This window comes from Homarus americanus, unplaced genomic scaffold (assembly GCF_018991925.1).
Source record: "Homarus americanus isolate GMGI-L3 unplaced genomic scaffold, GMGI_Hamer_2.0 scaffold2539, whole genome shotgun sequence".
Classification (NCBI taxonomy): domain Eukaryota; kingdom Metazoa; phylum Arthropoda; class Malacostraca; order Decapoda; family Nephropidae; genus Homarus; species Homarus americanus.
The window spans coordinates 3796754-3863137 of NW_024725489.1; the positions used below are offsets into that span (position 1 = coordinate 3796754).

Sequence of the window (66384 nt, forward strand, 5' to 3'; positions counted from 1 at the left end):
TCATCATCATCATCATCAACCAACACTACATCATATCATCATCAACCAACACTATCAATATCATTATCATCATCATCATCATCATCGTCGCATTATCATCAACCAACACTATCATCATCATCATCATCCAACACATCATCATCATCATCATCAGCCAACACCATCATATATCATCAACAGCCAACACTATCAATATCATTATCATCATCATCATCATCATCAACAGCCAACGCTATCATCATCATCATCAACCAAGACTATCATCATCATCATCATCATCATCAACCAACACTATCATCATCATCACCATCATCATCATCAACCCACACTATCATCATCATTATCATCATCATCATCATCATCAACATCATCATCATCATTATCAACCAACATTATCACCATCATCATCATCATCACCATCATCATCATCAGCCAACACACATCATCATCATCATCAACAGCCAACACAACATCAATATCATCATCATCAACAGCCAACGCTATCATCATCATCATCAACCAAGACCATCATCATCATCATCATCATCATCATCATCAACCAACACCATCATCATCATCATCATCATCATCCACTACTCACTGTCCTCGTCTGTCCTTCCGTCGGTACAATTGTCTTGGACTGTAATCTGTTTTAGTCCTGGCGGCCACACCACGTGGTAGGTGGTCCAGCCCAGCTGGTGGGATGGTGTAGCTCAGCGAGGTGGTGCAAGATGTACCACTACCATCACCCTCACTGACGGGGCGCCAGGTGATCCTGTAGGTGACGACACAGTTACCGACGCCTTGTGCCGCGGTCCAGTTCACGAACAGCTGAGAGGAGTTATCCATCACCTTGGCCGCCATAACGTCCTGGAGGTAGGGATCAGGGTCCAGGATGATGGACAACAGTGAGTTATATATGGCTGACATTAATCTGGTTTATTATTTTTATTTTTCATTGTTATTATTGAAGTCTTCACAATATTTATAGCTAAGAGTAACATTTAATGATACTTTTTTATATTATATATTAGTGAAGTGGTCCAGCAAACGTGTTCACTATATTGTGCTCCTGTTACTGACTATGGAACTGTCTCTGTTAACTATATGTGTCTGTGTCAACTATAATATGTGTCTGTGTCAACTGTAATATGTGTCTGTGTCAACTATAATATGTGTCTGTGTTGACTATAATATAAGTGTTTGTGTCAACTATAAATATGTGTCTGTGTCAACTATAATATATGTGTCTGTGTTAACTATAATATGTGTCTGTGTTGACTATAATATATGTGTCTGTGTCAACTATAATATATGTGTCTGTGTCAACTATAATATATGTGTCTGTGTTAACTATAATATGTGTCTAAAGACTATAATATATGTTTCTGTGTCAACTATAATATATGTGTCTGTGTCAACTATAATATGTGTCTGTGTTAACAATAATATGTGTCTGTGTTGACTATAATATATGTGTCTGTGTCAACTATAATATATGTGTCTGTGTTGACTATAATATATGTGTTCGTGTCAACTATAATATATGTGTCTGGGTTAACTATAATATGTCTGTGTCAACTATAATATGTCTGGGTTAACTATAATATGTGTTCTGTGTCAACTATAATATATGTGTCTGTGTTAACTATAATATGTGTCTGGGTTAACTATAATATATGGTTGTTAACTATAATATAGTGTCAAGTCAACTATAATATATGTCGCGAATTATTAATATATGCTGTTAACTATAATATATGGGTTGTGACTATAATATATGTGTCTGGGTCAACTATAATATATGTGTCTGTGTCAACTATAATATATGTGTCTGTGTTAACTATAATAATATGTTCCGGTTAACTATAATATATGTGTCCGGGTTAACTATAATATATGTGTCTGCGTCAACTATAATATGTCTGTGTCAACTATAATATATGTATCTGGGTTAACTATAATATATGTGTCTGTGTCAACTATATTTTATGTGTCTGGGTTAACTATAATATATGTCTGCGTCAACTATAATATGTGTTCTGTGTCAACTATAATAGTGTCTGTGTCAACTATAATATGTGTCTGCTGACTATAATATATGAGTCTGTGTAAACTACCCTGTATATTGTGTCTGTGTAAAACTATGTGTCTGTGTCACCATATGTGTCTGTGTCAACGATGTGTCTGTGTCAACTATGTGTCTGGTCAACTGTGCTGTGTCAACGATGTGTCTGTGTCAACTATGTGTCTGTGTCAACCTGTGTCAACTATGTCTGTGTCAACTATATGTGTCTGTGTCAACGATGTGTTTGTGTCAACTACTGAGTCTGTGTCAACTATGTGTCTGTGTCAACTATGTGTTCAGTGTCAACTGGCGTTCCTGTGTCAACTATGTGTCTGCATCAACTATGTGCTGTGTCAACTATGTGTCTGTGTCAACTATGTGTCTGTGTCAACTATGTGTCTGTGTCAAATGTGTCTGTGTCAACGATGTGTCTGTGTCAACTTGTGTCTGTGTCAACTATGTGTCTGTGTCAACTATGTGTCTGTGTCAACTATGTGTTTATCAACTATGTGTCTGTGTCAACTATGTGTCTGCGTCAACTATGTGTCTGTGTCAACCATGTGTTCGCGTCAATTGCGCGTGTCTGTGCTCAACTATGTGTCTGTGTCAATTATGTGTCTGGTCGGCCACATACTACCTACGGTCTCCATATTTTTTAATAAATCACTGTTGTTATTCTATAAACTCACAAGTCTTCCAACAAAAACAATAATATAATACACAAGAGAATGTTAACAGCCAGTTCCTTAGTGAAGAATTAAAGAAATGGTAAGACATCATTAACGGTAAAGAACTCAGAGTTTTACCAGGGTGGGTCGTTGTTGTGGTCGCTGTAAGGGCGGGTTCATTACCCGCTGTCACTCATCGGCTGGACAGTGACAGTGTAGTCAGTACGCTGAAGACCTGTGATGGTATACTTAGTGTTGTCACCACCGTCCACAGTGTGAGTCCTGCCGTTATCACGGGAGTCCAGCTGATGATGTAGGAGGTCGCATAGGGTACCGCAACCACGAGGCATTTATAAAGTTCGTTCTCGCTAACAGCATCAGGTCTGAATATATCTGTTGAAGAAAGACCATAACACCAGAGGTTATTAATGAAGCAACAACACACACACACAACCGCAGTAAACACATAGTAAACAGGACACTACCGATGGTTACCTGAAGGCTCTTCTCGTCTCTTGTTCTGGAAAGAGAAACAAATATTATCATTAATGTAAGAAAAAGTTAATTTAGTTTTTAATAATGTTTTATGTCAGTCCTTCCTGAGGTTGATAGTTTACCATATATTGTATTGGTGGAGCATCATTATTACCATCACCAGTCTACTGTGTGTGTGTGGTGGAGCATCATTATTACCATCACCAGTCTACTGTGTGTGGTGGAGCATCATTATTACCATCACCAGTCTACTGTGTGGAGGGTGGAGCATCATTATTACCATCACCAGTCTACTGTGTGTGTGTGGGGAGCATCACTACCATCACCAGTCTACTGTGTGTGTGTGGAGCATCATACATCACCAGTCTACTGTGTGTGTGGTGGTGCATCATTACACAGTCTACTGTGTGTGTGTGGTGGAGCATCATTATTACCATCACCAGCTCCTGTGTGTGTGTGGTGGTGCATCATTATTACCATCACCAGTCTACTGTGTGTGTGTGGTGGACATCATTATTACCATCACCAGTCCACTGTGTGTGTGGTGGAGATCAACCATCACGGCCTACTGTGTGTGTGGTGGAGTCATTCATTACCATCACCAGTCTACTGTGTGTGTGTGGTGGAGCATCATTATTACCATCACCAGTCTACTGTGTGTGTGTGTAGGAGCATCATTACCATCACCAGTCTACTGTGTGTGTGGTGGTGCATACCATCACACGTGCATCATTATTACCATCACCAGTCTACTGTGTGGGGTGGAGCATCATTATTACCATCACCAGTCTACTGTGTGTGTGTGGTGGAGCATCATTAACCATCACCAGTCTAGGTGTGTGGTGGAGCATCATTATTACCATCACCAGTCTACTGTGTGTGTGTGTTGGAGTCATTAATACCATCACCAGTCTACTGTGTGTGTGTGGTGGAGCATCATTATTACCATCACCAGTCTACTGTGTGTGTGTGGTGGAGCATCACTATCACCACCACCGTCTACTGTGTGTGTGTGGTGGTGCATCATTATTACCATCACCAGTCTACTGTGTGTGTGTGGTGGAGCATCATTATTACCATCACCAGTCTACTGTGTGTGTGTGGTGGAGCATCATTATTACAATCACCATGTGTGTGTGTGGTGGAGCATCACATACCATCACCAGTCTACTGTGTGTGGTGGAGCAACATTATTACCATCACCAGTCTACTGTGTGTGTGTGTGGTGGAGCATCATTATTAATCACCAGTCTTCTGTGTGTGTGTGGTGGAGCATCATTATTACCATCACCAGCCTATGTGTGTGTGGTAGACATCATTACCATCACCAGTCAACTGTGTGTGTGGTGGAGCATCATATTACCATCACCAGTCTACTGTGTGTGTGTAGTGAAGCATCATTACCATCACCAGTCTACTGTGTGTGGGACACATACCATCACCATTGTGTGTGTGGTGGAGCATCATTTCATCACCAGTCTACTGTGTGTGTGGTGGTGAATCATACCATCACCAGTCTACTGTGTTTGTGGTGGAGCATCATTATTACATCACCAGTCTACTGTGTGTGTGTGTGGGGGAGCATCATTATACCATCACCAGTCTACTGTGTGTGTGTGTGGCATTATTACCATCACCAGCTTGGTGTGTGAGCATCATTATTACCATCACCAGTCTACTGTGTGTGTGTGGTGGAACACATACCACACCAGTCTACTGTGTGTGTGTGGTGGAGCATCATTATTGCACTCACCAGCTCTGTGTGTGTGTGGTGGAGCATCATATTACCATCACCAGCTCACTGTGTGTGGGTGCATCATTATTACCATCACCAGCTACTGTGTGTGTGTGGTGGAGCATCATTATTACCATCACCAGTCTACTGTGTGTGTGTGGTGGAGCATCATTATTACCATCACCAACACTGTGTGTGTGGTGGAGCATCATTATTCCATCACCAGCTCACTGTGTGTGTGTGTGGAGCATCATTATTACCATCACCAGTCTACTGTGTGTGTGTGTGTGTGGTGGAGCATCATTATTCCATCACCAGTCTACTGTGTGTGTGTTGTGGAGCATCAAATACCACCAGTCTACTGTGTGTGTGTGTGGTGGAGCATCATTACCATCACTAGTCTACTGTGGTGTGTGATGGAGCATTATTATTACCATCACTAGCTCAGTGTGTGTGTGGTGGACATCATTATTACCATCACCAGTCTACTGTGTGTGGTGAGCATCATTATTACTCACGCATGTGTGGTGGAGCATCATATACCACCAGTCTGTGTGTGTGGTGGTGCATCACATACCATCACCAGTCTTCTGTGTGTGTGGTGGAGCATCATTATTACCATCACCAGTCTACTGTGTGTGTGTGAAGCATCATTATTACCATCACCAGTCTACTGTGTGTGTGGTGGTGCATCATTATTACCATCACCAGTCTACTGTGTGTGTGTGGTGAGCATCATTATTACCATCACCATCGTGTGTGTGTGGTGGTGCATCATTACCATCACCAGTCTACTGTGTGTGTGTTGGAGCATCATTATACACATCACCAGTCTACTGTGTGTGTGGTGGAGCATCATTATTACCATCACCAGTCTACTGTGTGTGTGTGTGGTGAAGCATCATTATTACCATCACCAGTCTACTGTGTGTGTGTGGTGGAGCATCATTATTACCATCACCAGTCTATTGTGTGTGTGTGGTGGAGCATCACATACCATCACCAGTTTACTGTGTGTGTAAACATTATTACCATCACCAGTCTAGTGTGTGGTGGAGCATCATTATTACCATCACCAGTCTACTGTGTGTGTGTGGTGGTGTATCATTATATCACTGTCTGTGTGGTGGAGCATCATTACCATCACAAGCTCTGTTGTGTGTGGTGAGCATCATCATACCATCACCAGTCCACTTGTGTGTGTGGTGCATCATTATTACCACATCACCAGTCTACGTGTGTGGTGGTGCATCATTATTACCATCACCAGTCTACTGTGTTTGTGTGGTGGAGCATCATCAACCATCACCAGCCCATATTACCATCCCCAGTCTACTGTGTGTGCATTATTATTACCATCACCAGTCTACTGTGTGTGTGTGTGGTGGAGCATCATTATTACCATCACCAGTCTACTGTGTGTGTGGTGGAGCATCATTACCATCACCAGTCTACTGTGTGTGTGTGGTGGAGCATCATTATTACCATCACCAGTCTACTGTGTGTGTGTGGTGGGCATTACATTACCATCACCAGTCTACTGTGTGTGTGTGGTGGTGCATCATTATTACCATCACCAGTCTACTGTGTGTGGTAATAACGATCACCATCACCAGTCTACTGTGTGTGTGTGGTGGAGCATCATTATTACCATCACCAGTCTACTGTGTGTGTGTGGTGGCATCATTATTACCATCACCAGTCTACTGTGTGTGTGGTGAGAGCATCATTATTACCATCACCAGTCTACTGTGGGTGTGTGGTGGAGCATCATTATTACCATCACCAGTCTACTGTGTGTGTGTGTGGTGGAGCATCATTATTACCATCACCAGTCTACTGTGTGTGGTGGTGCATCATTATTACCATCACCAGTCCACTGTGTGTGTGGTGGTCATCACATTACCATCACCAGTCTCGTGGGACATCATACCAGCCACTGTGTGTGTGGTGGAGCATCATTACAACATACCAGTCATCGTGTGTGTGGTGGAGCATCATTATTACCATCAGTCTACTGTGTGTGTGTGGTGGATCATCATTATTACCATCACCAGTCTACTGTGTGTGTGTGGAGCATCATTATTACCATCACCAGTTCATCTGTGTGTGTGGTGGAGCATCATTATTACCTCACCAGTCTACTGTTGTGTGTGGTGCATCATTATTACCACGCAGGTTTACTGTGTGTTTGTGGTGGTGCATCCATTAATACCATCACCAGCCTGTGTGTGTGTGGTGGAGCATCATTATTACCATCACCAGTCTACTGTGTGTGTGGTGGAGCATCATTATTACCATCAGTCTACTGTTGTGTGTGTGGAGCATCATATTACCATCACAAGTTTACTGTGTGTGTGTGTGTGGAGCATCATTATTACCATCACCAGTCTACTGTGTGTGTGTGGTGGAGCATCATTATTACCATCACCAGTCTACTGTGTGTGTGTGTGGTGGTGGAGCACACTATACTATCCCAGTCTACGTGTGTGTGGAGCATCATTATTACCATCACGAGTTTACTGTGTGTGTGTGTATAACCATAATCACCAGTCTACTGTGTGTGTGTGTGGAGCATCATTATTACCATCACCAGTCTAGTGTGGTGTGGTGGCACAATCAACCAGCACTGTGTGTGGTGGCATCACATTACCATCACCAGTCTACTGTGTGTGTGTGTGGTGGTGATCATTATTACCATCACCAGTCTACTGTGTGTGGTGGAGATCATTATTACCATCACCAGTCTACTGTGTGTGTGTGGTGGGCATTGTACTGTATGTGGTGGAGCATCACCATCACCAGTCTACTGTGTGTGTGGTGGAGCATCATTATTACCATCACCAGTCTACTGTGTGTGTGTGGTGGAGCATCATTACCATCACCAGTCTACTGTGTGTGTGGGGGGGACATCACATCACCAGTCTACTGTGTGTGTGGTGGTGCATCATATACCATCACCAGTCACTGTGTGTGTTGTGGTGGAGCATCATTATTACCATCACCAGTCTACTGTGTGTGTGTGGTGGAGCATCATTATTACCACACATGGTGGTGGAGATCATTATACCATCACCAGTCTACTGTGTGTGTGGTGGAGCATCATATACCATCACCAGCCTGTGTGTGGTGGTGCATCATTATTACCTCACAGTCTACTGTGTGTGTGTGTGGAGCATCATTATTATCACTACTTCACCAGTCTACTGTGTGTGTGGTGGAGCATCATTATTACCATCATATGTGTGTGTGTGTGTGTGGAGCATCATTATTACCATCACCAGTCTACTGTGTGTGTGTGGTGGCAACCATCACCAGTCTACTGTGTGTGCATCACATTACCACACCACACCACACAAACACACACACCACACTGTGTGTGTGGTGGAGCATCATTATTACCCATCACCAGTCTACTGTGTGTTGTGTGGTGGAGCATCATTATCAAGTTCACTGTGTGTGTGGTGGTGCATCATTATTACCATCACCAGTCTACTGTGTGTGTGTGTGTGTGACAAACCAGGAGCATCATTATTACTCACCAGTCTACTGTGTGTGTGTGTGTGGTGGAGACATACCATCACCAGTCTACTGTGTGTGTGTGTGGTGACATCATTATCATCAACACAGTCTATCTGTGTGCATCATGTGACTACCATCACCAGTCTACTGTGTGGTGTGTGTGTGGTGACATGTCACATTATTACCATCACCAGTCTACTGTGTGTGTGTGGGTGAGCATCATTACCATCACCATGTGTGTGTGTGTGTGGTGGAGCATCATTATTACCATCACCAGTCTACTGTGTGTGTGGGTGGAGCATCATTATTACCATCACCAGTCTACTTGTGTGGTGGAGTCACATTACCATCACCAGTCTACTGTGTGTGTGGTGGAGCATCATTATTACCATCACCAGTCTACTGGTGTGGTGGAGCATCATTATTACCATCACCAGTCTACTGTGTGTGTGGTGGTGCATCATTATTACCATCACCAGTCTACTGTGTGTGTGTGTGGTGGAGCATCATTATTACCATCACCAGTCTACTGTGTGGGCATATTACCATCACCAGTCTACTGTGTGTGTGTGGTGGAGCATCATTATTACCATCACCAGTCTACTGTGTGTGTGTGGTGGAGCATCATTATTACCATCACCGTCTACGTGGTGGTGATCATATACCATCACCAGCACTGTGGTGGTGGATCATTATTACCATCACCAGTCTACTGTGTGTGTGGGTGGAGCATCATTATTACCATCACCAGTCTACTGTGTGTGTGTGGTGGTGCATCATTACCATCACCAGTCTACTGTGTGTGTGTGTGTGGTGGAGCATCATTATTACCATCACCAGTCTACTGTGTGTGTGTGTGGGGATCATATTACCATCACCAGTCTACTGTGTGTGTGGTGGTGCATCATTATTACCATCACCAGTCTACTGTGTGTGTGTGTGGTGGTGCATCATTAATCACCAGTCTACTGTGTGTGTGTGGTGGAGAATCACACCATAACCAGCTACGTGTGTGTGTGGGTGGAGCATCATTATTACCATCACCAGTCTACTGTGTGTGTGTGGTGGAGCATCATTACCATCACCGTTTGTGTGGTGAGCATCACTCACCAGTACTGGTGGGTGGGCATCATTACCATCACCAGTCTACTGTGTGTGTGTGGTGGAGCATCATTATTACCATCCTACTGTGTGTGTGGTGGAGCATCATTATTACCATCACCAGTCTACTGTTGTGTGTGGTGGAGATCATTATTACCATCACAAGTTTACTGTGTGTGTGGTGGAGCATCATTATTACCATCACCAGTCTACTGTGTGTGTGGTGGAGCATCATTATTACCATCACCAGTCTACTGTGTGTGTGTGTGGTGGTGGAGCATCATTATTACCATCACCAGTCTACTGTGTTACTGTGTGTGTGGTGGAGCATCATTATTACCATCACCAGTCTACTGTGTGTGTGTGGTGGAGCATCATTATTACCATCACCAGTCTATCTGTGTGTGGTGGAGCATCATTATTACCATCACCAGTCTACTGTGTGTGTGTGTGGTGGTGCATTATACCATCACCAGCTACTGTGTGTGTGTGGTGGAGACATTACCATCACCAGTCACTGTGTGTGGTGGGAGTCATTATTACCATCACCAGTCTACTGTGTGTGTGGTGGTGCATCATTACCATCACCAGTCTACTGTGTGTGTGGTGGAGCATCATTATTACCATCACCAGTCTACTGTGTGTGTGGTGGTGCACTTATTACCATCACCAGTCTACTGTGTGTGTGTGTGGTGGAGCATCATTATTACCATCACCAGGTCTGTGTGTGTGGTGGAGCATCATTATTACCATCACCAGTCTACTGTGTGTGTGGAGCATCATTATTACCATCACCAGTCTACTGTGTGTGGTGGAGCATCATTTACCATCACCAGTCTACTGTGTGTGTGTGGTGGAGCATCATTATTACCATCACCAGTCTACTGTGTGTGTGTGTGGTGGGCATCATTATCCATCACCAGTCTACTGTGTGTGTGTGGTGGAGCATCATTATTACCATCACCAGTCTACTGTGTGTGTGTGGTGGAGCATCATTATTACCATCACCAGTCTACTGTGTGTGTGTGTGTGGTGGTGCATCATTATTACCATCACCAGTCTACTGTGTGTGTGGTGGAGCATCATTATTACCATCACCAGTCTACTGTGTGTGTGGTGGAGCATCATTATTACCATCACCAGTCTACTGTGTGTGGTGGAGCATCATTTACCATCACCAGTCTACTGTGTGTGTGTGTGTGGTGGAGCATCATTATTACCATCACCAGTCTACTGTGTGTGGTGGAGCATCATTACCATCACCAGTCTGTGTGTGTGGTGGAGCATCATTATTACCATCACCAGTCTACTGTGTGTGTGTTGGTGGAGCATCATTATTACCATCACCAGTCTACTGTGTTGTGTGGTGGAGCATCATGTACCATCACCAGTCTACTGTGTGTGTGTGGTGGAGCATCATTATTACCATCACCAGTCTACTGTGTGTGTGTGTGTGGTGGAGCATCATTATTACCATCACCAGTCTACTGTGTGTGTGTGAGCATCATTATTACCATCACCAGTCTACTGTGTGTGTGGTGGTGCATCATTATTACCATCACCAGTCTACTGTGTGTGTGGTGGTGCATCATTTCCATCACCAGTCTACTGTGTGTGGTGGTGCATCATTTACCATCACCAGTCTACTGTGTGTGTGTGTGGTGAGCATCATTATTACCATCACCAGTCTACTGTGTGTGTGGTGGAGCATCATTATTACCATCACCAGTCTACTGTGTGTGTGGTGGTGCATCATTATTACCATCACCAGTCTACTGTGTGTGTGTGGTGGAGCATCATTATTATCACCAGTCTACTGTGTGTGTGTGGTGGGCATCATTATTCCATCACCAGTCTGTGTGTGTGGTGGTGCATCATTATTACCATCACCAGTCTACTGTGTGTGTGGTGGTGCATCATTATTACCATCACCAGTCTACTGTGTGTGTGTGGTGAGCATCATTATTACCATCACCAGTCTACTTTGTGTGTGTGTGGTGGAGCATCATTTACCATCACCAGTCTACTGTGTGTGTGTGGTGGTGCATCATTATTACCATCACCAGTCTGTGTGTGGTGGTGCATCATTTACCATCACCAGTCTACTGTGTGTGTGTGTGTGGTGGAGCATCATTATTACCATCACCAGTCTACTGTGTGTGTGGTGGAGCATCATTATTACCATCACCAGTCTGTGTGTGTGTGTGTGGTGGTGCATCATTATTACCATCACCAGTCTACTGTGTGTGTGTGGTGGAGCATCATTATTACCATCACCAGTCTACTGTACGTGTGTGTGTGTGTTGTTGTGTGTGTGTGTGTTTATCACCATTAATCATCACTCCGCCTCATTACAGTTATCAGTCAATAATCAATAAGTTAACTCTAAACACAAACATCATTATACAAATAAGTATTATAATGCGTCAACATTTAAACAACATCTAAACATGATGTTATTCTCACCGGGCAGGGCCGAGATACTGAGGATATTTATATCACTTTGTCTACATAATCTGTACCCAGGTGAAGGTGATAGTTGTGTACAGTACAGTTTAAAGGTACAAGTTGTGACCAGTGTTGTACAGGTGAAGGTGATAGTTGTGTACAGTACAGTTTAAAGGTACAAGTTGTGACCAGTGTTGTACAGGTGAAGGTGATAGTTGTGTACAGTACAGTTTAAAGGTACAAGTTGTGACCAGTGTTGTACAGGTGAAGGTGATAGTTGTGTACAGTACAGTTTAAGGTACAAGTTGTGACCAGTGTTGTACAGGTGATAGTTGTGTACAGTACAGTTTAAAGGTACAAGTTGTGACCAGTGTTGTACAGGTGATAGTTGTGTACAGTACAGTTTAAAGGTACAAGTTGTGACCAGTGTTGTACAGGTGAAGGTGATAGTTGTGTACAGTACAGTTTAAAGGTACAAGTTGTGACCAGTGTTGTACAGGTGAAGGTGATAGTTGTGTACAGTACAGTTTAAAGGTACAAGTTGTGACCAGTGTTGTACAGGTGAAGGTGATAGTTGTGTACAGTACAGTTTTAAAGGTACAAGTTGTGACCAGTGTTGTACAGGTGAAGGTGATAGTTGTGTACAGTACAGTTTAAAGGTACAAGTTGTGACCAGTGTTGTACAGGTGATAGTTGTGTACAGTACAGTTTAAAGGTACAAGTTGTGACCAGTGTTGTACAGGTGAAGGTGATAGTTGTGTACAGTACAGTTTAAAGGTACAAGTTGTGACCAGTGTTGTACAGGTGATAGTTGTGTACAGTACAGTTTAAAGGTACAAGTTGTGACCAGTGTTGTACAGGTGATAGTTGTGTACAGTACAGTTTAAAGGAACAAGTTGTGACCAGTGTTGACAGGTGAAGGTGATAGTTGTGTACAGTACAGTTTAAAGGTACAAGTTGTGACCAGTGTACAGGTGATAGTTGTGTACAGTACAGTTTAAAGGTACAGTTGTGACCAGTGATGTACAGGTGAAGGTGATAGTTGTGTACAGTACAGTTTAAAGGTGCAAGTTGTGACCAGTGTTGTACAGGTGAAGGTGATAGTTGTGTACAGTACAGTTTAAAGGTACAAGTTGTGACCAGTGTTGTACAGGTGATAGTTGTGTACAGTACAGTTTAAGGTACAAGTTGTGACCAGTGTTGTACAGGTGAAGGTGATAGTTGTGTACAGTACAGTTTAAAAGGTACAAGTTGTGACCAGTGTTGTACAGGTGAAGGTGATAGTTGTGTACAGTACAGTTTAAAGGCACAAGTTGTGACCAGTGTTGTACAGGTGATAGTTGTGTACAGTACAGTTTAAAAGGTACAAGTTGTGACCAGTGTTTTACAGGTGAAGGTGATAGTTGTGTACAGTACAGTTTAAGGTACAAGTTGTGACCAGTGTTGTACAGGTGAAGGTGATAGTTGTGTACAGTACAGTTTAAAGGCACAAGTTGTGACCAGTGTTGTACAGGTGAAGGTGATGTTGTGTACAGTACAGTTTAAAGGTACAAGTTGTAAGTGTTGTACAGGTGATAGTTGTGTACAGTACAGTTTAAGGTACAAGTTGTGACCAGTGTTGTACAGGTGAAGGTGATAGTTGTGTACAGTACAGTTTAAAGGTACAAGTTGTGACCAGTGTTGTACAGGTGATAGTTGTGTACAGTACAGTTTAAAGGTACAAGTTGTGACCAGTGTTGTACAGGTGATAGTTGTGTACAGTACAGTTTAAAGGAACAAGTTGTGACCAGTGTTGTACAGGTGAAGGTGACGTAGGTAAAGGCTGTGTGCTCTTACACAAACTGATCAATTAATGGTGATGTGTTCTTGGTTCTTGGGGCAGGGATGATGGTGAAGTGTAAAGTGTTTTGTAGGATGGTGATTACCTCTTGTGCCTGGGTGAACGGTGACCTCACCAGCAGCACCAGCACCAGTGACCACCACACTCCTCATGTTCCTGCCTGGAGACAACACTGTGCTGTATCTTTGTGACCACACTGTGTTGTATCTTGGAGACAACACTGTGCTGTATCTTTGTGACCACACTGGGCTGTATCTTGGTGACAATACTGTGCTGTATCTTGGTGACCACACTGTGCACTTTCCCGGTCACCACACAATGTATACTGTTCACAAGTTAGCACGCATCACCATACGCTGAGAGAGGAGTGTGTGTCTCCTGGTGACCGTTACCTGACTGGTGAGAACTTGAGCTGTTGTGAAGGTCTTATCTGAAGGAGTGTTTCAACAAGGTCCGTTTATTTTTTATTTACTTTATCATCTCATCACTTATCAACTTCATGATCGTTCGAGCCGGTCTGTTGTTGGTTACTATGTTACGACCATTACTGTTCAACGTTAATACAGGAGGAAACAGGAGTACCCGGAGGAAACCCGCCATCTGACCCGGGCGAGGGATCGATTCCAGGACACATTCGCGAAAAACACTTTACCACCAGCACCCCTTAACTGGAAGCTTAACACGTAGTCACTCAAAACCCTATCCCAACTTGGCGATGATGAATTTCAGAATGAACACTACGACTCCTGTTGTTTCGGTAGGGTTGCCACAATCCTTCGTCCGTTGTGTCATATTTTTTAACACAATTTGATAAAGATAGTTTTTTGAGTGACTGAACAACTAAAAAAATAATTAACAGATAATTCTAAGTTGATATTTGAGTATTACTGTACTCGATCAAGAAGCCAAACAAACACAAAATAAGTAGAAGTGTCTTAAACAGTCGACTTACTTAACGGATTCACTATAATGAGTTTTCGTTCCCTAAAATATTCTTGTTTACAAATGATCATTGGCCATAAAACATCTAAACTGACAATTAAATAAATCCAAGGTTTATGTTATGAACTGAACCTCACTTTAAACATTTATTATGAAAAATCAACAAAACTACGTCGAAAATTAAGAAACTCTATTATAGATAGATAGATAGATAGATACTCGGCAAAATCGTCATAGAAGTATATAAATAATGTAGATATAGAATTCAGCATGTATATTGAAATTACAGGTATACAATGTACAGTACGGTATATAGACAGTGCAGGTATGAAGTATACATTGAGAGTGTAAGTAAACATTGTACACAGACAGTGCGGGTATCCAGTGTACCTAGACAGTGTAGGTATACAAACAATGGCAAACAGTAAGTCAGTTTGACTCAGGATATTTAACAAAGCCACCAAATGGTGTTTCAGTTGGGTCCTCTGCTTAGGCCGGGGGATTAATGAGCAATACAAGGTTCTCTGTTTAGTGATACAAAAAATCCCTCTGTTCTCTTCTCTGTAGATTCTTCGGCTATGTATTTATTTATTCTTGTTTATTGCTGAATTGTTTGATACTATAACTTGTTTTGTTATGGTCCATCGTAGCTGTAAAGAAGAAATATGTTTTTTCTTAACCTGGATCACCAGTTCTGTTCACTTCCCCCAAGAGTCCTGACGGTTCATGCCTTTAATACCTACACAGGTAACATGAGGCCCGTGTAGTGCTTGTGTCTAATCTTGGTGACGTTAACTTTTGTGAGATAAGATGAGTTATCTCTCTCAGGGACAGACACACACACACTGCAAGCGATGTATATATGTATGTATGTATTAAACTTGCAATCCTTCTGGTCGATCTTCCAGTTCTTATACAACAGTTCTACAACACTTGTTATGGTTATCGTCACTCCACGAAGGATTATAGACCAGTGAGCCTAACCAGAATAGTATGTAGAGTACTAGAGAGCATTATAAGAGATGCCATGATGGAACATTTATTACGAAACAACCTTGCAAAGGATTACTAACACCGTTTTATGCCGGGACGATCCTTCTTGACATAAATTCTGGAACAAGGTGGTAATATCGAAATTATATATCTAGATTTTGCCAAAGCTTTCGATAGAGAACCGCATGAAAGGCTGAGAATTAAACTGGAAGGGTACAGGATTCGGGGAAGTGTCCTAGCGTAGATTGGTGACTTTCTGCATGACCACAAACAGTGTGTTGATTAATAGAGCGAAATCGTCATGTGTACCTGTGGCAATTGGGATACCACAGGGCAGTCAGTGTATTGGGACCGTCGTTGTTTGTCTGTTTGTTTCATAATGGACATGCCAAAGGCTATACACTCTTCCATACAAATGTTTGCGGACGATGCCAATTTATTCAAGGAAATTAAGATTTAAATAGACAGAAGACCTAGAGAAAGATCTGTTGGCTTCAATAGGGGTCGAAGAAATGGTTGTTAAGACGTTCGCTCGTTCGTTCGTTCGTTTAGCTGGACGTCAACTGCAAGGTTATCACAGTCGTAGTCTTGTTGTTTTTATGTTCTCTTCCTGTTTATCCTTTTCTTCTTTTGGACAGACCACACTTGGTGTACTTCCTCACAAATATATTATTCTTTGTTTTTTGTTCATATTTTTCTTTGCTTTCTTCGTCCTCTTGTCTCTTCTTTTCTTCGTTCATTTTTTTCTCCTGTTTCTTCTTTTCATCGTTTTTTCTTGTTTCTTAACTCTAAAGATAGCCTCCTTGTAGCTAAGTTTTTCTTGTATCTCAACTTGGCTACCCTACACTCCTCCCCTCACTTGGGACACTCCCGGTCGGAGGAGGAATGAGGGTTGCCACGAGCTGCACACTTATTCCTTACTTTCTTTGGTGCCCGGTCGTCCCGCACGTAGCGCAGACCTCCCTAGCTCGGCATTACTTGGCTGCGTGGCCGTTGCACTGACAATGGTAGCACCTCGTTGATCTTAGTATGTATGGTTTTACTGGAACGGCGGAGGTGGACTGTGCATTCCAACATGAGTACTTCTAGTTCGTCGAGCTCCAGATGTTCGATTTCGGTGTGGGAAATGACCTTCACACTGCCTTGTCAGGTTGAATGGCACGCCATTGATGTATGTAAAGGCCACAAGGCCACTACTCGGCCGGCGGACGACCTTATTAACCCTCTCTTTACCTGAAGAAGTAAAAAAAAATCTTCAGGACGAGGAGGTTCAGCTTCTCGGGAGGGGTTGGAGGTGGGGGATTTAACCTCGCGGTCTTCATCTTCTCCCACGCGACTTTCGTGGCTGAGGTCTTGTCTCGTTCTGTATGCTAAGACTCTGTCACAAAGTATAAGAGGATGCACCTGGGTCGTACCAACAGTAAAGAGGCGTATCACATGTCCCAATGGGGCGAAGAAATTACATTACTAGAGATAGAATGTGAAAAGGCTGGATGTGTATGTTAACAACGAATTGAAGCTCTTAGGCCATTGTGAGAAGAAGGTGAATCAAGCAACGAAACTAGTAGGTCTTAAAAGAAGGTCGTTCACATATCCCTTGTAACGCTCTTGAAGATTAAGGTGCTTCCCCGTCTGGTACCCGAGATATGCAAGGATCTGTCAGTTGACTAAATGTCCAATGGAAGGTCACCAGACTGGTGTCTGCACTTCGGCACCTCAGCTGTCCAGATAGATTAGAGCGCCTGCAACTGCCTGACTTATATTACAGACATGCAAGGTGGGACCTAATTGAGGTGAATAAGCATCCCAAAGGGTACTATTCAGTCGAGTGTCCATACCTGAAGTTGGCGGACGCTCGCCCCACAAGGGATCACAACTCAAGGTTGAAGAATCTACAAATCCAGAGAACTGTGAGGGCAAACGTTTTCTGAGTGAGAATTGTAAACTCTTGGAACAATCTCCCATAGTGTGTTGTGATGACACTGAGTGCGAGCTCTTTCAAGACCAGACTTGACCAACATTGGCGCAGGTACAGATACATTCGGTAGCCAGTACTTGTATAAGGGCCTGCGCCTCTTATAACAACTTACTTTAATACTTCAACCTTTGGTAGCATGGACGAGGGTCTAGGCACATGGGTATTGTAATTCTGGTATCAAGTCCTTGGACGGAAATAAAGGTAACTACTGAGAGAAATGAATACTCCTAAAATACTCAAGAACAAGTTTATTAATATGGAATCAAAGTGGGGAAAAATATATCATTAACATATAACTACCAGGCTCCCTCCTGGGCTTATTGCAGACTCAGTATTTCTTCTTTACTGATTTTCTTATGTACTTATTTTCTTAATTTTACTCCTCTGCAATTAACTCAGATATTACACTCTTACTGCACATAACCTTACTGGTGTTACATTACATCACATAGCAGGACCAGTTCCTTGGCCCTACTCACAATACATAGTTACATGGCAACTCCTTGTAATTTACTTTACTGCCACTCCAAGTGGGTACTTCTACTTCACCCACATCTTCTAGTGGTACATTTCATTACAGTTACAAGACTTTACTCCTAGTCCCAAGGGGACAACTTTACTTCTCACACATTACTAGGTACTTTCCACTACATCCAGTTATAAGACAAACTGGCATATGATACTTCACAGACTGTTGGTAGTGCATATGAGATGCACTCACAACATACACGTTAATACTGAAACCAGCAAATTACAACATGGGATAATTATTTCCAATTAATTATACCAAAGCCTATACCAGACTCTGTGGACATATAACTCCAAGGCATGTCCCAGGGTATCCCACTGGCGCCTGTACCAACTGGCGACGGCTGTGGTGATTGGTTGCACTCCGACACGAGGCAGGTCTGGGGCCCTGGGCCCACGAGGTGGACCTGCCGTTTCAATCATGTTGAATCACCGACATCAAGGCATATATTGGTCTCTGCTGGTTACCCACCGGCTCAGCTGCCGATGGGGTGTTCAAATAAGCCCACCCTGGAATCTGGGAACAAATGGGAGAGGACGTCATGGGACAGTTTGGGAAGCATGAACAACACAAACAAATCTTTCGTCTCACAACGTCAGACGACATTTACTATATATTACTTCTTACACTGGGTGAATGACAATTACACTGTTACAACATGAACACTGATAAACACTGAAATTCACTACAATTGACTGACGATTTACATAACTAATCCATGATTGAGCTTGTCAGGAGAGAATGGAATAACAACGTTGTGACAACTGTCTTCGAAGGTGGGACTTACTGGGGGGGATCATGACTGTAAACATCGAATGGGAAAAACACGCTTCTTCTAGGGGATAGCTAACCAGCTACCCTCTCATGTGCTTAGCAAATGCGGCAGCTTCTGAGAATAGAGGGGGGCCGGAGTTACTACTAAGAGCAGAGACGCTACCAAGAACAAATTCTGGCTTGAATGTCATGTACACTAATACTGACACGTTCCTTGATAAGAGAGAGGGGTTTGAAACATTACTGAAGGTACACCAACCAGACATTGTAGGAGTTGTAGAACTATTTTACAAGAACAGGAGAATCGACCCAGAAGAATGTGAGTTCAGTATTGCTGGATATGACTCATTTATGAACCTTTCTCAAGAAACTTACAAGAGGGGTGTGGTTAACTATGCTAGGCAAGACCTTAGAGCCAGCCAGGCGAGGGTACAGGGAGAGGATGTTTTTGAAGAGTCCAAGTGGTGTAAAATTAAATTAAAGTGAGGGGACTTACTTATTGTCAGGTGTATCTACAGATCCCCAAACTGTGGCCCACTAAATCAAAGGAACTTAAGAGCCTTCATAAACAACGCGGCAATGCTCAACCCTAGCCACCTCCTTATCATGGAGGACTTTAACTATGGCGACATCGACTAGAGAAACGAGTCCACCCCAAATGACTTAAAAAACCCTGCTACTCTTTTTGTAGAAACTCTGAGAGATAATTTCTTTTCCAACATGTTAGAGACCCGACACATTACAGAGGGGAGCAAACACCCAAGCCACTTGACCTCATCATAACAAACGAGGAGGGTATGGTGGGCGAAATGGAACACCTTGCCCCAATTGGCACCAGTCACCATACAGTGTTGTTATTCAGATTTAACTGTTATCTAGTTCAAGATAAGGCCAGGCTAAGGTGCAAATATTACAAGGGAAATTACAACGGGATGAGGGAAGAGATGAGGGGTATCCACTGGCCTGACTCACTAAGGCACAAGAGCGCAGACACTACGCTGAATATCATAACTAGTAAAGAGACCCATTTGATCGATAAATATATACCCAAGACCAAACCCAGTGCCCCTAGGAATACGAGGGGATCCCTACACATGAGCCATGCAGCGGTCGATAAAGTTAAGAAGAAAGCCCAGAAATTAAAGATGTGGGTTGGGTCAAACGATGAGCCAGAAACCAAGCAAAGGGAGAGTGTAGAAGGGCTGAAAAGGAGTTCCAAAGGCTGGTTGCAAGAGAGGTTAATTCAAACCCAAAGGCGTTTTACCGCTTTGCAAAATCGAAATTAAAAAAGCGAGGAGTATCAGACCTGAGGCTTGAAGATGTTAGTTACGCAGATTCTGACCAGGATAAAGCTGAGGCATTGAACAGCTTCTTTTCCTCGGTGTTCACAAGAGAGGATGCGATTAACCTTCCTGCGTTTGAGGACAGACGGTTTGACACAGCACTGACCCACATTGTGTTCACAGAAGAGGGTATTAGAAATAAACTGTCAATGCTATAGGTCCATAAGAATCCCGGCCCTGACGTGGTGCATCCCAGAGTGCTAAAGGAGTTGTGCAACGAGCTTGCCGAGCCCCTGAAGATCCTGTTTTGTAAATGCCTGGATGAACAAAAGGTCCCAATGATTGGAAAGTGGCTTATGTGAGTCCTATCTTCAAGAAGGGCGATCGTCACTCCACAAGCAACTATAGACCGGTGAGCCTGAGAAGCATAAGATGTAAAGTACTTGAGAGTATTATCAGAGATGCACAATGGAACATCTACTACGAAACAACCTTGTAAAGGATTGCCAACATGGTTTTATGCCGGGGCGCTCCTGCTTAACACAATTGCCCAAGGTATTGGATATTTGGACCCATATTCTGGAACAGGGTGGTAATATCGACAATATATACCTAGATTTTGCCAAGGCTTTCGACAGTGTACCCCACGAAAGGCTGAAAATCAAACTGGAAGGGTACGAAATTCGGGGAATGTCCTCGCATGGATAGAAGACTTTCTACATGACCGCAAGCAGTGTGTGGTGATTAATGGCACGAAATCATCATCTGTACCTGTCACAAGCGGGGTACTACAGGGCAGTGTATGGGTCCCGCTGTTGTTTGTTTGTTTCATAAATGACATGCCTGACGTTGTACACTGCTCCATACAAATGTTTGTCGCTGATGCCAAGTTATTCCGGGAAATCAAGAACCAAGCGGACTGTGAAGAGCTGCAGAAGGATCTCTGTGAGCTCCAAGAATGGTCGAAGAAATGGCTGCTGAGATTCAATGTCACAAAGTGTAACAGGATGCACCTGGGGTGTACCAACGGTAAGGAGGCGTATCATATGTCCCAACGGGATGAACAAACTGTATTATTTGAGACTGAATGTGAGGAGGACCTAGGTATGTATGTTGACAATGAGCTGAAGTTCTCGGGCAATTGCGAGTAGAAGGTAAATCAGGCAAATAAATTATTGGGTTTAATAAGAAGGTCATTCAGATACCTAGACGGTCTGTCCCTCGTAACGATCTTCAAAAGTGAAGTGTTTCCCCATCTGGAGTACTGTCACCCCGTCTGGTCCCCGAGATATGCTAGCGACTGTCAGTTGCTTGAAAATGTTCAAAGTAGAGCCACCAGACTGGTGCCTGTGTAAGGGTCTGTTTTTTCTTTATTTCATATTTCGCATTTATTCTTCTTTTCTATAATTTATTCTTCTTTTCTATACTTTATTCCTTCTATCATATATCTTATTGCATTTTCTGAATTTTATGTCCTTACTTTCTCTCAGTTATATCCTGCTTTAGTCATATTCTATACCATGGATCAGTCTGGGAAAACCATGTTAACCTTACTATAACACTTATTGTACTTACCACGGTAGCCTGCCACCACCCAGACTTTTATTAGAATATAACATATCTCATTGGAATGTGAGGTAGCGTGTTAGCGAGCTTCTTGGCACGTGAGTTACAATAGTTACTTTCTGAGAACCAACGGGTAGAAGGGATAGAGCGGTGATACTCGTTGTTTACTAATTCAATATTTATTAACATAAGGAGTAAACACTATATTAATTAAGTACACTCAGACAAGACTGGGCCGCTTAGGCCTTACTTTACCCATAGCAAAATAGATCTTCATTTCTTGGTTACAACATGACACACTCATTATTTTATTTCTTTGTCAATACAGATGATTATATGACACACTCGACAATATCCAGAATTAAGATATTATTTAACACATCATGTTATTTTGGAATGTACAACATGGCACTTTAGCTAGAACTCAGTTGGTTGTACACATGGATGGTGGACTCACAACCCCTATAACAACGTCACCACTGATAACACCATCATTCATGGGTTCAATACTCAACCTGGGATAACTATATTTCTGCTAATTATCCCCAATCATGGATACCAATACTGTTCAATACATATAACCAAGATCAATGAACCAGACAAGACTGAGTCCACTGGGCACGGGGTTGTTTACTACACACACAGCCGAAGCTCGTTCGCCAGCAGTCCCCGGGGGTAGACTCGGTGCAGTGTCTTCTCACGGTGTTCCCTGAATGTTCCCGTCCTCAGATTCTCTTCTCGCTATATTAAAGGCATCCTTCAAGGACCATCTTGCCCATAGGCGGCTATCGAACCTCAGTAGTGGTGCCAACACAGACAGTGCCTGGAGATGCGTTGAGGAAGAGTCACTTAACTCATCTACACATGACTATACGTCTGACAACAATACAGACGACACTTACTTTACTTGAATTACTTGGCACATGATTATTTCACTATGTTAAAACATGAACACTGATATTCACAAAATTCGACTGAGTTAAACTGACTTAACATGTCGGCGGGAAACAATCGTTCACATACCTGGAGATGCGTTGAGGAAGAGTCACGAGCGTGTGAGTCTTCCTCGTGCATTCGTTTATATGCGTGTCTCGGGCAGTTCCGGCCTATACATGCATACAAGAAAGACTAATCTCACCAACGACAGAAATTCTCTTCAACTCAGTCGCTGTACATTCAACTATGAAAATCATTGTCATGGGTCAGGTGAATTTCTTATGTCTATTTTTATAATCTAATTAGAGATTGAGTTTGTCAGGAAAAAGTGAAATGGGCGTTAAATACACACACTGACAACTCTACTTTCCCGGAAACCGCAAACCACAGCCAAGGAATTCTTCCTGAGAAGTCGTTAGGTCTTGGAGATTTTGAGTTTGACAGAATCTTTTCAGGAGATTAATGACTTTCTTAAATAGACAACTAACACTAACTAAACTACAAACATCAGATTCTCTGATGTTTGGGCATCAAAATGGTCTAATTTCAGTAGTACTTAGAAACTCCTGGCTATGCCCAAGGATGATATGAGGACATGCCACTCGTACTGGCAGACTCGACACTCACTTACTTGACTAGTTTTACTAACAATAAAGACAGTTGAAGCTTTCAACATCACTCACAATTGATCTTGAATGTTCCAAATATAATCAGACATATCTAAGTTGCCTTAACATACACCACCATAGTTGCAATTTTAAATTTTGTGTCGTTATACTAAGGAATAACGAAGTCTCGGTTGCACTCTAAAATTGAGAGAAAACGGAGGACTCAGACTTCCTGAAGTGATGAGAAAACGGACGCCTCAGATGGGAGACTCAATAAAGAAGGCATATCTACATGTTTTTTGGGCTATTGAGCGTAATATGAATCGTCTGCTTTTACGTTAACTAACATGCACGACCGTGGTCATTACACCTGTACTTCAGCACCTCAACTACCCTGAGAGATTGGAGCGCTTGAACTTGCCTAGCTTATACTACAGACGGGCAAGGGGCGACCTAATTGAGGTGTATAAACATCTCAAGGGGCACTACTCAGTCGAGTGCCCTTACTTGGAGCTGGAGGACGCAAGATTGAAGAAACCGCAGGTCCAGAAAACTAATTACTGCTAAAATGTCAAATAAATATATTTAATGAAGAAAATAAACGGTAAAATAACGGAGTCCGCATGCGTTTAACAAGATGAAGATTCGTCTTTGGTATCTAAAACACTTAAAATAATTGATATTTTTATCACGTTTCTCACCGTTTCACGTAATTGCAGTAAGATGAGTAGCTTTGGTAATAAGAATATTTCATTAATTCATGTCTTGGTTTTTATCATGCTGGCAACAATGTTTGTTTATTGACAAGCAGGAGATGGCAAGAAATTTTGTGTTAAGATTATACCACGAACAAGAACACTAAAGGATAATTACTTCTCTGTATATAGACAATATAAACATATTATAACTTTATAAAAACTAACTTAAATTCAACAGTGTATTTTTAATTAAAAATTTATAGACTTCATTGGCTCGTGTCTCCTGAGAGGTAAATAGTTTGATTGTCCCGTTCGTGTCGTATTCCTAACACTATCCATCTTGCCAGTAGGTGAGGTGGAACTCTAACACCCGCATTATAATAAGGTCCACTTACACTGTTATACATGACTCCCTCCACCCAGCCACACAGTGGTTGTACTTAGGTATGTGTGGGCCACTCGGGAACTTCATCAGAACCCCAGATCTTACCTGACATGAGCAGTCATGGAGACAGTGAGTCAGGAAGAGCACTGGAGACTTCCCGTGATTTTTTTATTATTTTCACAAACGTTGTTAACTGTGTGTCAGTGATGACCAGTCTCGTGTGTCCCCAATGGTGAGACTCTTATTTTAATGAGCCTCATGATTCCGTGGACTGTTTGAAGGTTTCTTACTTACGAGATTTTCACTAACATTTGTTTGTTCAAGCAGAGATATTATGATTATAAAATTACTTTAGGAACAATAATTAGGCAGGTAATATTGCAGTAAACAGCAACCACGGAATTCCGGAAATTCATTACACTCAATCGATAGAACTATTTTTTCTATGATAATTTTCTTACATTACATTAGGTTAGGTAACATTTTTTTATCAGATTTTTTGGGTTGCTGTAATCTGCAATTTTACCATTAGGCCATAGTCTCTATGCCATTGATGCTGTTATGAATAAAATATTAGGTTAGGTTAGATTAGTTTGGATATCTAATTACAGGGATGACCAAAACTATAATTTTACCTGAAATTTATTAACAAATATGGCTAAAAATAAGGACACTATGGGAAATAGGCCAGGTATACAGGTAGGGCAGCTGTATGTGAAACGTCATTGTTTATTGGTATGGCAACCTGATATGCATGTGTGGTGGGCAGACTATACAATGATAGTTACCAAGATGGCCTTTCTGACTAACCTAATCTAACCTAACCTTCAAAAATGCAGTCCATCAATACAGCTGCCATACTTATATCCATTACGGGAAAAAAGTCTTTACTTTATCCTCTTCGCCACTGATCGGCTCGCTAGCCATTTGGGTGGTCAGTCACGTCTATGTTAGGCACTTTTGACTAGTACTGGGCGTGTACTGACTCCAGAATGTATCTACCTGCTCCAGTGTTGGTCAAGTCTGGTCTTGAAAGAGCTCACATTCGGTGCCATCACAACACTCACTCCAAAAAATGTTTGCCCTGACAATTTTCTGAACTTGTGGCTTCTTCAACCTGATGTTGTGACCCCTAGTGGGGCAGTTATCTGCTAGTTCCAGGTATGAACACTCAACTGAGTACTGTACTGGAAATATCCTCTTTGGTGCTTATTGGATGTTGAACTAGCTAAGTTAAGAGTGTATTATTGAAAGAAATATAATATTTATTAATTATTCATTATCTTGAAGTAGATTTGTTTCTTCTCCTTGTATTCATTATTCTGTGGTGATGTTTCTGGCAGCTAGATCGTTAACACACTTACCTGGCAAGTGAGCTCTATCTTCAAGTAGTTACTCACACTTCAACTAGCCTATTAAAAACAAACACGTCAGTGAATGAACCACTAATCAGTTGCCTGAGCACTCATTGTCTGTTCTTTCTAATATCAAGTAGAGTTACAGTAAGTACGGTAATGGTTTTTGTTTACTCACTACAGCAGGCATGGGCAACCTTTCCTCAGTTGTGGGCAACATTTTGATTTAGGTATTTTTCCGCAGGCCGACCCACCAACATTTATATCTTACCTAACCTAAATGTAATGTTAATGCTGTATTAGCACGGACAGTGAAACAGTTTATCATCATGTTCCCCGTATAATATTTTCAGTTTACAGTCACTCTTTTTCCCATTGATGAAACAAATCCACCTTAATAATTTTTTAAGTAAATTGTTAATGTTTCTTGGCATTTAACAAATGAGGAGTGAAGCAATCTGTGAATTTGTCTTTTTTTTTTTCAACAATTACAGTATTTTTCTTAATTATGAGACACACCTACCAGAATAGTGTCAGTGTTAATCTTGGTGCATGAGGAAGTAGAGTGAAACCCTTTATAGGCACATCTATTTATTTTTACATTTACGTACATTCACAATGTATTTCAACTTCAGCTGCTCTAATACAGAAAATAATAAAATTCTGCATGTGACATTATAACAATCAAGGTTGGAATTAATAGGACATCTTGGTGCAAATCATTTTATTTTACAGCTACAATATTTTCTATTTTGTGAGACACTCATAAATTAATGACGACATATACACCATATATAATCAACCAGTCAGGGTTTCAGATACTGTAGTAAGATATCAGGACTTAATTTACTATTGACACTGTTTCAATTTTGTCCAACATTTTATAGTCAGCAATATGACTGTACTACCAGTCATAGGTAGTGGGACTCCTGGGTTTGGATGCTTCTACATAGCCATTCAAAATTTGGAGGAATGTGATACAACCTTGAGGTAACACTCCTGATGCTCGTATGGATCTGTGATTAAGTTTTATAAACTTCAAGCATGAGAAAAACTGTTTACATAAATATATCCTGTAGAAGTCATGAACTGCAACAGCTTGGAATTTAACCTTGAGTTCCAGGTCCTCCTGAGCTTCAATCAGCTCCAGCTGTAGATGAATTGGAGCGTCATTAACGTGAAATGGTGTGGAGAAAGATGTTCAGGCTGGTTTCTTTATTTTTTAATTCTTTGAAACAGGATGGGAATTCCTGGGTCAAACCATAAAGTTTTCTCGCAAATTGATTACCTTTCCCAGAGGTTTCTTTTCCACAAGCTTTGAGGAGAGTAGGAAAGTGTGAGGTGTCATTTCTTCAAAGTTGTGTCTGCCACAATCGCATTTTGTTTTGAAAATATTTGATGTGGCTGTATGACCCGTGAATCGGTTGACCTCTTTTCTGTAACTTGATGTTAAGTCATTGAGATGTGTCATAATGTTGACGAGGAATGCTAAATCAGCCAGCCAATCATTATCATATAATTCCAGCACTGACTTACCTTTCATTTCCATGAAGGTAGACACCTCATATTTGATTCAAAGTCAGAGGTTTGATAAAATTCATGCAATTAATGACAAGATCAATAATTTGCTTAAAATTAAATGTCTTGGAACAGAGAGTCTCTTGATGGATGGTACAATTAAATATAGTCAGTTTTTCAGGATCCAAGTTGCAATCAGACATCTCTGCTTTAATCTGCTCAACAAGGCCAGCCTTTGCCCCTATTTCAGTTAGAAGTGCTCATATGCTGATTTTACTTCTGAGAAAAGGTCTTCCTTAGTCTTTGGTGATGGAACAATCATGAATTGTGTGTCAAGATTATTTATTTTAATATACAATAGTTTGTATTGCTTTACTCGCCATAAGCTGGCTGCATCTACCTGAATTGTGGGCCACATTAAGTGGAATTTCTCAATCACTCCAAGGGCCACACAAAAATGTGACCCAGGCTGCAGGTTGCCCATGCTTGCACCACAGCATGTAGCGTGAAGAAATGCTGTTCTAATACTCCATCATTGATAGCCTAACCTTGAGTAAGATGAACCAGACCTCCTGAATTTTTTATTTTTTATTTATTTTTTAACACTAGCGGGTATCATCCAACAATTCCACCTGAATAATTTCAATCTGGACGATCATCTGTTTTATGTTATTTTTGTCATCCCACTTTGACAATGAGGTTAGGTTAGGTTAATTCATATATACTGTACACTATAATTTGGGAATCATCTAAGTGGCATATTATTCATGAGTATGTATGGAGCAGTTGTATTATGACTTAAAATCTGGGGCTAATTGTCAGATGATCCTAACTGGGTAACAGATAAGGGAAGATCTGCCATAATTCCTGAAATGCAAAATTAATTTAAAATACCAGGTAGGGCCTCACTCCTCATGTTTAGGGAATACTGTACATTTTTTATATGTATATGTTCAGTAATTTAAAGACCCATAAAGTTAATTCCTTCTAGTGTGGAAATACAAATATAAAAGCAATAATCAACTCAAATATGATTGGTTATCTGGTCAATCATGTTCAAAGATCTTATTCCAAAACTATCCAGTCATAATGATATTACTCAGTCATTAATATTATATGATTTAATATATAGTCTGTGATATATGAAAAATTACTAAGTATTTTATTTTATAGGATAACAGACCGTTTCATTTTATAAGGCATATTGGTATATTACAACTATATATTTCTGTCAAGTCAGCTGCAAAAATTTGTATACAAATAGGTGGTAGAGTGATTGTGCACTTCTGGTGATGGTCTTAGAGCTTGATTAGTCATGCCATGGGTGATGTAAACCCTGGGCCTCACTCAGTATCTACCGGTACTACACCTTGGTGGCTGGTGTCACTCTTCAGGAGCTGTTACAAGATTTCTGAATAATTACAATGTGGGAGTAACATCTCACCTTCACAGTCTACTTTGGTTGTACTATATATAAACTTAAGACCAGGTAGGTTGGGTTAGGGTGTCTTCCTCTTTGGCTGGTGCAAGATTTCAGACATGACATGCAAGATTGTCATCACTGGTAGGTGTTGCTTGTACAGCCACCTAACTTAGTTGGACATCAACAACTTCTCAGGGAAAGTCCATAACTATGTTAGTAAGATGTGCAGTACAGTACTGTGATCCTCTACTGTTGTGGCTGGCATTCTTATTTCAGCATTTTATCTCTGTCATTGAGGTGATAAGTATTTTTTTTTGTATAGTTTAGAAATTTTAAGTTTCTTTACTACAGTGTCCTTTTTACTCACACACTTGATCATCCAGAAACTTACTAACTACTTGTTGCAGACTTGTCAATTGGTGCCAATTTGTTGTTGAAATAGTCAATTTAAATTTGCCTGGGCTGGTTGTTTTATTTCCAGCCATATCACTTCATGATACAGTACAGTAGTTAAAAGTTCATGTGTTGATTCCCCTGAGTGTTGTGGTGTAATACATCTACTGGTGCACATGAAGATCCTCCATTCAGATTTTCTGGATTAGTTTAGTGATTGGTTAGGGTAGTAAATCTTGCCAGACCAAGTATAACCTTAGCAGAGCAAACCACATCTTTCCAGTTCCTAAAATGAAGCTCAAACTGATTGATGAACCCTCGTGTTGTACCAGCCAGCAGCATTAGAGATATCATTGTGTAGTAGTGTTAATGGCAAGGCAACCTAAAGGTTCTCTTGTGGCCACCCCTCTCATAGGGAAGTTCCGCAGGGGAGTGATACATCAGTGATAAGGCATTTTGTATAAAGTACTTATGTGTAATGTTATACAGCACAGTATTTAAATTGGGTAGAAGATTGATTAGTTGTAATTACCATTTTTTTCCATTTTCCTTATATTTATAAACCCTCCCATTTAATAGTATAAGAAGTTGTAACTTACGAACATATGAGGAACAATTTTGATACAGTATGTAGTATTAGTAGGATTAAGCAGATGTGAGTCGCTATAGTTGTAGTGACTCACAAACTCTGAACAATTAAACTTCACAACTTGAGTATCCAAGATATAATGTGAATATACCAAGGTTTACTTCAGTTTAAGGCTGTATGTTTTGTGGCCTTTTTTCTTGTGTCTTCTACTTGTATCTTGTTGTTTTCAGATGCTAGAATGTATGAAGAGGAAAATGCACCATAAGGGATGGTGTTCAGGTGTGGTACTCTTGAAGGCCATCACAACACTAGTAATTTGGGGCCCTGTGAAGGCTGCCGTCGCTTACAGCACCCAGCGTGAGACATCGTCATATGCATATGCGTATGAAGAAAAATTTTATAGCGAGACACTAGAATCTTTCCCCGAGTTATGGCAAAGAATATTCCTCTGGGGGTTCTTCTCCTTGTTGTTTATCCATGTTGTGTCGGCCATCATCGCATTTTTGATGCTGAGACGACATAAATATGGAAGGTAAGATGTAATATTTGGCTTCAGTTTTAAATTGATTGCAGTATATCTACAAGTTGCCATCATTTATACCAGGAGTTGTGCTACTAGAAAAGCCAGTACAAGTATCCCCCAATACAGTATACAAAGGAGCAGCCAGTACAGATATGAGTGAAATTAGTATAAACTAAAGCAAGTTTCCATAGTAAGAGGAGGGTAATATTCTCAGTCATAGCCAAAATCCCTCTTGAGGATGATTTCAGTATTTTTTTTTTTTTTACGGGGATTAACCCACCCGGGCACAAGTCACTGACCCACATCTGGGCCTGGGGGGCGAAAATGTAATAATAATCATGATGATAATAATAATAATAATAATAATAATAATAATAATAATAATAATAATAATAATAAAGAACCATAAAGAAATGCAAAAATGAAAAAAATCGAAACTGAGAAACACAATACTGTTGTGTATAAATGAGGCAGAAGTCAGATCAGCAACCTGGGACTTGGTCACCATTTTCGTGATGTCATATGGCAGCAGGGTCTACCATTAGACAACACATTATGCTTCCAATATCTTCCCAAGCAATAGTACCTCCCTGTTTGGTAGCTGCTTACTACCTACTTACCTGTCAGGGTAGTATTAAGTTTTCTTGCATACACTAATAACAATTAAGAACTAAATACAATAAAGGGTACTTTATTGAATGAGCATAATAAATGAGTATACAGTACTGTACATGTACTGTACTGTACTCACCAGTATATTCTATTGTTTTCTACATGAGGAGTTACCAGCAGTAGACTTCATCAAATATGTGATACATTTGAAATGTTGCTATCATTCCCTGATCCATCGGCTGAATGAAGTAGTGTTGTGCAGCACAAACATGACTCAAACAGTATTAGGGTACAAGTCATTTAGGTGCATCGGGTGACTAAGAGCTGTATCAAGAAGAAGTAAGGCTTTTAAACTGAGGTTAAGAGTCAGGAAAGTATGCCACATCCTCACAAACCAGGCTTTGGAAAGTGGTGCTGTTATCCACACTCTTCTTATTGGTACAGTACACAAGTGAGCAGCAAAAGTATATTGGGTAACGCCCTTTAAAACTTGTTGACTGGCTGAATTACTTACTGCAAAAATTTATTCAGCCTTTAATACAATGAAGGTCAGGTCAGTCCCACAAAGTGATATAATGAATTAAACAAATATTGGCTTCTACCCTGAGGGAAAATTTTGTTTCTAACAATCCTGTTTCTACCACACTCGGGTTTACCTGGAGTTTTGATACAGTCGAGTTAATTAGATAATACAGCACACAAGTTGCATGAGCCAGACATAAGGTTAGGAAGATGTACATGTGTGTGGTTCACTTTCTTAGAATAAAATAAATGCTATCTTGATGTCATATAAAATGTGCTCTACTTTGTAGCTTGATATACTGTACATCACAATTATGACCCTGGAGTAATATTGGCTCCCTCCCAGTTGATAATAACAGTCAGCCTTCTATTATTGACTCAATATTGTCTTCACATACTGGTACTGTGCTATATTTTGTCCATTCCTGGTGATTTTTGTTTTACCTTGTTAATTGGATCAAAGATGATTCATGTTCAACCTTGCCTGTACAATACTGTATCTCAAACATGTTGAGGAGAATCTACAGTCTGTTAAAACTTTCTACATGATGACTTGTTTCAGGAAAGTTATGTACAATATTTGATGGTGTTTTCTGCTGTATAATAGGATGTATCTTTCTTAATATTGACTGTTTGAAGTTTAAGATCATCTGAAAACTAACCATTCCAGCTTATTTTACTTGAAGATCAACAAACCTAACTTAACTCTCCGAGTTGCATTAACAGGATTAATATTCAGGTGAAATAAACTGAGGTGTCTAATCTTCATGTGATCCAAAGTTTAAGTAAGAACACGTGTGCTAAGGCCGACAAAGCCAAAGAGTTAGAGAGAATCAGCAACAGTCAGGACAATTTTTATCACGGCATGACAAGTATGGATGATGTTTCCTGCTCAGGCATAAAAAATCAGATCACATGAAGATTAGACTCGAGCATACTTCACCTGATAATTAAGCACCCTAATGCTACCTAGGCCTATGGGGTTAGGTTGGTTCGGTTAATGTTAAGGTGGTTGATCTTAGGGTGACAAGCTGAGGGGGGGGCAACTCATCAGTGCGATGAAGTGATCTATGAAATCTTCCTCAGTGGCAGCAAGGAAATAATTTACTTTAAGAATAGCATTGGCCTTACTTGTGTCGTGTATATTTCAGTAAGTTATCCATGTCGAGTTGGCTTCAAGTACTGTATGTTGGTTCTTGCACAGCTTCACACAGTCTTTGTTGGACACCCACTAAGAAAACTTAAAGAAATCTACAAGTTGTTTTAGGTATTATAAATTGAACTTTACATCTCTCTCTCAAATTGTAGTACAAAAGACTAAAGAATTTGTCTATATCCACAGGTTTTCCGCTGCATGTATATTACTTATCGGCATGTGCACTACTTTTGTGATGTGTGCAGCTACCAGTGCCGCCGTTGGATTTGTACTGTACCAGGCCAAGATTTCTTTACAACCAATTCATGCCATGATATGTGGTATATCCCAGACTGCTCTATACATCCTCTTCTCTTTTTCACGAGTTATGCCTACTTTATAAGTTATGTGGCACAGAAAGGACATTATCTTTACTGACTAGTGAAGGTGAGTGATGCCTTTGTTTAACATTGTAACATCTAGTGACTGCACAAAATATAAAACGTTGGACATTTTTCAGAAAAAAGGAAGTACTGTACTTAAATACAGAATAAATGCAAATATGTTTTAAATTTTGCTGAAATTTGTAAGTGATCTTGATTCCAGCAATGCATTTACTACAAAGGGAAGATGGTTATGGTGACGTTGAAAAGAGGAAATAAGCAAGAATTTGGTTAACAAGGAAAGTTTAGTTTGTTTCTCGTGATTTCACATTACAACATTAGATATTAGAACAGCACTGTGCCAAATATTTAAAGTCGTTCATGTGCTGTCACAGGTTTTGTCAGAGTAACTAGTATCATTGGCTTTGCAATACTGTACTGTATACAGTATCTCCCATTCTTGATGGCCTTGTGAAAATACCCAAAAATGTGTCTTTGATAAGTAGTTGCAGTTTAGATTACATACCAGTTAAAGAAATGAATAGAAATCCATCCATAATATTCACAACTGTTAGTATCATGAATCATGGCATGCTGACCAGGAAATATACTTCTTCAAAATGGTCTTACTCTATACTGTCACTTTAGAAAAGCTTCCATTTTGCAAGCAACTTATATTCCTTTTTTTATGATTTACTGAAGTTTTTGTTTGTTCTTAATACGAACATTGCTTACTTTGTCAATACTTTGGAGTTTGTAATTATTATTTAATACATTGGACTATTGGTATTATGTTGATGTACTTAGAGTGAAACTGTCAGTCTTGTTTCCAGGGTATTATTTTTTCTTTTGACATTGTTGGAGTAGATATGAGATATATTCTTAAGGTTTTACTGTACAGTACTGTAATAGAGCTTTCAGTATCCACCAGTACTGTACTCGGTACTTTTTCTTCACTTAAGCTTGTGGTTCAAAACACCTGAAATGTAAGGCAATAGCTTCCAGACTCCCAGCCAGTCTTAAAAAGTACCCCTTGAATCCTACCAATTCCCTCCCAAAATACAGAAATTATGAAAGTCTTGCATTAATTTGAGTATTTTAAGTACTGTACTGTACTGTATATACAGTACTATGCAATATGCTGTGGATTTTCTCCCTTCAGCCTTTGTTTCCTTAATTTTGTTTTTCAACAGTTTTTAGTGCCCATGGGATTTAGATTTCATCTTGGGGCCAGTCAGGTGCACTTGGATATGTTTGTGCTGTATCATTTTGGTCAGAACTAGTGACAGTGCCATGCTGAGGCTCCTCAGGAGAAGGAAGGTTGACACCCATATACTGTAGTGGGGAAAGTATCAAGATGTTAGTGAAGCTCAAATTCCCGGTGACATGCTTGTACCTTTACTTTTATTTGATCTCATTTTCAGTGGGAAGTTAAGACAGCCATACGGTTCATTTATGTACATCTTATTTGAATAGAAATATCAGGAGGGACACCTCACCTGCACTCTTATCATATGTGGAGAATACACATAAAAATTTACTTGCAAAATAGAAATTTCCAGCATATCTTTGCCTTATGAAATCAAAGAGTTCTTGATCATTGTTTACATTTATGGTTGTACAGTATGTATCATTTGCCAGTAGTTCCTGTTGTTGTACTGAGGTGTGTGTATGAAGGCTCAACAGAGACAACATCTGTAACAAGCTTTGCATTGTCCTCTATCTGCCAGTCCTGAGAGGATTGGATTTTCCTTTTTGTGTGAATATTGGCTTGATGAATTTATTTTTAACAAATATTGTATAAGCTTTGGTACTTTAAGGGAAGCCAGGAGATAATAGTTTATGTGTTGTTAAGTTTTTTCATTGGTCACATTATTATACAATAATTTAATAGAGAAACATGGGTTTGTAATTAGGTTTAAATTGTCTTTCAAGTTTGATTAAGAATGAATTGGCACTTGATGAACTTCTGTATCAGAATGCAGCCTCAGTATGAATATTTTTGTAATTTGGATGTACTTTTCAAAAAAATTTCTACCATTGAGATGTACAACTTTGCTATTAGTTTATAGGGATGATAACAGACTTCTTTATTAGACCCTCTGTCTGCACTTAACATGCAAGTAATATTATAACTGAGGTATAAACTGCCAAGCCATAAACTTGATAAAAAAAAGTACTTTATTTTGTGTGAGTACTTCAGAGTCCTACTTAAGACTGAAAGCATAGGATGTTAAGACACTATACACTAAAACAGGGAATACAACCCCACCTAAAACACAGTGGCCCCACTTAACACTTTGTAGGGCAGAGGGTTTCTATCAGCTGAATAAAATCGTCTTGCATTAGCCAGAATAAAATACCTAAGTGAACCACTGCCCTACAAAGTGTTCTGTTGAAATAATATCTATTATCCAGATTACAAATTCTTTATATACATTCCATCACCAGTTAACCCCTTGAGCACTGCATGTATTAACAACCCAAATTAACAGTAATTTATATTGTCATACAAATAGTTGGCTCTGTAGTGAGAGGGGTTAATTAATATGGTTTAGCTTGGTGGTTTTGTGTGACTGTATTGTGGTGTGCCTTGCCTTAACCTCACCACTGTTTTCCTTGCTCCTCAGATGGCAAGTTTACAGTTATCTATCCAAAACTTAATTCAACATATTCCATACAGCAATAATTGTAATCTTATAGTATGATCAGATATATTCATGAATTTGTTTAACCATATCTTTAGTTCTTGTTCTTTTCATAGCTGATCAATAATGTTCCTTTCCTATGCAAACAGAGGAGTCCCACGTTGTGATATATTCCTCCTAGAGCTTGACAAATATATCCAAAATTTTTCGACATGATGTCTAAATTATTCAGTCCTTTCCCCATAATGTCCTACCAGCAGCAGCCCAGTCCTGTCAGACAAGTGATGTTGATGTATCTGACTCATACCTCACTTAACATTCTTTTGTTTGTATTATGTAATATACCAAGAGTAAACTTTTTCTCTCATTTAAAATGTTATAATATTATGGTGTAGATAATACATATTTTTTGTTAGGGTGATGTACTGCACTAGCCGTTGACAACGAGTATTTGTGTTTGGATTTTACAAGAAAAGGAACTTGAAAAGTGTTTAAAACAAGTAACATTGTAGTTCATGGAAGATTGGCATTGTATAAATTATTTGATAAGGTAAAATTTGAATTGCTGAGGTGGACATTTCTCTAGCAAGACCAGATATGGGTCAGAGTGTTGGTAAAATGTGTTGTATATGAAGTACCTGTAGGTGGGAGGATCAGGTGTAAGACGAGGTCAATGTGGAGGCAGTGGACAGATCAAGGGGTTGTGTGTATGATATTGTGGTGGTGAATGTACAGGGATGTGTGGTAAATATACTGTGGTGTGTAGGAGAGATTATCCTAGACTGTTGTTTTAATGCAGAGAATTTTGTGTGGGATTTTTTGTCATGTTATTCTTTACTTTCTTGCTCCTATTCACTTCTTTCTTGCTCCTATTCACTTCCTTGATATAAAAATCACATTTCGTTTACACTGCTCACCAGTCACACTCACAGATTTGTGTTTTTCTATCACCCTTTAGGCATTCTATCTTATTGTGAGCATCTTCTTCGTTGTTCAGGGTATTTGAGTCTTACCTGCGCTGCTGGTATCTGTAGTCAGTATGCCGCTGAAATATGTTAGTTTGTTTTTCTGTTCAAAATCCCAAGTCCTGAAAGATGGTGAAGGTCTTGATATCTGGACATTTGTTTCTTCATTTCCAATAATTTTTGTTGCATTGGTCATACCCTTGGTTTCAAGAACTACCTGCTTGTCTTTCCCATTTATGAGATAATTCCTAAAGATTTGAGATTTAGAAAGAAGGAAGGACCAGTTACATTATTTTTTTTTTAAATTGTCATATTTTTAAGCATTAAGCTGTGCCATGTACAGAATACTTTGACCTTTATGATGTCAAAAGAAAGTTTAAAATTTTTTATTGCTCTCAGTATTTGCTACGTCTTGAATACAATTACATTACCAGTACTAATGTGTTGATGACAAATTAAGTAAGCCCCCAGACCTTCTAGAGTAATACTTACCAATCTTGTGCACCTATTTTAGAAACTTGGCATTGAAAAAAAAAGTACTCTAATTCCCTCTCAGAGAATAGCCCTTATCTACCTCAGAAGTTGTAACTTAATACAGTACAGTATTTCATATTTTATCGTGATTGTCTTCCTGAGAAATCATACATCCAAGTTCCAGATTGCTGATCTGACTTTCTGCCTCATTTACGCACAATTGGAGGGTCTCAATTGTTTCTCTGACTACATTGACAACACAACATACATACATTGTTTCTCACTTTTGATCTTTTTTCATTTTTGTATTTCTTTATGGGTCTTTAATATTATTATTATTATTATTACTACAGTGTTATTATTATTATTTTAATTATTATTTAAGTATTTAATTTTCAATTTTGTATTACAGTATAAATTTTATGTATGTACTATGAATTATTATTATTATTATTATTATTATTATTATTATTATTATTATTATTATTATTATTATTACATTTTCGCCCACCAGGCCCCTATGTGGGTCAGTAACCTATGCCCGGGTGGGTTAATCCCCATAAAAAAAAAGTATAGTTGACAGATAAGGGTGTTTCTCAACATTTAATAACTTTTTTAATTGTATAGTACAAGCAGTCCCCGAGTTATGAACGGGTTCCGTTCCCGAGGACGTTCTTAAATTGAAACAAATGCTATGTGCATACTGTACTTACAGAACAATGATCAAAATCTTACATATACATCCAGAATCACTTAATTTAAGAGAAAAGAAGAAATAGAATGACGGAATACAGTAAATGAAAGTAAAAATAGCCATCAGTTTTACCTAAAGATCTAATTCAGAAACAACTATATGTTGAGTTCTTTTGTATGAGCTGTTTTTGTTTGAAGTGACAGCCATTTCTTTTACTTGTGAACTTATCAAACTGTATCCAAACCTAACCTACCTTACCCTAATGGTCTTCAAATACCTTTTATTTAAGTTACATAAGGTTTGGTATGATAGATTAGGTTGGTTAGTCCATTTTGCCTGTTTTAAAGGAATTTAACTTCACATTCTCTTTAAGAAACCCAGAGCAAAACCATTATGGGTCAAATTTAATATTGTACTTTACTGGGATGGCTGTGAGCTATTCATGAGGTGAGAAACAACTTTTCTTCTGTACAAAAGTCTCAAATATCTAGTTTAGTTGTACAAGAACTGTAAAGTATTTCCACTAATAGCATCCTACCTGACCTAACCATTAGGATTAGGACCCTGTCTTAAGGGGATTCAATTCGAGTGGTATGGTTAGGTTGGAACCAATTAAGACTGGAACCCATTTAACTTGCATCCATTTCAAACTGATAGTAGAATATTCTGATTTTTGCTTTAAAGAAGATTGAGAGCAATAACAAGTGATTCAGTGTGAGGAGATGTTAACTTAACAGGATTGGGTGGACTGTGTGTGACTTAAACTTGGCAAAAATCTGCATACAGTAGCTGTTGATGAGAGTAATATTTTGTAGCTTTTGTGTGGAGGATGAAACAACTTGTAACTTGCATGGTTGATACCTTTTATAATACAGTACATATCTAGTTTTGCAGTGTCACCCTTACTTTGGAATTTTGATTAATATTTCCAATAGTATTCTACATTAGACAGTGCATGAGTGAAGCATAATTGTAGGATTTTTATCATACGAAGTTAGAAGACCCACATTACATATGGTATATATATATTTGTGAATGAAGGTATTTATCTGACAGTTACGGTTAACTGCATATAGTTGAGAGTTTTTTTACAGTTGACCTAAGTGCATGAGGATTTAAATGATTATAATACAGTATATAGGGAGTTAAAGTGATGTAAATGACTACAGTACTATAATAATAAGTTAATAAGCATAATAGAACTATTGGCAACTGATTGAGTAACTAAATATTTTGTGTATAATACTTTACTAGTTTGTTAGTTTTTATGTCAAAATTCATGATGATAAATTAATGGGTTATAGAGATAATAGAGCATTATTGGATACAGTATTTATATCTGACCATGAAAAAGGATGTTTTTTCATTAGTCTTCATCGAGTGGACCTGGAGAGTGGACTATAGGATTTCTCTCCCCGAGTCTTCTTTCTTCAGCTTTCTAGTACCATTCATTCCACAGAAGTTTTTCATCATATTTGTCACAAGGTTAAACAGCAAGCAAGTTCTTTTTGCTGGTTAGAATTTTTTTTTTTTTTTTTTAGATCAGATAAAAAGAAAGGCCTGAAGAGCAGATGGTCAAAAATGAAGGAACCATAGACACTGTTGGTGAAGACATTGTTGTGCAGTACAGTTTATATAAGATTTAATATTTGAGATTTAGAATTTGTCATAAGGTCAATTTCCTGGAGATACAGAGGATTGATGGATGCCCTGATGACCATCAAATCTCTTCTTAGGTCAACTCTTATTATTTAAATAACAGTTTAACTTTTAATTTAATTATCTGATGAATGTATGCAGCCTCCTACCCACAGCTGTGAATCATTATCATGTAATTCTGTCAATATGTATCCAAATTTCATAATTAGTGTACTTCATTCTGAATTCTTTTCTGAATGTCCTGCAATGCTGACCATAAGTGACCCAGGTCTTAGTAGGTGTTAGATTCTCCAAGAAGGAGTTCTTGTGATGAAAGCCTAAATTTGTGAACCATTTCTACATGAAAAAGTATTCCCATAACAGGAAAATTTAACAGTGCTATGTATCATCCCTGTTTACACATTCTTTTAAATATTTAAGTATGAGTACTGTAGTTAGATTATGAATTGACATTAATGAGAGATATTATAATTAAGCTGTAATTCATTATCTTTGGAAACAGTAGAGACTTATGTGATTTGTGTTCATGGTGAAGCTGTATCATTGACAGAATTTAATCTTCTCTGTGTTCATTAAGATACCAGCACAAATTTTGAAGTGTCTTAGCTTGATTAGTTGCTCTTTTTTTCTCTTTTTTTTTAATATTCATAGATTGTTAAATGGCAGTGGATATTTAATGTCTGAGTAGGCAGGAGTAGAAAAATTGAGATGTACTGTACACTCGGTAAAAAACTACCGTACAGGTCGGGTCCGATGATTTTCCAACTGAACATTCCCGAAGTCTCTAGAGGGTTGGTAGGCCTCAATGTGATACATAGCATACTTGATTTGGTAGGCCGAAATTCGCTATTTCATTGACAATATTGAACTACTTTATTACAATATGACTGGAAAATGTCAGTATATATTGATAAGTTAAACTGTGTGTTATATTAAATGTTCAACACTCCGTGGACTACAGTAACCATGGAAGTGGATGAGTTGCCATATAGGAATGCATTATATGTTTGACAGAATTAGTGGATATAGTAAAGGTATAAGATTATTTTGCAACCAAATTTTGAATCTGTATTTATATTGCTACTTCACTTTGGACTAATGCCACATTATGTCATTCTTTATTCGTATTGGAAAATATACCTTGCTGTTTAGAAATATCTGAATAGCTCCACAGTTTCGCATGCCATCATAATGGAACCCAGGCCAACGACGTTTTACCATACATTGGATAATTCCGGAAATTCTAGTATACTGGGTTTTGTTTCAGAGTGCCGATCACTTGTTTCGAGCACGTGTGGCCAAGCCCATACACGCGCAGGGTTACCAATGCAAGGAATGCCTCAGGGACCTTTTTGAAACACTTTGTTTGTAGTATCAGTTTGTTTCGCACAGGAATTGTAACTGTAGTTTTTTCACCGAGTGTACATGTATCTGCATTAAGAAGTAAACACTGGCATTTTGGTTCACTACTTCATGTGTACAGCAGATAGTGATAGTGAGTTAGTATATGGTTAACATAACACAGTGAGTTAGTATATGGTTAACATAACACAGTGAGTTAGTACATGGTTAACATAACACAGTGAGTTAGTACATGGTTAACATAACACAGTGAGTTAGTACTGTACATGGTATCTACAACTATTAGCAACCGGGAGTTAATATATAGTGTGTTTTAGTAACAGTGGCAGAAAGTTTGTTTCGTACTATATAATTATAGATCCTCAGGTAGTACAAATATGCCAAGGATTACCTTTAATCATATTATTTTTATCATTATATTGAAATATAAATGCAACAATGGGTGACATAATTCATCCCTCTTGCAGTTCAAGAGTTTATTGGAAAGGTTTAGATTTTATATTCATATCATTTATGAGGTTCACATCATTACTGAAATGCCACCTCTTAAACTTCTGCTGTGTGAAATATAAAAAAAGAACATATCACATTTGGCTTGGTTAAGGTATACTTGGGTATTTATGGTTTTATGAAGTGCAATATTACCACCAGGATAAGCAACTACAGAGTAATTTTGAATATGATCATAACTTGTTTGTAAATTATTTGCTTTTGAGATTAGTCCATTACTGCTCCTCATATGTTACTTTATGTTAAATGGCTGTCAGAAATGTTGTGAGGAAGGAAGCAACAAGTCTGTGATGTCATGATGTTTTGCTTCCATCATAATTAACAACTGTTAAGAAGGCAGATGTCAATCTGACTTCTTTAGTCTTCAAACCCTTTATGAGTGCTGCTAATCATTCAGTAGATTGTAAAAACTATATGGTGGTTGCACCCTTCCTACTGCTTGAGGACAGATTTTGTTAAAATCTTCTGTACAGGAAAAGGCTGTGTAGCTTTATCAAGAATATTACGACTATTATTATTACAACTTTGCTTTTAAAATTAGGAGCTGTTTCTCGCCTAACCTCACTGTCTCGAATGGATGTTGCCTTCATTTTTTTAGGTGATGTAGTCTATAATGGAATGAGTTAAATTACTGAGGGTATCTGTATACAATGCCCAGTAATTGTTAAAATGACTAGTTACTTAGAAAAGCCATAACCTCTGAGTTCTTAAAGTATACAGTGGCCCCTCGGTTAACGAACTCAATCCGTTCCAGAAGGTCGTTCGTTAACCGAAACGTTCGTTAACCGAAACCATTGTTTCAATGGGTTTTTGGGTAATTGGTTCCAGCTCACCGAAAATTTCCTAACTTCAACAAAAATGGCGGAAAAATTTACTTACTTTGAGGTGTGTATGTAGAAGGCTCCTGGATGATGGTGATGATGTGCATTTGAAGTGGGAGGTGCAGGAGGAGAAGGGAGAAGAGAAGGAAGTGGAGGTGGAGGAGAAGCATTTTACTGCTTCTTGGAAGGTGAGTCACCTTCCATGAAAATGTCAGGAACCTCTGGACTGACAGATTCTCCACCATGAACATCCTCTCTCCTTCTTGAAGTGGAAGGCTGAGGGCTAGCATCTTGTTCCCTCTGCCTTTTACTGAAGAAAGTGTCAATTGTGGTCTGTGGGGCATCTGTCCTCCTCACCATTAACTTATGTTTAAAGAAGGAGACCACTGAGTCCTCAACATGACACAAAGTTAGTTCAGTTTTTTCCACTTCTGGGTGCTTTGAAGCCAGTTCCCTGAACTTCTCCCAGTGGTAAATCACATCTTTCAACTGTTTAGCTGACATATGGTCATCACTTTCAATTTCCTCCTCACCACTGTCAGCCTCTACCCGTAACATCTCATCCAGTTCCTTCAAGTCATTAGGAGTAAGTTCCTCCTCATGAGACATCACAAGCTCTTCCACATCCTTCTCCTCCACTTCAAGACCCAATGACTGACCAATGGACACAATCTCCTGGTCCAACTCTGTGTCATCCTCAAATCCCTCAAAATCATGGACTACTGATGGCCACAGTGCTTTCCATGAAGAATTGAGGGTTCTATTGGAGACTTCTTGCCATGATGACACAATCAATTTTACAGCCTCCAGGACGTTGAATTGTGTCTTCCAGAACTGTTTCAGTGTTAGTTCAGGATCAATGGAAGTTGCCTGATGACACCTCCTAAACATTTTCTTCATGTACAACTTCTTGAAGTTGCTGATCACATTCTGGTCCATTGGCTGTATGAGTGATGTAGTGTTTGGAGGCAAAAACAACACTTTCACAAAGTCAAATTTATACTCCAAATTTCTGGCAAGGTCAGGGTCATGACCAGGAGCATTATCCATGAGGAGAAGAGCCTTTAAAGGAAGTTTATTGGTGGTTAGGTAGCTCTTGACAGAGGGGCAAAACACATCAACAGCCCATTCATTAAAGAACTGTCTTGTCACCCATGCCTTACGGTTGGACTTCCAATAAACTCCAAGCATTGTTCTTACCACTTTCTGTTGCTTGAACACCCTGGGGTTTTCAGAGTGGTAGACAAGCATAGGCTTCAGTCGGAAATCCCCTGAAGCATTGGCACCAAGCAATAGAGTGAGACGGTCTTTCATGGGTTTATGCCCAGGTAAAGAGGCTTCATCCTTGGTGATGAATGTTCTTTTGGGCATCTTTTTCCAGAACAGCCCAGTTTCGTCAACATTGAACACTTGCTGTGGAAGATAATTTTCTTCTTCCATCAGTTTTTTAAATTCAATTAAAAACTTTGCTGCCCCTTCTTTATCAGCACTAGCAGCTTCACCATGCCTAACAACACTTAAAATGTCACTTCTTTTCTTAAATTTTTCGAACCAGCCTTTGCTAGCCCGAAAATCTTCAAATTCTGTTCCTGAAGAACCAGGTTGATCTGTCTTTAAATGTTCATAAATCTCCCTGGCTCTTTCACAAATGAAATCACCAGAAACTGAATCACCTTTCATCTGTTTTTCCCTAATCCAGATGATAAGTAACCTCTCAGTTTCTACGATTAGGGATCTACTTTTAAACACTCTTGTAGATTTGTCTCTCACGTTCACTTCCTTAAATTTGTCTTTTTGTGCAAGAATTGTCGACACAGTTGATGCCGACATGCCATATTCTTTGCATAGCGCATTTGATTTAATACCTTGTTCGTGTTTTTTTATTATTTCCTGCTTTATTTGGATTGAAATCACTTTTCTTGATCTCTTAGGCCCCATGCTGGATTCAAACAATGGCAACACGTATTTTTCAAAGTTAAACTAGCTGTAAATAAAGAATATTTTCTTTAAAGTAACACTGCACTGCACTATATATTGTCAATATGTAAAATAATTTTCAAAATGACCAATAATTTGCTTGGAAACACAGAAAAAAAGCGTTTAGTTGAAGAGAGTCTCAAGCAAGATGTTACCTCCAGTGAAAACAGAGAGAGACTGACGCCTGTTTGCTGTGTTAAGAGGCTGGATGCCGCGCATTAAACTAGTCACTTTACCTTCAATTTTGTTCAATAATTGTTAAAATGACTAAAAAATTGAATATTAAACTTTTAAAATTATTGAATAGTATAAACTTCTTGATATTTACAAAAATAGTAAGGAATTTAAGCCCTAGAACCGATTAATGTATTGGCGGACTGATACTAAAGCTGGTTGCCCGGTCAGTGCAAGCGAAAACATGTTGAGGTCGGTTCGTAAGAAGTTCGTTAAGCGAAATTTTTTTCGTTAAACGAATTGAAGATCCTTATGGAAGGCAGTTCGTTAATCGAAATTACGTTAACCGAGGTGTTCGTTAAACGAGGGGTCACTGTATATGAACTTTGTAAGGTACCGAGGAATACCATGAGCTCTAAAGTTCTGAAAGCATTGGTACATATTACACAGGTGAAGAATGAGATTTGATGTTCGGTTGTAATGTTGGAGGTTATCTGTTTTACCTTTATTGTTGTTTCTCATTATTATTGTGGAAACATAAGCGATCATCCTGTTTGATTTCATAAGGCATATGTTTTGCTTCTGCATTTTACATCATTAATTCTTGTTATGTGCAAGACCAGGTCATAGGAAGTACCTCCTCCATTACACCTCTTCAGGCTCTTACTCTTGAGATTGTGCTTGATAAATTTTTTCTCTTCAGTCCAATCAGTTAATTTCATCAATTAAACAGTTGAACCATTTGCATTGTCTATTTACCAGTGTATCATTAACATGGTGTTGCTATGTTTGTATTGGAAGGGTTTCATGATTGCATACACAGCTGTTGTGCTAACAAAAATGCGTGGTACAGTATTCCTATTTAGGAATTTGCAGTCTTAAGAACTTGGAATATGTAATTTTTTCTGTTGTGTTTATGTTGCATTGTCAGTGAAATTATTTCTTCGATAGCATTAAACCACTCATTAACAAAGATGAGTAAGGAGTAACAAACGGACTGAACATAATGATATGTATGTGTTGCCCCTTGTGTGTAATAGGATGAAGTCAGTGTGGTCTTGAGTCATTGAGGGATTAAGAGAGATCACATTGTTTTCAGTAAGTCTCCCAGAATATACAGCAATACTCATGTTCTGCTTCCTTTTTGATGGTGGGCACTTTAGCTTAACCTATTTGTGCCTGTGTCACAGTTGCTAGCAGCTTCTCCTGTGTATAGAGTTTCTCAGTTGAGGGGAAAATATTAACTCAATGGCAGGAATTTGTCTTCAGTGGTACAGTACTCCATATTGGTTCATTTTGTTTTTACTCTACTGAAGTGTAAATAGGAAACTGTATCTATTGTAAGTAAGGTTGAGAAGGTTTTATTTTGAGGATAAGATGACAAATTGCCAGGGTGAATGTGGTAGGCAATGGATCTGATTTGTTATATTATTGCCACTGCGACAATAAGCATTTCTCTACTTTTTATGTAGATATATACATATATGTAAATATTGATATTACATGCCACACATCAAGCAGTGATATACAGTCCAACTGCCTGAATGATCTTTTTTTTGGATCAGATCCCAAGTTTCTGTGAAATTGTACATTGGTGATGTAATCTGTTTTGGAGCAGACTGTTCACACTTTTTCAAGGTGCTCTTGGAACTATAGCTGAATAATTTGGCTGATCATTTTGTCAGCAGTTTTCTTTTTTTATTGTTGGGTTTCTGGAATTACCTGAGAATATAGCCAGACATTTAATCAGATGTAATATTAGCCAATACTGTTTATGTCTATAGATTCTTAATACTGTACTGTAATGTATGTTGCTACATTTGAGAACTAAAACTTCTAGTGATTTTATTCCTTGTAATGTCACGTTGCTACTCAGCTCAGGGTTGATGACTTGAAATATGAATAGGATATAGATTTTTCCAAAAGAATTTTATATTTTATAAATTATCGTTACCTGTGAGCCAGGTTTAAAGTTCTTCATGTAGAATGTCTCTTGTAATTATGATAGGGATTGGACACATTTTAAAGCCCAGAGTATCAGGAAAACTACAAGTATTATCATGTTTTCTGATCCCAAGATTCATCAAGATTTTTTTTTTTTTTTTACCCTTAGTGTGGACTGATTGACTAGTTGACTGCTTGACTTGGTAAAATATCTCCTGGAGGATTGGGGTTTGAAAATCACTGAGGTTTTATTCAGCTGATATTAATGACTATAATCAGCCTCAAGAGTTAAATTTCCAGTTCATTATGATTTTCACAATTTGACAAACATTTATGCAGATCTTTCCATGTATTTTTTATGTTCACCTTTTTGACATAGATTTTCTTTTTAAAATGAATGACCATATTTAGATTAAATGAAACTGTTTATTAATTTCTCTATAATTTAATATTTTTCAATAATTTAATAATTTCCAGACTCCCTTTAGCTACCAATAGGTGTTCTTTGACTTGATCGTAGCTGTGAAATTAAATATAGTCACCTTACAGTTTAATGTTATCAGGAGAGAAAGTTAACACCAAATGTATTATCTAATTATATAAGGAAAATGTGTGGAGAGTTACTAAGTTTTCTAACAATGCTTGTGTCATTTTCCAGTGTGTGTGGTAGTGTAGTATCCTGGATATGGAGAAAATTAGTATAAAAACCTTAAGAGAAGCAAAGTGATCAGCCCAGTACTCTACCCCATAAAGGAAATTCGATAGTGTTTTGAGGTAAAAAAGACTCCGTTTTCATAAATTAGTAGATTAAACACATAAAAAATCATGACACTTCTTAGGTGTCTTTTTAATCCAGAGGACTCGATTACACAGTACTTGAACGAAGCAAAGGTAGAAAGATTGGCCATTGGTTCTTGATATAGGGGGGATGTAAATATTGGTCAGTGTCTTGTGTTTGACCAGTGCATTTATTTTTCTAAGCACTTTCCTAATAATTTTGTTTTGTTTTAAGAGTAATGTTACATATGCTTTGCTTCATTCTTGACTCTTGTATGCCTCACTTACATACCTGGTCATCATCTCACTTGACTCAGTTCATCCAACTTCTACTCTTTTTCCCTGTCCTAAATCACACTTCACCTTACTCACTATGATCTTATATTATTATTATTATTATTTGTTTTTTCATCCAATTCATAAACTACTGTAGCCACATTACAGGTACTAACATGATTGCATACCATATTGTTTCATTTGTTTTTTCTTGGACAAGTTATTATCAAGTTTTCGTTGTTTCTTCCTTTAAGGTGTACTGCATCACCCAGGTAGGCAGTCTCCCACCACACTCTAGTAACACCCTTCTTGATAACAGGTCTTTGTCTCCCAGTCATACTCTCATCTTGATATACGTGAATGTTCAACTTTTCCTTTTTTCGGTATTTCTCCCCTTTAATTCACCACGACACTTTCTTAATATTTCCAACCTCTTATGTCACTTTGTTTTTCACCCTAGCATCCACATATGAACACTAAACACTATATTTCTCTGCAAGTATCATCACAGTAAGAACTGAAACTATTATTGGACTGTGACACAGAACTTTAACACACATTTATATCTCACACACATTAGTATGCCAGATATGCTTGCCCTTCAATATTCCAGGTCCTAGTGGGCATCAATATTCTCCTTTTGTATCTCTGATAAATATATCTTCTTAACTTACATGTTCAGTACCTCAAGTATTTTATGTTCTCTTAACAGAAGAACCAGAGATGATATTTTTATGATATTTGTTCTCCATAGAATTAATATTGCTTCTCTTTTCTTATTCTTTTTCTTTCTTATGTCCACATTTACTCAGTATCTCCTCATGGAGAGTAACAGCTGCAGTATTTTACATCCTCCAGCAGGAAGAATCATGTGTTGATCATTCTAGTACAGAATATTGGGTCCTAATTGTAGCGTGATCATCCTCTGAGAGTTGTTTATAATGCCTTGTGATGACAATGGATAATTCTAGGTCGATCAGTCACTCAGAGAGTTATAATGCCGAGTGATATTATTGCCAGTGTTAATTGCCAGCATTAGTTTCATGCTTCACTTACAGTGCCTGAACAGTAGACAGTCTGCTTCTGTTTTCATGTTTTATTTATTGCCAGTAATATTAATCAACATACAATATGTGAAATGTAAAACATTGTAATTTTTGTAATTTTCTATGTACATAGGTGTAGATATTTATCAGATATGTACATCATTTGATGTAAATAAAGTGTTAATTGTACCATTGCCTTTTTTACCCAGTTTGTTATTGGATAAATTTCTTAAATTTAGCCAAAACGAGCAGTTAATTCTAGTGAATGACAAATGTAAATACTAAATATTAAGAACATAAAAACTTTTTTAACCCTTAAAGTATATTTACTTCATGAACCAATTTGGAAGTTCCAGTCTTTTAGACATTGCAGCACTATATTGTAGAATTTTCTGCATTACATTACTTTGAACTACAGTAATCTTCATGGTTGTGTCATTCACAGATTTAACTTTGTGGTCAGTAAACAAGTCGCCATTCTCTAATCTCGAAAGTTTTCATAATTTATGGAAAGCTCTCTGGTCACAGCACAAAAAGTAGTAGAGGGTCAGCATATTTATCCTCCTCATGTCAGTCTGTCTATCCCATGCCACACTATGCTCCACCACCGTTTGTTACCCTTCCACTGTTGTGCCTAACACACCCATCACAACTTTTGCTCATTTATCCTGCACCCACAGCTGCTAAATGAAAAGCAAGAGGTGATAATATTGGAGCTTAAGTGGGCAAAAAGGAAAAGAAAGTGAACTCCAGGACAGAAAGTTTAATTTTTAGACAAGCTAGTATGAGGAATGAGAGCTGCAGCCATGGGTAGGATATTTGATATGAGTGAGTCCACCATTCACTCCATCAAGAAGAAAAGAAAAGAGAGTGTTGCTTCAAGTGCCCTAAAAAGGCAGAAAGTCTATTATGTAGTTCTTGTCTGGGGACACAATAAAAATGAAAAGGCATTAAGTCTGTGGCCTGAGCAATGCACCAGACAAACATGCCGGTGAACCAAAATGTTATCTATGAGAAGGCCATGAGCCTCTACAACCATCAACAGGTACTGAGGGGCTGAGTGAAAGCATCCACCATACCTTTACTGCCTGTAAGGACTGGTTTGAAATTTTAACAGGAGATTCACATTGCATATTGTGGAGTCAACTGGCAAGGCAACATCAACAGATTATGATGCAACAAGGGCTCATCCCTGGAATTTCTCAAGATAATTAAGGAAAAAGGCTATAAACCCAAGCTTTTAATACTGATGAGACTACCTTATGGTGGAAGAGGATGCCCACTTGGACATGTCTTCCTATGGAAAATAAGGAAACATCCAGCTTTAAGGCAACAAAGAAGTGAGTAACCCTTCACCTCTTTGGCAATGCTCCAGGTTTTATGGCAAAGTCCATGTTAGTGTATAGGGCAATGAAACCATAGGCATTAAAGGGTAAAAACAAACAACTGTTACTTGTTTATTACTGATCAAAGTTCATCAAACAAGAAGTCCAGGGTCACTGAAGCTCTGTTTTGGGGATTAAATTGATAACTGCATCCTCCATGAAATGAAGAAATACAGTACCTTCATGAGAAAGGTTTGAAATTCAAAGTCCTCCACATCCTCAACAATGAGTCAAGCCATCCGAATAAATTGGATATTGAACATTCTAATGTAAAGGTGGTGTTACTTCCATCCAACACCACTTCAATCATCCATCCTCTCAACTAGGGTATAGCTATGTTTAAGGTTAGGTGATGGATTCGCTAAGTAATGAATGCTAACCTCCCTAACCACTATCTTTATGTTCAGCTGTTGGAAAGATTACAGTAATGTCAAATGCATGACCAACATTACTGTACTGAAAAATCTTCACCTGCAAGTACACAGCCTCTTCACCATCAAGACTCCTGCTGTGCCTCCTCGTGGCAACACACAGTAACTGGGTGCCTCGTGGGCCCAGGTTAGACCAGCAGGGGATCTCAGAGCAGCAGTGAGCCCCAGAGGGATGGTGCATAGACCCAATGGCATGTGGACATGTCCTGACACCTACCAACCACTGCCCCGCCTTCCGTATTAACCTTGGTAGGTATAAGGCTACAGGAGTAAACCCCAAACGAAAACTCTGCGGTGGAACCCCACATCAGGCAGACATGCTTACAGAGCTCCAACAAGACCCCAATGGCAGTATAGGCAGAAGAGGTGACCACCATGGGAACCCAACTACTACACCAGCGGATGATGGACAGGCCACTTAGGCGAAATCCAAGAAACTGGTGCTATCAGTGTGTGATGTCTGCTAGGTGTACGTGCGTGTGTGTGTGTGTGCATCAGTATTGTTCCAGTGCTAGTGCTGCCCACTTGTGGTCTGCGTGCGAATGAGTTGTGAATGAGATAGTCTCATGCGTCATTGTACTACTGTATAGTGAATGAAACAGTTTCCATTCCTTATGTGTATTGTATTAGTTGACTAGTTTGATAAGTAATATACAGTAGTCATTCTGAATCCTGCCGTCACCTGTACAAGTTCCTCAACAAAGCAATTCTTCAAGTACGTGTTTACTTACCCCACGACGAGCGAAGAGAAACCAAACAATCAGCAGTCCATTGCAACCTTTTCTCACCACAGTCCTTGCAACACTTGAGTCACTAGATCAAGGAAAGGGAGAGCCAATATGTGTGGTTGCAGCCTACACTCCTGCCTCACGACATAATCAACTTAAGCACAGCCAATATCCAGCTCATCAAAACCCCTTATACCCCCCAAAAGTCCTTTGGTGACGGAGGAGTGGCGATGGGGACAAGCACAGCTCTATACATGGGTGGCATAGATAAGATGGTCGTTTATACATTGGGATCTAGGCAGCAGTGCAATCTGGTCCTGTCTATGCGACTGAGCAGCCTTCTCGAGGACCCACTCTGCTCACCCCACATGGGGATGGGGCTAGAAAAGGTGCCCTAAACATAGCCTGCCTAAAGAACCAACCTGACTGGGCAACTACACCCAGTAAGGTCCCCCCTTATGTGGTGGAAAACAGTCCTAATTACAGATCAAAACAAAAATACACTATACAACCTCTTATGGTCGCTGCATGGAATGTCAGGACCCTTCTGGATACTGGTACAACTAAGTATCCAGAAAGAAGAACTATCCTTGTGGCAAAAAAACTGGCAAGGTATAACATCAACATAGCAGCCATCAGTGAGTCCCAGCTCCCAGAACGAGCGTCAACTCACAGAACGGGAGTCTGGCTATACCTTCCTCTGGAAGAGTAAGCTTGCTGCGGAGAGAAACCGCATTTATGAAGTTGGCTTTGCCATCTGCCAATGCATCCTACATAGGCTAACTGAAATGCCTCTTGGGATCAACGAGCGCCTCATGACGCTCCGAGTCCCACTGAATCACTCACGTCATGCATTCTTCACCAGCGCATACGCCCCAACACTGGATGCAGAGGATGGCATCAAGGGGGCCCTTTATGCTGACCTTGACAGAGTGCTAACCTTGGTGACTTCAGTGCCAGAGTTGGCAGAGATGCTGACATTTGGCAGGGAATCATAGGGATAAATGGACAAGGCAAGTGTAATCCCAACGGCCTTCTCCTCCTCAGCAAGTGTGTTGCACACAACCTCACTATCACCAATACCTTGTTTAGGCAGGCCGACAAGTTCAAGGGTTCGTGGCAACATCCACAATCCAAACACTGGCAGCTCACTGACTACATTATTGTCAGAGAAAGAGATTGCCGTGATGTCCTCTTCACCCGAGTCATGCATGGCTCAAACCACTGCGACACTGATCATTGGCTCGTCAGAGCCAAGGTCTCACTTCACATCGGCCCCAAACAATGAAGACTACAAACCTCCAGACGATGTTTTAATACTAAGCATCTGGAGGATCCAGTGGTAACATTTTTTTTTTTTTAAGGGAGTAGCCCACCCGAGAACAGGTCAATGACCCACATCAGGGCCTGGAAGGCGAAGATATAATAATAATAATAATAATAATAATAATAATAAAATATGAATTAAAAAGATTAAATACAGTAAAGTATAATAATAATAATATAGAACCATAAACAAATGCAAAATTAAAAAAAAAAAGATAAATAGTGAGAAACGAGAGATATATGTTGTGTTGTCAAAGTAAGAGAAACAATTGAGACCCTGCAGTTGTGTGTAAATGAGGCAGAAAGTCAGATCAGCAACCTGGGACTTGGTCACAATTTTCGTGATGCCATATGGCAGCAGGGTCTACCATTAGACAACACATTATGCTTCCAATATCTTCCCAGACAGTAGTACCTCCCTGTTTGGTAGCTGCCTACTACCTACTACCTAACATACATTCAGAGAGCAGCTCGAACATAGGCTGATAAACAACCCGACAACAAACAACCCAAATCCCAGTGCTGAATGGGATATTCTCGATACTGTCATGACAAAAACCTGCAGAGAGACCCTCGGTCAGATCGGAAGAATACACCTGGACTGGTTTGATAAAAATGACCCAGAAATCAATGTACTCGTCAATGATAAGTGTGTTGCTTTTACTGACCGGTAGAACATCCCTCAGTCTCAAACCAAAGCTGATACCTTCAACAAGAAGAAAGCGACGGCCCAGCACAAACTTTGCAATCTAAAGAATGACTGGTTTAAAAATATAGCAAGTGAAATGCAAAAGCTTGCAAATCAACAAAAGATGCATGAACTTTTCAATTCCAGTAAAACATTTTATGGGCCAATCACTCTTGTCGCAGCCCCGTTCCGCTCATCTGGCGGTAACTCCCAAATTAAAGACAAAGAAGGCATCCTTCAGCTCTGGTAAGAGCTCTACCATTCGCTGCTCAATCAGAATACCGATGTGGATGTCCTAACTACCAAGCAGGTCCCTCAGCATCCAGAGCTGACCCACCTCAACTATCCTCCATCCCTGGATGAGGTAGCTTCTGCCATCAAATTTTTTTTAAATATTATAGCCTCAAGGCTTGATGGAATCCCAGCTGAGGTGTATAAAGCAGGAGGACCTCTGCTTACCAGCCGTCTCCACTCTCTCCTGGAGAATATATGGGAAAAGGAGAAAATCCCCCAAGCTATTACAGACGCCTCCATTGTCAATATTTATAAGAACAAGGGAAACCAGTCAGACTTTGGAACTACCACGAGATCTCGCTGCTGTCTGTAGCTGGCAAGATTATCGCCTGAGTCCTCCTAAACAGACTTTTTCCTGAGGAGGAAAACTTCCTCCCAGAATCTCAATGAGGCATTAGGCCATCATGTGGCACCAGACATGATCTTTGCTGCCCGCCAGATAAAGGAAAAGTGCAGAGAACGGTGTTGTGACCTGTACAAGGCTTTCATCAACCTAACCAAGAACTTCGACTCGGTCAACAGGGAAGCCCTCTGGTGGACCCTCAGCCATTTTGGCTGCCCACTAAAATTCATCGCTATTGTGAGGCAACTCCACGATGGTATGACCTGCAGTGTCCTATATAATGGCACCCATTCTAAGTTCTTCCACATTCAAACGGAGGTAAAACAAGGATGTGTACTGGCACCAACTCACTTCTCCATTTTCTTGGCTGCCTTCCTTACTCTTGCCAGTGCCAATTCAGCCGGCAGGGAAGACATCGAGTACCGGATGAAGGATCTTTTCAACATAAGACTACTTCAGGCAGGAACAAAGGTGTCTGCAGCTTCCATTATTGAACTTCAGTATGCAGACGACTTCACCCTTGTTGCTCACAATGAACGCAACCTCCAGGAGATCCTGAACACCTACGTAGTTGCTTATGCACACTTCGGCCTTGAGGTGAATGTATGTAAGACTCAGATTCTCTTTCAGCCTGCCCCTGGTTCAACCACACCTCCACCATCCACCCAGCTTAATGGTACTACCCTCTCTATTGTTACCCACTTTCAGTATCTCAGCTCCCACCTGTCCACCACCACGGACATCAATGAAGAGATTCAGCATCGGATCAGATGTGCATCTCGTGCCTTTGGCAGACTCCGTACCTGTGTCTTCAGCTGTAAGGAGCTGAAATTATCTACAGAACTGCACGTATATTGAGCGGTGGTCCTCCCCACCCTACTATATGGCAGCAAGACATGGGTCACACACAGGGGACACCTCAAGGCACTTGAAAACTTTCACCAATGTAATCTACGTTACATCCTCCGAGTTCGGTGGGAAGACAAGAGAACAAATGCCAGTATTCTCGCTGACACCAACTGTAGGAGCATCGAGGCTACCATTATCCATGAACAACTATGTTGGACTGGCCATGTTACCCGCATGGACGACAGTAGACTGCCAAAGCATCTACTTTACAGTTACCTAACAAATAGTAAATGTAATGTTGGCTGGTAAGTTAAATTGACCCCCTCACCTGGGAGACGATTACTCCACACCATAACGCTTAGAGGAGCACCACATTAGGAGGTGTCAATACTTTCGAGTTACCCCTACTGGAAACTGAGGCAGACAAGTGCCATCGCCGGAAGGATGCTGCTGCCTCCCCTCCCACACTAGATGCAGCCCTCCTCGTGTGCAACATCTGTGAACGACACTGCCGGTCCCGTATCGACCTCTTAAGTCACCTCAGAACTCACCAACGTAGGTAACATCCTTAATAACTCATATCATTGTGAGTGTGGTGTGTTGGTGACTGTGGTGTGTTGGTGAGTGTGGTGTGTTGGTGACTGTGGTGTGTTGGTGAGTGTGGTGTGTTGGTGACTGTGGTGTGTTGGTGAGTGTGGTGTGTTGGTGACTGTGGTGTGTTGGTGAATGTGTTGTGTTGGTGACTGTGCTGTGTTGTTGAGTGTGATATGTTGGTGTGTGTTTGTGATGTGTCGGTGTTTGTTTGCTCGGTTCTGGTCACACAGACCCTGAAAATAGCTGAATATATCTTATAACCTTCCTGTAGTGTTTCCAGTAGTCAACACACAAACATACTGTCACTAACACAGACACACATAGTATCACTAAATAATATACAACTTAATAAATAAATAGATAAATACATATTCACAAACAAATTAATATATGAATACATAAATATATACACATATCATAAGTCATTATAATAACTAATGCTTTAGTCACAGCTGATTATGATAACAGTAGGCATGTGTGTAGTGGAGTGTATGTGGCCAGTGGTCAAATTTCTCTTTGTTAGGCTCACCTACATACGTACATGTAGATCTTGCACTAAGGATGGAGGTGAGAAAGGAAACTCACATTGGCGTTTTCTATATATATATATATAAGAATTTTTTTGTCGAATACGCTGGTGTTGACATTTAATTCGGAGGCAATCACGAAATGTCAATTACTGTTAACTTGAAATGTACATTCTATATTTTATCGGTAAATATTCACCAGATGATTGTTCATTTATAATATCGTGAACGTAGATGGAACGTGTGTGTGTTTGTGCACGTCTGTGTATGTGTTTGTGTGTGTTGTGAATGTAAGGAGATACTGTATGTGTATTCTCTAGTATGTGTGTAGTAGACAAGTAGTACGAGCATATTTTTGTGCGTGAACCTGTACGTTTATTAATGTACAGTTATGTGCACGTTGTGTGAATATATTTGTATGGGTATACGTCCCTGTGTGTGTACAGACGTAACCTAACTTAATTAAGATATCTTAATGTAAACTTGCCGTGAAATTAACCAACTTAACCAAATTTAAGATTTTTGTAAACATAACATAACCTTGGTGAGCAGGGACCAATCAGAACACGTCTTGGTGAACGAAGACCAATCAGAAAACATCTAACTGAACGAGGACCAATCAGAACACATCTTGATGAACGAGGAGCCAATCAGAATGTTATGTTCATAGTGTTTCTAAACGTCCCCCGTACACATATTAACACATTTCGTTTCCCAGTACACACACTCTCTCTCTCTCTCTCTCTCTCTCTCTCTCTCTCTCTTCTCATGGTTCAGGACACACGAAGAGAGAGAGAGAGAGTTCGTGGGCTTTTGTGATACGTGGTAGACAAAGAGAGAAAGAGAGAGAAACAGGCAGAGACAGTGAAGGAGGAGAGAGAGAGAGAGAGAACGCAAGACAGACAGTCAGATCAACAGACAAAGACAGCGAACCACTCACAAAGAACATCCACCTCCAACTTTGTAAATAAATATATGCAAGTTGGGTCTCAATGTTCGAACACTATCACAGGCCACCTCGCTCTCCACCTATCATCTGTCACTCGTACTCTAACTCCTTCTGAAGCTACATAACTCTTTATTCTACAGCTACATTACTCTTTTAGAATTATATAACTCTTATTCTTAATTTACACTCCTTTTAAAAACTGTAAAATTTTATCTTTTCTTTACAATTACATGACCAACCATTGTAGATTATAAATTTCACCCGTAGGTCAAGTTATCAGTTTGTTTTGTTATTTGTTTATTTATTTTCTTAATTGTTTGGTCTGTGATTTATTGTAAAATTTAAAGGAAACCAAGAGATGAAGAAGAGGAGGAGAAGGAGGATGAGCAGCGCCACTGTCTTAAACATACACACTCGACCCCAGTACTGGTAAGTAATAACGTATTATTATTGTTATTATTGTTATTATTATTATTATTATTATTATTATTATTCTCTCTCTCTCTCTCTCTCTCTCACTCTCTCTCTCTCTCTCTCTCTCTCTCTCTCTCTCTCTCTCTCTCGTACATTAGCATGCGTTCAGGTCCTGCAAAAGAGGAAATGAGAAAGGAGACTGGGTAGGAGGGAGGCAGGGAAGGAGGGAGAGTGGGTAGGAGGGAGGCAGGGAAGGAGGGAGAGGGGTAGGGAGGGAGGCAGGGAAGGAGGGAGAGTGGGTGGTGGAGGGAGGCAGGGAAGGAGGGAGAGGGGTGGGGAGGGGAGGCAGGGAAGGAGGGAGAGGGGGTAGGAGGGAGGCAGGGAAGGAGGAGAGGGTAGGAGGGAGGCAGGAAGGAGGAGAGGGGTAGGAGGGAGGTGCAGGGAAGGAGGGAGAGGGTAGGGAGGGAGGGGCAGGGGAAGGAGGGAGAGGGGTGGGGGAGGCAGGGAGGAGGAGAGTGGGTAGGAGGGAGGCAGGAAGGAGGGAGGGGTAGGAGGGGAGGCAGGGAAGGAGGGAGAGGGGTAGGAGGGAGGCAGGGAAGGAGGGGAGGGGTAGGAGGGAGGCAGGGGAAGGAGGGGAGAGGGTAGGAGGGAGGCAGGGAAGGGAGGGAGAGGGGTGGGGGGAGGCAGGGGAAGGAGGGAGAGGGTAGGAGGGAGGCAGGGAAGGAGGGAGGGAGGGGGTAGGGAGGGGAGGCAGGGAAGGAGGGGAGAGGGGTAGGTGGGGAGGCAGGGAAGGAGGGAGAGGGGTAGGGAGGGAGGCAGGAAGGAGGGAGAGTGGGGTGGGGAGGGAGGCAGGGAAGGGGGAGAGGGGTAGGGAGGGAGGCAGGGAAGGAGGGGAGAGGGGTAGGGAGGGAGGCAGGGAAGGAGGGGAGTGGGTGGGGGAGGCAGGGAAGGAGGGAGAGGGGTAGGGAGGGAGGCAGGGAAGAGGAGAGGGGTAGGGAGGGGAGGCAGGGAAGGAGGGAGAGGGGTAGGAGGGAGGCAGGGAAGGAGGGAGAGGGGTAGGAGGGAGGCAGGGAAGGAGGGAGAGGGGTAGGAGGGGAGGCAGGAAGGAGGGAGAGTGGGTGGGGGGGGAGGCAGGAAGGAGGGAGAGAGGGTAGGGAGGGGAGGCAGGGAAGGAGGGAGAGTGGGTAGGAGGGAGGCAGGAAGGAGGGAGAGGGGTAGGAGGGAGGCAGGGAAGGGAGGGAGAGTGGGGTAGGGAGGGAGGCAGGGAAGGAGGGAGAGGGTAGGAGAGGGCAGGAAAGGAGAGGGTAGGAGGGAGGCAGGGAAGGAGGAACAGTGGGTAGGAGGGAGGCAGGGAAGGAGGAAGAGGGGTAGGGAGGGAGGCAGGGAAGGAGGGACAGAGGGTAGGGAGGGAGGCAGGGAAGGAGGGAGAGGGGTAGGAGGGAGGCAGGGAAGGAAGGAGAGGGTAGGAGGGAGAGGAAGGAGGGAGAGTGGGGTAGGAGGGAGGCAGGGAAGGAGGGAGAGGGGTGCAGGAGGGAGGCAGGGAAGAGGAGAGTGGGTAGGAGGGAGGCAGGGAAGAGGGAGAGGGGTAGGAGGGAGGCAGGGAAGGAGGAGAGGGCAGGAGGGAGCAGGGAAGGAGGGAGAGGTAGGAGGGAGGCAGGGAAGGAGGGAGAGGGGTAGGAGGGAGGCAGGGAAGGAGGGAGAGTGGGGTAGGAGGGAGGCAGGGAAGGAGGGAGAGTGGGTAGGAGGGAGGCAGGAAGGAGGGAGAGTGGGTAGGAGGGAGGCAGGGAAGGAGGGAGACTGGGTAGGAGGGAGGCAGGGAAGGAGGGAGAGTGGGTAGGAGGGAGGCAGGAAGGAGGGAGAGGGGTAGGAGGGAGGCAGGGAAGGAGGAGAGGGTAGAGGGAGGCAGGGAAGGAGGGAGAGTGGGTAGGAGGGAGGCATGGAAGGGAGAGGGGTAGGGAGGGAGGCAGGGAAGGAGGAAGAGTGGGTAGGAGGAGGCAGGGAAGGAGGGAGAGGAGGAGGGAGGCAGGGAAGGAGGAGAGAGTGGCAGGAGGGAGGCAGGGAAGGAGGAGAGTGGGGTAGGAGGGAGGCAGGAAGGAGGAGAGAGGGGGTAGGAGGGAGGCAGGAAGGAGGGAGAGTGGGGTAGGAGGGAGGCAGGGAAGGAGGGAGAGTGGGGTAGGGAGGGAGGCAGGGAAGAGGGAGAGGGTAGGAGGGAGGCAGGGAAGGAGGAGAGGGTAGGAGGGAGGCAGGGAAGGAGGGAGAGTGGGTAGGGAGGGAGGCAGGAAGGAGGGAGAGTGGGTAGAGGGAGGCATGGGAAGGGAGGGAGAGTGGGTAGGAGGGAGGCAGGAAGGAGGGAGAGGGGTGGAGGGAGGCAGGAAGGAGGGAGAGTGGGCAGGAGGAGGCAGGAAGGAGGAGTGGGGTAGGAGGAGGCAGGGAAGGAGGGGAGAGGGTAGGAGGGAGGGTGCAGGGGAGAGGGTAGGAGGGAGGCAGGGAAGGAGGGAGAGTGGGTAGGAGGGAGGAAGGGAAGGAGGGAGGAGTGGGGTAGGAGGGAGGCAGGGGAAGGAGGGAGAGTGGGTAGGAGGGAGGAAGGGAAGGAGGGAGAGGGTAGGAGAGAGGCAGGGAAGGAGGAGAGGGAGGAGGAGGGAGGAAGGAGGGAGAGTGGTAGGAGGGAGGCAGGAAGGAGGGAGAGGGTAGGAGGAGGCAGGAAGGAGGAGAGGGTAGGAGGAGGCAGGGGAAGGAGGGAGAGTGGTGGAGGGAGGCAGGGAAGGAGGGAGAGGGGTGGAGGGAGGCAGGGAAGGAGGGAGAGGGTAGGAGGGAGGCAGGGAAGGAGGGAGAGTGGGGGGAGGAGAGAGAGAGAGAGAGGCGAGAAACACGAATGATAGAGACAAAACAAAACGAGAGAGATAAGGCGAAAGAGAAAAACGAAAGACAGAGAGAGAGAGAGAGACAGAGAGAGAGAGACAGAGAGAGACAAGAGACAGAGACAGAGAGAGAGAGAGAGACGGAGACCGAACCTGACGCCTATACCACAAAAAGAACGTCATACATCCCGAAGTATAGTGTACATTACACACCATACCCCAGAAGTGTGAGTACACATTAGACACCATACACCCCGAAGTATAGTGTACACATTAGACAACCATACACCCCAAAAATATAGTGTACATTACTAGACACCATACACCCCAAAGTATAGTGTACATTACTAGACACCATACACCCCAAAAATATAGTGTACATACAGACACCATCACCCCTGAAGATAGTGTGCTACAGACACCATACCCCGAAGTAGTGTACTACTAGACACCATACACCCCAGAAGTATAGGTGTACATACTAGACAACCATATAACCCGAAGTATAGTGTACACATAGACACCATACAACCCCAAAGTATAGTGTATACTAGACACCATACACCCCGAAGTATAGTGTACATTACTAGACACCATACAACCCGAAGTATAGTGTGCATATACTAGACACCATACACCCGAAGTATAGTGTACATACTAGACACCATACACCCCAAAGTATAGTGTACATTACTAGACAATACACCCAAAGTATACTTACTAGACACCATACACCCCGAAGTATAGTGTACACATTAGACACCATACACTCCTGAAGTATAGTGTACATACTAGACACCATACACCCCGAAGTATAGTGTACATTACTAGGACACATTACCCCTAAAATATAGTGTACATACTAGACACCATACACCAGTATAGTGTACATACAGACACCATACACCCCGAAGTATAGTGTACATTACTAGACACCATACACCCCAAAATATAGTGTACATTACTAGACACCATACACCCCGAAGTATAGTGTACATTACTAGACACCATACACCCCAAAATATAGTGTACATTACTAGACACCATACACCCCAAAATATAGTGTACATTACTAGACACCATACACCCCGAAGTATAGTGTACATTACACACATGTGACCGCCAAACTTGTATAAATTCTTCGGCTTTTTCTATTTTTCTTATACTGCCGATTGTACTAAGGTCTCTGCGATGACTTGCCGACATGATGGTTGATATCAGAGAAGCCCCCGAGGCCCAAATGGCAGAGTGAGGCAGCCGATAGCGCTAAAACCCGGTGCAAACGGGCCACTATCACCACCCGTATCGAGGGAGGACAGGCGAGAGGTGGAGGGGGATATCCGAAGAAGGTGGCGAATGTTACGGCCTGCCAAAGGAACGTCTTTAGGTGATGAGATTTTCTTCTTTTTTTTCTTCTGAGGAGGGAGGGAGGGAGGGGTGAGGGGAAGGGAGGGAAAGAGTGAGAGCTTGAGAGGTTAAGGGTGAAGGGTAAAAGTATTAAGGAACTTGATTATTGAGTCTCTTGATGTTTGTGTTTATAGGTTTTGATGTTTGTGTTTATAGAGTCTCTTGATGTTTGTGTTTATAGAGTCTCTTGATGTTTGTGTTTATTGAGCTCTTAATGTTGTGTACAGCAACAACAAAAATATTCTCAATAGGCCAGTGTGTGTGTGTGTGTGTGTGTGTGTGTGTGTGTGTGTGTGTGTGGTGTGTGTGTGTGTGTACTCATATTGAGGCACTCATCGTTCCTTAGATCATCGTACTAAGAGATCAAGTCATCGTACTCAAGAGATCAAGTCATCGTACTCAAGGGTAAATTATATCAAGGGAGATGAAGTCATCATACTATGGGATCGTATTCTTACTTAAGGGATAAAGTTATCGTACTCAAAGATACAGTCATCGTACTCAAGTAATAGTCATTGACCACTGTCCTCAGAAGGGTTGGGTCATTGTACTTTAACATTACTATTAGTATACTCGACAGCTTGCCGCGGTATTGTACTCAGGAGTTCAAGGTCTCGTACTCAGGAGGTTCAAGGTCTCGTACTCCGGAGGTCAAGATATCGTACTTAGAAGGTCACTATATCGTACTCAGGAGGTCAAAATATCGTACTCAGGAGGTCAAAGTCTCGTACTCGGGCGGTCAGGATATCGTACTCAGGAGGTCAAGATATCGTACGCAGAGAGGGTTAAAGCCAGAGTACTCAAGCAAGTCACTGTACTCAATAAAATAGTTAAGTACTGAAGGTATTATTCAACGTTATAAATCCTCGCACTCCACTGATTACAGTCTCGTGTAGCGATTAGGTTAAACCAATGTTTGTAAATAAGTTAATCTCTCGCTGGTAAAGTCGTAGTGTAAATTTACGGACATTTTTACCCAACATCATCGTCTCGAAACCTTAAGTCAGTGAGGTAGATCTGTGGTCACTTTCGAAATCAAGGAAGAAAATATTATAATAACATTAAAAAAAAAAACTATTCATGTCGTGTCTTAAGAGAATCAGATCTGTTCTCATTGAAGGAAATTTTAACGTAGGAACCTTTGAGAATCCATGTTGGTATCGTAGCTTAAATGAGTTAGCTACGTTCTTATTTCATCAAGGAGGAAAGTTTAACTGGTGGACTTGAAAACTAAGTCTATGTCATACTATGTGAGTCAGATGCGTTTTATTGGAGGGAATTTTATAGAGAGGGAGAGACTGTGTGTGTGTGTGTGTGTGTGTGTGTGTGTGTGTGTGTGTGTGTGTGTGTGTGTGTGTGTTAACGTTATGAAACTCTGAGAATGTAAGCCAAGATAGGTCATGAGGTGACCTGGAGATGTGTGTTATGGGGGAGGTGAAGTAATGGTTGGTATAGCAGTTAGCGAGTGCATCCTCTACCACTACCTCACTACCTGATGCCTCTATTAACTCCAGTCATCAGCAGTGAGAATATACATTGTCAGCATCATAAGGTCAGGATTAGACTCGTGAGTATATAGTATTGGCCATGGCGGAGCTTGTCAACACCACGGGGGCGGGCATCATCATGGCTGTCACGCAGAAAAAGTGTAGTAGAGGTTGTGAAGGTCAGCCCGGTCGTGTTGTCAGCCGTGCAGGGTAACAATGGCCAGCCAGGTGTCAGGAGACCAGCTGACACCGAGACAAAGCACACTCACAGAGACTAGGCAATTGTAACACTGACACTTGCCCTCTTCCTACCCTCCCTCCCCCTTCTCCTCTCTCCTCCTCCTCCCTCCCTCCTCCTTCCTCCTCACTTCTCCCACACACTCCAACCCTCCTCCCCATCTCCCTGACTCCCCTCTACCTACCCCTCCTCCTCCCTCCTCCTCCCCTTCTCCTCCCTACCCCCTTCATCCCCACCTCCCACTTCTCTTGTTTACGTTCTTCTCTCTTCTACAACCCATTTTTCCTTCCCATTTCTCATTTTCTCATCCACTTCCCATTTATCTTCCAATTTTCGTTCCTCCTCGAAATTCTCTCTTTTTCATCACCTTTTGTTTTGTTCTCCTCAGACTCACAGCTGAGAACGATAAACATCAGTGACCAGAGTGTAATAAATGTTTACTCCAAGTCCCTATACACTTCATTTAGCACTGTGTGTGTGTGTGTGTGTGTGTGAGTATACCACTACTAATATTACTTCGACTATTACTACTGCTACTACCATTACTACTAATAATAATAATAGTAATGATGATTAATAATAATTTATTAAAAAAACGGCAGCTAAAGGCAATAAATATACAATGGACCGAGACGACATATATGTTACATAAACTGTATTATACCGACACTGCGGTTCACTTAACGAAGGTCACCAGTTAAAAAAAATATTGACTGAGAACAAAATTTAACTATAAATCTGACCATTTTTATAACGGTTGGAAGTGGATGGTGGTGTAACCTTCTGTGTTAGGTCGTGTTGGGTTGATGCTGTTGTGGTGTTGAGCAGCAACACGTGAACGAGGTTCTAGGTGGCGTTAGGAAGATGTTACTGCAGCTCTGTCCCAAACTGATAGTTGACGACGGGATAGTTGTTTAGCAGGGAGCTGAGAGGACCAGTGTACCAAGTGCTTCTTATGTGTATGTGCTGTAGCACCATGACACTGTCGACCGCGGATCCATTGCCTAGTTTCACAGTAAACGAAGATATATACGACGGAAGTTCTCACTGTTGTCGGGGAGAACCTAACTTAGTGTTGTAAGGCTTCACTTGTCAGGTCTTATGCCCTGTTCAAACACCTTTTATAATATAAATTATCACTTCTGTATCAGTCACATATTGATCATTAATCGTTGTACTGTCTTCTTAGGGGTTTGTTGGTAGGAGGGGGTAGGGTAAACATGGCACCAGGCAGCTGAAAAACATGTCCTTCTCCTCTCTGGTGGTCACACGTGTGTGTGTGTGTGTGTGTGGGTGTGGTGTAATGTTCAGCATGCTCGCCTTGTGCACACCTGCCTGTTCCCCGCTGAAACTATGGGCAAGTTTCTTTACGCCATTTGCCTCTGTCTATCCAGCAGTAATTGGGGACCTGGATGTCAATTGATTTGCGGATCGTATTCCCGGGTAATAGTTAGCCACTGCAGTTGGCGAGTTGTCCGGTGTTCTCGGACTATTCCTTGACACTGGGTCATGCAGCTCGTTAACTCGGGGTGTGGTTGTTGTGTTGGCGACAGCTTTTACACCTTTAACAAATTCACGCCTTGGTGGCCCTCAGACCGGCCATCTTCGTTACACGCGAGGCAACCATTTTATAATTACCCAAGTCTCTTTCTGTCTTGGCTCCATGTTCTCTCGTTATCTGAATTGCATTTGAAGATTCGATTGGGATTGGTAAACCAGTTACGAATTATTATTACATTATTATTATTAGTAGTAATACAGTACGCCAAACTCGCGGAGGTGCTATCCGAACAGAAGCAGTTAAGTCTGCAGCTATGTTACTAGCCTGAGAGAGTCGACCTTCCTTCTCTCTCTCTCCCAGGGCGGCTTTGCTCTGCCTCAGGGTAACGAGAGCATCGGTCCCAAAGCCGACAACAGTTGTAGATATTGACTATGAGGCAACAGTCACTGAATGCCGCATAGATCTACGGTTCAACTAACTCAACACAGCTGGGTAGCTACCATGTATTAGGATATTTAATTTTAAGGTAATAAATATGGCGAAGGTGTGTACTGGGGAGGGTGGAGGCCACGTTTAGTAGTAGTAGTAGTAGAATGTGTAGTAGTGGTAGTACTCAGGTCATCACCTTCAAGGACTCTAACAGACCAACACCAGTTTTATACAGTAGATCACCAAGGACATTAAACCCTCGAGTACGCTAAAAGAACTTGACTAAATTAGACTCTGTATGCGGTAATACCAACAGGGAGATGAGAATAGTGTAACAAGGCCATTAGCGCCGAGACCTGTGCTAAATGAGGGTTGTAGAGTGACGGTCCATCAGCATTAGAAAGAGATAGCTCGTTAGTGCTATTTGGCTGTATACTTTAGTGATCAGACGCAGTAGTACAGATGCTGGTAAATTGTGGTGTTTTATTCACTGTCTGGAAGGGACTAAGTGGTGAGGGTCGTTGATAGATCATTTTTACACCCAGGCTACCAACACCTGCTACACCAACACCTGCTACACCAACACCTGCTACACCTACACCCAGCTACACCACACCTGCTACACCAACACCCAGCTGACACCAACACCTGCTGCCACCAACACCTGCTACACCCCACCCTGCTACACCCCACACCTGCTACACCAACACCTGCTACACCAACACCTGCTACAACCTACACCTGCACCAACACTGCTACACCAATACCTGCTACACCCACACTGCCACACCCACACCCAGCCACACCTACACCCAGCTACACCAACACCTGCTACACCCACATTCTGCTACACCAATACCTGCTACACCTACACCCAGCTACACCAACACCTGCTACACCAACACCTGCTACACCAACACCTGCTACACCTACACCCAACACCCTCACCCAGCTACACCAACACCTGCTACACCTACCTGCCACACCAATACCTACACCTACACCCAGCTACACCCAACACCTGCTACACCAACACCTGCTACACCAACACCTGCTACACCTACACTCCGCACCTACACCCAGCTCCACCAACACCACACACCCACATCCTCCACCAACCTAGCACCCACACTCTGCTACACCAATACCTGCTACACCTACACTCGCTACCTCACCCAGCTACACCCAACACCTGCTACACCTACATTCTGCTACACCAACACCTGCTACACCAACACCTGCTACACCAACACCCTGCCACCCTACACCCAGCTACACCAACACCTGCTACACCAACACCTGCTACACCAACACCTGCTACACCCCACTCCCAACACCTACACTCTGCTACACCTACACCTGCTACACCTACACTCTGCACACCAACACTCTCACCCAACACCTACCCACCTGCTACACCTACACCTGCTACACCTACACTCTGCTACAACACTCTGCCACACCAACACCTGCTACACCCCACAACACCACACTCACACCTACACCTGCTACACCTACACTCTGCCACACCAACACCTGCTACACCTACACTCTGCTACACCAACACCTGCTACACCTACACTCTGC

At 41.3% G+C, this 66384-nt stretch overlaps 2 protein-coding genes across 3 annotated transcripts; both read left to right on the forward strand.

The window, feature by feature from the left end:
- Positions 1-2146: 2146 nt before the first annotated feature.
- LOC121865100 (keratin-associated protein 5-5-like) lies at positions 2147-3136 on the forward strand. The gene is made up of 2 exons (XM_042364430.1): positions 2147-2689; positions 3011-3136. The coding sequence occupies exons 1-2, from the start codon at positions 2147-2149 to the stop codon at positions 3134-3136; spliced, it is 669 nt and encodes a 222-aa protein (XP_042220364.1).
- A 21392-nt stretch (positions 3137-24528) lies between these two features.
- On the forward strand, positions 24529-48538 carry LOC121865012 (transmembrane protein 170B-like). 2 transcript variants are annotated; one of them, XM_042364306.1, is made up of 4 exons: positions 24529-24698; positions 30078-30379; positions 32847-33086; positions 46909-48538. In XM_042364306.1, the coding sequence occupies exons 1-3, from the start codon at positions 24690-24692 to the stop codon at positions 33040-33042; spliced, it is 507 nt and encodes a 168-aa protein (XP_042220240.1). In that variant the 5' UTR covers positions 24529-24689; the 3' UTR covers positions 33043-33086; positions 46909-48538. The 2 variants fall into 2 exon arrangements, with proteins under 2 accessions (XP_042220240.1, XP_042220241.1); XM_042364307.1 differs by lacking the exon at positions 32847-33086.
- The last annotated feature ends 17846 nt before the right edge of the window (positions 48539-66384 follow it).

What these genes read in the sequence shown, in the direction of transcription:
- LOC121865100 (XM_042364430.1), top strand. Translation starts at nt 2,147, where the DNA reads ATGTGTCTGTGTCACCATATGTGTCTGTGTCAACGATGTGTCTGTGTC. An exon ending in CTGTGTCAATTATGTGTCTG is followed by an intron (nt 2,690 to 3,010) that starts GTCGGCCACATA and finishes CACCGTCCACAG; the next exon opens with TGTGAGTCCTGCCGTTATCA.
- LOC121865012 (XM_042364306.1), top strand. An exon ending in AGACGACATAAATATGGAAG is followed by an intron (nt 30,380 to 32,846) that starts GTAAGATGTAAT and finishes CTATATCCACAG; the next exon opens with GTTTTCCGCTGCATGTATAT.